Here is a 72089-nt window from a genome sequence, read left to right on the forward strand (position 1 = left end):
ATTTAAATTTGAGGCCTAGTATTTAGGCGCTGGGTGACAGGTATGGGTTTAGTGACAGAATTAGACTTGGAAATACACAGTAGCGGGTGTGTGTGAAGTTATTCTGAATGACCCTATGTGCACCTTCAATATTATATACCCTTTTAGGGATAGATTTCAAATAGCTCTGATATAGCAGAAACCACTAAATTATGAAATTGCTAAATTGGGAATTGTACTTCAACCCAGAACAAAAAATGTGCTTTGACGGACACTAAATATCTTGCCCAGCTAACAACAGGACAGCGGTGGTAACGAGAGATTTAGAGGGATTTAAATTTGAGGCCTAGTATTTAGGCGCTGGGTCACCGGTATGGATTTAGTGACAGAATTAGACTTGGAAATACACAGTAGCGGGTGTGTGTGAAGTTATTCTGAATGACCCTATGTGCACCTTCAATATTATATACCCTTTTAGGGATAGATTTCAAATAGCTCTGATATAGCAGAAACCACTAAATTAGGAAATTGCTAAATTGGGAATTGTACTTCAACCCAGAACAAAAAATGTGCTTTGACGGGCACTAAATAACTTTCCCAGCTACAACAGGACAACGGTAACGAGAGATTTAGAGGGATTTAAATTTGAGGCCTAGTATTTAGGCGCTGGGTGACAGGTATGGGTTTAGTGACAGAATTAGACTTGGAAATACACAGTAGCGGGTGTGTGTGAAGTTATTCTGAATGACCCTATGTGCACCTTCAATATTATATACCCTTTTAGGGATAGATTTCAAATAGCTCTGATATAGCAGAAACCACTAAATTATGAAATTGCTAAATTGGGAATTGTACTTCAACCCAGAACAAAAAATGTGCTTTGACGGACACTAAATATCTTGCCCAGCAACAACAGTACAGCGGTGGGTAACGAGAGATTTAGAGGGAATTAAATTTGAGGCCTAGTATTTAGGCGCTGGGTCACCGGTATGGATTTAGTGACAGAATTAGACTTGGAAATACACAGTAGCGGGTGTGTGTGAAGTTATTCTGAATGACCCTATGTGCACCTTCAATATTATATACCCTTTTGGGATAGATTTCAAATAGCTCTGATATAGCAGGAACCACTAAATTATGAAATTGCTAAATTGGGAATTGTACTTCAACCCAGAACAAAAAATGTGCTTTGACGGGCACTAAATAACTTTCCCAGCTACAACAGGACAACGGTAACGAGAGATTTAGAGGGATTTAAATTTGAGGCCTAGTATTTAGGCGCTGGGTGACAGGTATGGGTTTAGTGACAGAATTAGACTTGGAAATACACAGTAGCGGGTGTGTGTGAAGTTATTCTGAATGACCCTATGTGCACCTTCAATATTATATACCCTTTTGGGATAGATTTCAAATAGCTCTGATATAGCAGGAACCACTAAATTATGAAATTGCTAAATTGGGAATTGTACTTCAACCCAGAACAAAAAATGTGCTTTGACGGGCACTAAATAACTTTCCCAGCTACAACAGGACAACGGTAACGAGAGATTTAGAGGGATTTAAATTTGAGGCCTAGTATTTAGGCGCTGGGTGACAGGTATGGGTTTAGTGACAGAATTAGACTTGGAAATACACAGTAGCGGGTGTGTGTGAAGTTATTCTGAATGACCCTATGTGCACCTTCAATATTATATACCCTTTTTGGGATAGATTTCAAATAGCTCTGATATAGCAGGAACCACTAAATTATGAAATTGCTAAATTGGGAATTGTATTTCAACCCAGAACAAGAAATGTGCTTGAACGGACACTAAATAACTCGCCCAGCTACAGCACTAGGGACAGATTTAGCTGGATATAAATTTGAGGCCTAGTATTTAGGCGCTGGGTGACCGGTATGGATTTAGTGACAGAATTAGACTGGGATATGGCCAAAAAATGAACAGACTATTGCTGGTTAAATGCACTTGGTGTGACAGCTTCACCCTGATGTAGGCTTTAGCCAAAAAACAACCACACCATTGAGGGTTAAATGCACTTGGTGACAGGCGCAGCTTGCCCCTGATTTTGTATATGGCCAAAAAATGAACAGACTATTGCTGGTTAAATGCACTTGGTGTGACAGCTTCACCCTGATGTAGGCTTTAGCCAAAAAACAACCACACCATTGAGGGTTAAATGCACTTGGTGACAGGCGCAGCTTGCCCCTGATTTTGTATATGGCCAAAAAATGAACAGACTATTGCTGGTTAAATGCACTTGGTGTGACAGCTTCACCCTGATGTAGGCTTTAGCCAAAAAACAACCACACCATTGAGGGTTAAATGCACTTGGTGACAGGCGCAGCTTGCCCCTGATTTTGTATATGGCCAAAAAATGAACAGACTATTGCTGGTTAAATGCACTTGGTGTGACAGCTTCACCCTGATGTAGGCTTTAGCCAAAAAACAACCACACCATTGAGGGTTAAATGCACTTGGTCGCAGCTTGTGCTGGCGCACCACAAGACACAAAATGGCCGCCGATCACCCCAGAAAAATGAGACTGACAAACGGTCTGTGCAGCCTAAAAACAGTGAGCAATTGAGGATCAGCAGCTCAATGGTCCACAGCTGCAGATCGATCAGTTAATCAAGTCCTTTGGAGGAGTTAATCTGCCTAATCTCGCCCTACTGTCGCAGCCGCAACCTCTCCCTACGCTAATCAGAGCAGAGTGACGGGCGGCGCTATGTGACTCCAGCTTAAATAGAGGCTGGGTCACATGGTGCTCTGGCCAATCACAGCCATGCCAATAGTAGGCATGGCTGTGATGGCCTCTTGGGGCAAGTAGTATGACGCTTGTTGATTGGCTGCTTTGCAGCCTTTCAAAAAGCGCCAAGAAAGCGTCACAAAAGCGCGAAGAAAGCGACGAACACCGAACCCGAACCCGGACTTTTACGAAAATGTCCGGGTTCGGGTCCGTGTCACGGACACCCCAAAATTCGGTACGAACCCGAACTATACAGTTCGAGTTCGCTCATCCCTAGTCATAGGTATTAAAATCTCAGAAAACCCCTTTAAGTTCTTTGCTGGATTTGTATAGAATTTAGTACAAATACGGCTGTACCCTTAAAGAAGTATTCCGGTTTTATTGATTACATTTATTTGTTAAGAGAATAGGTAGTTATAGAAATTTATAACATACTTGCATTTAAAATTTTGCTTACAGACCTTTATTATATCTGCGCAAGAGCCTCTCTCTCTAAAAACAATTGTAAGGCCCATTTCAGTCCTTTAAAGGGGATTCATACGATCAGAATCAGACTAAAGTTGGCATCAGTCATGTGACCCCCAAGCCTGTCATGTGACCTCTGGCATTCAGTTAACTGTTCAGATATCTAAAATGTGAATAGTAGTTTAAGATGAAGAACATATGTATACAGTATATATAGCATTACTGCCTGCAGCAGTACTTCTTCATCATGCCAGTGTCTATGTAGCACATCTAACATTGTTCTCCTGTCTTCCCTGTATGTGTTGTGTTTGTGATTCTTTTACAGTTAACTTTATTAACAACATCACCTAGAGACGGGCAGCCATTTTGCATATCACCTGGGAACAGGCAGTCATGTAAAAACACATACAGTGTAGTAGTTGCAATAGCCACAATGGTTTCCACCATTAGTCCTATGTAGTTGTCCCATGGAAGTGTTCTGTGTGTTGACCCAGCACATACATGTCATGTGACACTGCTGCTTACTGAATGTCTGTGGGGTGTCACATGACTCATGCCATGTTTCAGTATGGCAATTTGTTACACAGGCTAAACCATCCCACTGTGCAGATAGGGGTCAACAACCAGATCTAAGAAAGATAAGTAAACAAAATTTTAAATAAATGTATATTTGAAAATGGTATAATTTCCTATTATGTAAACAAATAAATTTAACAAAATAAGAACTGGAATACCCCTTTAACTTTGCATTTTGCATAGATTTTTTCAAATGGGTTCTCTACCTTTTTTTATTTATTTATTTATTTATTTATTTTTTTACTGATGATCTATCCTTTGGATAGGTCATTTGCATCTGATCAGCAGGGGTCCGACACCCAGGACCCCGGCCGATCAGCTGTTTGAGAAGTCAGTAGCCGAGGCCTTCTCACTGCTGCCTGCAGTCGATTGACGTCACAACTAAATCACCTGAACTGAGCGCAGTGAATGGGGCTGAGCTTTGCTCAGGCCACATGACATAGTCGTGACCTCACTGGCCAGCGGGAAGCAGCGAGAAGACCGTGGCGCTACTGTGAGCACCGCTGTCTTCTCAAACTGTCGATCGGCGGGGGTCCCAGGTGTCAGATTCCTAATTGATTTGCTTGTTATTTTGTTGCATCCTGGCTCTACAGTCTATTGTGTGATATCTTATTCCTGCATATTGATCCTCCTGGTGAATCGACTATTTGTGTCTGGATTATCACTGTGTCTGCTGTTCCTGCTTATATGGATTCTCCTTGTAAACTGCCCTTTGCTTGTCTCCAGATTAACCACTTGTTTACTACATGGACTACGACTGTGTCTGTCTTTCTTGATTTTGACCATGCTTACCAACTCCTCTTTGTACCTCCGTGTTTGTTCTGGAAGGTCTGTCACTAGTGTGACTGCACCAGTTGTATGCTACCAACTCCACAGACATAACCTGGGTCCCTGGCTGCAACGTCTATTCAGCTTTAGGTGGTCCAAGCTTAGAACTCCTTAAAGATGTTTTCTGGGATTTTAATATTGATGACCTATCCTCAGGACAGGTCATCAATATCAGATCGGCGGGGGTCTGACACCAGCTCATTGAAGGGAAGGCCGCGCTCTGTGTACAGAAAAGAGCTGTCGGTAAACAATGAAGGGAAGGCCGCGCGCTCGATGAGAGTGGCCTTCTCTACAACCAGCTGATCAGCAGAGGTGTCGAATATCAGACTTCTAGCCGATCTGATATTAAAATCCTGGAAAACCCCTTTAACATTTGCATTTTGCTAGAAGACACAAAACAGAACAAGTTTCAATCTGAACTCCTTTGTTTAGATATTGCTGTTACATATTGTACTAGTTATGGTGCCCCCATAATGTGTCCAGTGCTGGGGGTCACATATGTCCAGTAGCTCAGTCCCACCTCTCCTGCGTCCTCACCAAAGTGGGTCATAGGTTCGACACTATTAGAAGGAATCAAAGGAGCAGCATGAAGCGCCATAAGAAGTGCAGATCCAACTGAGCTAAACTTCATGGTTTACGCGTTAAGTAAAGAATGGCAAGAAAACGTTAACTAACTTTTCAATGGATTTCAATGGCTTTTGTCACGAGATAACCAATATACCACTGTGACATGTGTTATCAGAGTCAATTTTAGCTCGGCTCCATCTGTATGTATCAGCAGTATTGAAAACAATTGTTATGCTTTGCAAGATCTAAGAAAGAAGTATAATATTTAACTATGAGGAAGGCAATTCCTTCAAAAACTATTGATTAAAACAAAAGTCTTTACTCAACTAAACATGCTGAAATGATGTGATATTATTCAAAACTATCATTCTTTAGTGAATAGGAGTGGAACAGGTGCAAACAAATAGCAGCAGTATTTTGTAGAACAATTAAGGGAAATGTCAATGGATTTTGGACTTTTTTTTCATACGTTAGTAGTAACAGCATGTGGCACTTTCATCTTCTTAAAAATAAATGTGATGAAACAGGTGCAAACGGCTAATAAAATGAGCACTTTGTCTTTATCAAGCAATTAATCTGACAGATGATTGGATTTGTTTTTTAGATTTTTTGCCCACTTTTTAATACAATTACATTTTTTACGTAAAAAAAAATCTGTTGTAATACTGTAATGTCTTTGTAGCTGTCGAACGTTCACGCACCAATGCATGGTGCCAATACAAAAGTGGCTACCGTCCTCATTGTATGGGACTTTGCCCAAGTAGGAATCCCAACCATTGCACGCCTCTTACAGTTTATTCAGAAGGCCATAGTGTTTTGCGGATCCGCAAATTGTGGATCTGCAAAACACGGATACCGCAACTATAATAGAAAATGCCTATTCTTGTCCGCGATTGCGGAACAGAACCACGGATGCGGACAGCACACGGTATGCTGTCTGTGTCTTTTGCAGCCCCATTGAAATTAATTGGTCCGCATCCATTACGCAAAATTGCGGAATGGATGTGGACTCCTTCATAAGGTCGAGTGAATGAGCCCTTACTGTCATCATAAAAATTTCACCATTCTGCCTTTGCTATAACGAAATGAGTCCTGTTACTAACCCTAAAGTGCCGATGTGTCCTTCCTTATCTTTCATCTTGGCTCGATACTATATCCCGAGTGATGTTAGATGATAAGCCTTGAAAAATTAAACATGAATTTGTGATACTTTGTCAAGAGGTATCTATGCTATAAGTGCACTATGTGGCCACGCTGTGAGTGTGGTGCAAGTTGTGTACGAAGTGCAGTGGGGGGCACACTACAATAGCACAGGAGTGCAATGGCGGTTTAAAGGGACTCTGTCACCACTTTCTAACCCCCACTTTTTTAACTATCGTTTTATTCATGGTGCCCTTCTGATTACAGTTGTCATCTTATATGTTAGATCTGCGGTGCCGTTTAGGTAAAAAATCGATTTATATCACCTGTCAATCAGCTAGATAAGGTGCCCAGGGCGTTCCTCTCCTCTTGAATCTGCCGCCTGCCGCCGCCGCCGCCGTTGGTGCCCAGCTCCTCCCCCGGTCTCGTCAGCGCTGCCTCAAACAACACAGATCCGCCTCCGGCTCTCCCTCAATGCCCCCTCCTTTTTTTCGGAAATCTCGCGTGTGCGCACAGGCCTGCGCCCGTGCGTACGCATCCTTTTCTCGCGCATGCGCATAACGCGAACTTAGAGCGATGATGCCGAAAGGATGCGTACGCACGGGCGAGATTTCCGAAAAAAAGGAGGGGGCATTGAGGGAGAGCCGGAGGCGGATCTGTGTTGTTTGAGGCAGCGCTGACGAGACCGGGGGAGGAGCTGGGCACCAACGGCGGCGGCGGCAGGCGGCAGATTCAAGAGGAGAGGAACGCCCTGGGCACCTTATCTAGCTGATTGACAGGTGATATAAATCGATTTTTTACCTAAACGGCACCGCAGATCTAACATATAAGATGACAACTGTAATCAGAAGGGCACCATGAATAAAACGATAGTTAAAAAAGTGGGGGTTAGAAAGTGGTGACAGAGTCCCTTTAAAACAGCTATATAAACAAATACTGGCCGCATGGCCCAAAGAACCTCCCAAAAGAATGAACACCCACTAAGTGTAAAAGCAATACAAGAATTTTATTAGGCTACAAAAGACACACAAACATGATTAAAAATGTATACAATAGTACAAGTGCTGGTACGCAATAAGACCAAACACCAAGCCAGCTCCCACCGCAAACCACAAATATGGGTAGAATGTAAGTAGTCCCAAATAGCAGCCTCAAATGACATGCAACAATCATCTACTAACAATTCCACAAAGGATGCAAAATACACAATAATATGGCATCAAAGATTTGCGCTGTGCTTCTAGCGTTATGAAACAGAGAGCGCGCATGCGCCCATAGTGAGTTAAAGAAAAGTAGAAGGTGATCATGTGATAAGGGATCACGTGTAGTGGGTGCCCCCACAAGCAAGGAGGTAGGCACGCATGTTCGCGGCAAGGGATCCCGCGATATTTGTAAAATAAGGCCAGCTGTTTCGCGATTTCGAAGAGCGCATTGCGCTCTACTCCGCAGGCAATGGTGATGTTTAAAAACATCAACATAGGCATACATTGAACAATAATGAGAACAAATAACATGATTACACATAGAAAAGTAACATATTAATTTATGAAGGGGATTAAAAGACACTAGTGATGAGAGGCAGGGTCAATATTCGAATTTGCGATATTTCGTGAATATTTGGGCGAATATTCGTCATAAATTCTCAAATTCGAGAATTTGCGATTATTTTCATGACTGCGAAATGCGTGCGCAATACAGGCGTGTGTCACTTTTGCTACATTTTTCAAGCTGCTAGAAGTTTCCTGAGACTGGAGAAAATGGTTGGCACGGTAGAACATTACAAAAGCTTTATATGCAGTTAGAGCGCTCCAATATATTTGCAATTGCGCAAATTGGCAATTAATGATGCGCATATATTTGCGCAATACGTGCAACTTTCACATTTTAGCAGGTCTGACTACATATTACTGATTGGTGCACTATGTATTGTTGTGACATCACAGCGCTATGTCTGTAGCATATATGTATGTATGGTCAGCTACACTATATCACAATATAACCTACACTGACTATCTCCCACTATCTGTATTATATACACTCACCTAAAGAATTATTAGGAACACCATACTAATACGGTGTTGGACCCCCTTTTGCCTTCAGAACTGCCTTAATTCTACGTGGCATTGATTCAACAAGGTGCTGACCATTCTTTAGAAATGTTGGCCCATATTGATAGGATAGCATCTTGCAGTTGATGGAGATTTGAGGGATGCACATCCAGGGCACGAAGCTCCCGTTCCACCACATCCCAAAGATGCTCTATTGGGTTGAGATCTGGTGACTGTGGGGGCCATTTTAGTACAGTGAACTCATTGTCATGTTCAAGAAACCAATTTGAAATGATTCGAGCTTTGTGACATGGTGCATTATCCTGCTGGAAGTAGCCATCAGAGGATGGGTACATGGTGGTCATGAAGTGATGGACAAGGTCAGAAACAATGCTCAGGTAGCCCGTGACATTTAAATGATGGCCAATTGGCACTAAGGGGCCTAAAGTGTGCCCAGAAAACATCCCCCACACCATTATACCACCACCACCACCACCACCAGCCTGCACAGTGGTAACAAGGCACGATGGATACATGTTCTCATTCTGTTTACGCCAAATTCGGACTCTACCGTTTGAATGTCTCAACAGAAATCGAGACTCATCAGACCAGGCAACATTTTTCCAGTCTTTTTTTTTTTTTTTTTTTTTCAAAGCTTTATTGAAGTCTTAATACAGCAGTACAAGTATTTCCACTACGGTGGATAGAAGTATATAATATAAGCCGTTTATACAACCATTGTACTACTTAGTTTTCAACAAACTAAAACAAATACAACATAGTAGATACCATTTCCAGATATAATGTATAGGTTTCGTATGATCAATATAGGCTGCAGGTGAGAGGTGATGTAACTTAAAACCGTCAACGTACCTCGTTAAAGTGTCTAAAAGTAGGGATGAGCGAACTCGAACTGTATAGTTCGGGTTCGTACCGAATTTTGGGGTGTCCGTGACACGGACCCGAACCCGGACATTTTCGTAAAAGTCCGGGTTCGGGTTCGGTGTTCGTCGCTTTCTTCGCGCTTTTGTGACGCTTTCTTGGCGCTTTTTGAAAGGCTGCAAAGCAGCCAATCAACAAGCGTCATACTACTTGCCCCAAGAGGCCATCACAGCCATGCCTACTATTGGCATGGCTGTGATTGGCCAGAGCACCATGTGACCCAGCCTCTATTTAAGCTGGAGTCACATAGCGCCGCCCGTCACTCTGCTCTGATTAGCGTAGGGAGAGGTTGCGGCTGCGACAGTAGGGCGAGATTAGGCAGATTAACTCCTCCAAAGGACTTGATTAACTGATCGATCTGCAGCTGTGGACCATTGAGCTGCTGATCCTCAATTGCTCACTGTTTTTAGGCTGCACAGACCGTTTGTCAGTCTCATTTTTCTGGGGTGATCGGCGGCCATTTTGTGTCTTGTGGTGCGCCAGCACAAGCTGCGACCAAGTGCATTTAACCCTCAATGGTGTGGTTGTTTTTTGGCTAAAGCCTACATCAGGGTGAAGCTGTCACACCAAGTGCATTTAACCAGCAATAGTCTGTTCATTTTTTGGCCATATACAAAATCAGGGGCAAGCTGCGCCTGTCACCAAGTGCATTTAACCCTCAATGGTGTGGTTGTTTTTTGGCTAAAGCCTACATCAGGGTGAAGCTGTCACACCAAGTGCATTTAACCAGCAATAGTCTGTTCATTTTTTGGCCATATACAAAATCAGGGGCAAGCTGCGCCTGTCACCAAGTGCATTTAACCCTCAATGGTGTGGTTGTTTTTGGCTAAAGCCTACATCAGGGTGAAGCTGTCACACCAAGTGCATTTAACCAGCAATAGTCTGTTCATTTTTTGGCCATATACAAAATCAGGGGCAAGCTGCGCCTGTCACCAAGTGCATTTAACCCTCAATGGTGTGGTTGTTTTTTGGCTAAAGCCTACATCAGGGTGAAGCTGTCACACCAAGTGCATTTAACCAGCAATAGTCTGTTCATTTTTTGGCCATATCCCAGTCTAATTCTGTCACTAAATCCATACCGGTCACCCAGCGCCTAAATACTAGGCCTCAAATTTATATCCAGCTAAATCTGTCCCTAGTGCTGTAGCTGGGCGAGTTATTTAGTGTCCGTTCAAGCACATTTCTTGTTCTGGGTTGAAATACAATTCCCAATTTAGCAATTTCATAATTTAGTGGTTCCTGCTATATCAGAGCTATTTGAAATCTATCCCAAAAAGGGTATATAATATTGAAGGTGCACATAGGGTCATTCAGAATAACTTCACACACACCCGCTACTGTGTATTTCCAAGTCTAATTCTGTCACTAAACCCATACCTGTCACCCAGCGCCTAAATACTAGGCCTCAAATTTAAATCCCTCTAAATCTCTCGTTACCGTTGTCCTGTTGTAGCTGGGAAAGTTATTTAGTGCCCGTCAAAGCACATTTTTTGTTCTGGGTTGAAGTACAATTCCCAATTTAGCAATTTCATAATTTAGTGGTTTCTGCTATATCAGAGCTATTTGAAATCTATCCATAAAAGGGTATATAATATTGAAGGTGCACATAGGGTCATTCAGAATAACTTCACACACACCCGCTACTGTGTATTTCCAAGTCTAATTCTGTCACTAAACCCATACCTGTCACCCAGCGCCTAAATACTAGGCCTCAAATTTAAATCCCTCTAAATCTCTCGTTACCGTTGTCCTGTTGTAGCTGGGAAAGTTATTTAGTGCCCGTCAAAGCACATTTTTTGTTCTGGGTTGAAGTACAATTCCCAATTTAGCAATTTCATAATTTAGTGGTTTCTGCTATATCAGAGCTATTTGAAATCTATCCCTAAAAGGGTATATAATATTGAAGGTGCACATAGGGTCATTCAGAATAACTTCACACACACCCGCTACTGTGTATTTCCAAGTCTAATTCTGTCACTAAACCCATACCTGTCACCCAGCGCCTAAATACTAGGCCTCAAATTTAAATCCCTCTAAATCTCTCGTTACCGTTGTCCTGTTGTAGCTGGGAAAGTTATTTAGTGCCCGTCAAAGCACATTTTTGTTCTGGGTTGAAGTACAATTCCCAATTTAGCAATTTCATAATTTAGTGGTTTCTGCTATATCAGAGCTATTTGAAATCTATCCCTAAAAGGGTATATAATATTGAAGGTGCACATAGGGTCATTCAGAATAACTTCACACACACCCGCTACTGTGTATTTCCAAGTCTAATTCTGTCACTAAACCCATACCTGTCACCCAGCGCCTAAATACTAGGCCTCAAATTTAAATCCCTCTAAATCTCTCGTTACCGTTGTCCTGTTGTAGCTGGGAAAGTTATTTAGTGCCCGTCAAAGCACATTTTTTGTTCTGGGTTGAAGTACAATTCCCAATTTAGCAATTTCATAATTTAGTGGTTTCTGCTATATCAGAGCTATTTGAAATCTATCCCTAAAAGGGTATATAATATTGAAGGTGCACATAGGGTCATTCAGAATAACTTCACACACACCCGCTACTGTGTATTTCCAAGTCTAATTCTGTCACTAAACCCATACCTGTCACCCAGCGCCTAAATACTAGGCCTCAAATTTAAATCCCTCTAAATCTCTCGTTACCGTTGTCCTGTTGTAGCTGGGAAAGTTATTTAGTGCCCGTCAAAGCACATTTTTTGTTCTGGGTTGAAGTACAATTCCCAATTTAGCAATTTCATAATTTAGTGTTTTCTGCTATATCAGAGCTATTTGAAATCTATCCCTAAAAGGGTATATAATATTGAAGGTGCACATAGGGTCATTCAGAATAACTTCACACACACCCGCTACTGTGTATTTCCAAGTCTAATTCTGTCACTAAACCCATACCTGTCACCCAGCGCCTAAATACTAGGCCTCAAATTTAAATCCCTCTAAATCTCTCGTTACCGTTGTCCTGTTGTAGCTGGGAAAGTTATTTAGTGCCCGTCAAAGCACATTTTTTGTTCTGGGTTGAAGTACAATTCCCAATTTAGCAATTTCATAATTTAGTGGTTTCTGCTATATCAGAGCTATTTGAAATCTATCCCTAAAAGGGTATATAATATTGAAGGTGCACATAGGGTCATTCAGAATAACTTCACACACACCCGCTACTGTGTATTTCCAAGTCTAATTCTGTCACTAAACCCATACCTGTCACCCAGCGCCTAAATACTAGGCCTCAAATTTAAATCCCTCTAAATCTCTCGTTACCGTTGTCCTGTTGTAGCTGGGAAAGTTATTTAGTGCCCGTCAAAGCACATTTTTTGTTCTGGGTTGAAGTACAATTCCCAATTTAGCAATTTCATAATTTAGTGGTTTCTGCTATATCAGAGCTATTTGAAATCTATCCATAAAAGGGTATATAATATTGAAGGTGCACATAGGGTCATTCAGAATAACTTCACACACACCCGCTACTGTGTATTTCCAAGTCTAATTCTGTCACTAAACCCATACCTGTCACCCAGCGCCTAAATACTAGGCCTCAAATTTAAATCCCTCTAAATCTCTCGTTACCGTTGTCCTGTTGTAGCTGGGAAAGTTATTTAGTGCCCGTCAAAGCACATTTTTTGTTCTGGGTTGAAGTACAATTCCCAATTTAGCAATTTCATAATTTAGTGGTTTCTGCTATATCAGAGCTATTTGAAATCTATCCCTAAAAGGGTATATAATATTGAAGGTGCACATAGGGTCATTCAGAATAACTTCACACACACCCGCTACTGTGTATTTCCAAGTCTAATTCTGTCACTAAACCCATACCTGTCACCCAGCGCCTAAATACTAGGCCTCAAATTTAAATCCCTCTAAATCTCTCGTTACCGTTGTCCTGTTGTAGCTGGGAAAGTTATTTAGTGCCCGTCAAAGCACATTTTTTGTTCTGGGTTGAAGTACAATTCCCAATTTAGCAATTTCATAATTTAGTGGTTTCTGCTATATCAGAGCTATTTGAAATCTATCCATAAAAGGGTATATAATATTGAAGGTGCACATAGGGTCATTCAGAATAACTTCACACACACCCGCTACTGTGTATTTCCAAGTCTAATTCTGTCACTAAACCCATACCTGTCACCCAGCGCCTAAATACTAGGCCTCAAATTTAAATCCCTCTAAATCTCTCGTTACCGTTGTCCTGTTGTAGCTGGGAAAGTTATTTAGTGCCCGTCAAAGCACATTTTTTGTTCTGGGTTGAAGTACAATTCCCAATTTAGCAATTTCATAATTTAGTGGTTTCTGCTATATCAGAGCTATTTGAAATCTATCCCTAAAAGGGTATATAATATTGAAGGTGCACATAGGGTCATTCAGAATAACTTCACACACACCCGCTACTGTGTATTTCCAAGTCTAATTCTGTCACTAAACCCATACCTGTCACCCAGCGCCTAAATACTAGGCCTCAAATTTAAATCCCTCTAAATCTCTCGTTACCGTTGTCCTGTTGTAGCTGGGAAAGTTATTTAGTGCCCGTCAAAGCACATTTTTTGTTCTGGGTTGAAGTACAATTCCCAATTTAGCAATTTCATAATTTAGTGGTTTCTGCTATATCAGAGCTATTTGAAATCTATCCCTAAAAGGGTATATAATATTGAAGGTGCACATAGGGTCATTCAGAATAACTTCACACACACCCGCTACTGTGTATTTCCAAGTCTAATTCTGTCACTAAACCCATACCTGTCACCCAGCGCCTAAATACTAGGCCTCAAATTTAAATCCCTCTAAATCTCTCGTTACCGTTGTCCTGTTGTAGCTGGGAAAGTTATTTAGTGCCCGTCAAAGCACATTTTTTGTTCTGGGTTGAAGTACAATTCCCAATTTAGCAATTTCATAATTTAGTGGTTTCTGCTATATCAGAGCTATTTGAAATCTATCCCTAAAAGGGTATATAATATTGAAGGTGCACATAGGGTCATTCAGAATAACTTCACACACACCCGCTACTGTGTATTTCCAAGTCTAATTCTGTCACTAAACCCATACCTGTCACCCAGCGCCTAAATACTAGGCCTCAAATTTAAATCCCTCTAAATCTCTCGTTACCGTTGTCCTGTTGTAGCTGGGAAAGTTATTTAGTGCCCGTCAAAGCACATTTTTTGTTCTGGGTTGAAGTACAATTCCCAATTTAGCAATTTCATAATTTAGTGGTTTCTGCTATATCAGAGCTATTTGAAATCTATCCATAAAAGGGTATATAATATTGAAGGTGCACATAGGGTCATTCAGAATAACTTCACACACACCCGCTACTGTGTATTTCCAAGTCTAATTCTGTCACTAAACCCATACCTGTCACCCAGCGCCTAAATACTAGGCCTCAAATTTAAATCCCTCTAAATCTCTCGTTACCGTTGTCCTGTTGTAGCTGGGAAAGTTATTTAGTGCCCGTCAAAGCACATTTTTTGTTCTGGGTTGAAGTACAATTCCCAATTTAGCAATTTCATAATTTAGTGGTTTCTGCTATATCAGAGCTATTTGAAATCTATCCCTAAAAGGGTATATAATATTGAAGGTGCACATAGGGTCATTCAGAATAACTTCACACACACCCGCTACTGTGTATTTCCAAGTCTAATTCTGTCACTAAACCCATACCTGTCACCCAGCGCCTAAATACTAGGCCTCAAATTTAAATCCCTCTAAATCTCTCGTTACCGTTGTCCTGTTGTAGCTGGGAAAGTTATTTAGTGCCCGTCAAAGCACATTTTTTGTTCTGGGTTGAAGTACAATTCCCAATTTAGCAATTTCATAATTTAGTGGTTTCTGCTATATCAGAGCTATTTGAAATCTATCCATAAAAGGGTATATAATATTGAAGGTGCACATAGGGTCATTCAGAATAACTTCACACACACCCGCTACTGTGTATTTCCAAGTCTAATTCTGTCACTAAACCCATACCTGTCACCCAGCGCCTAAATACTAGGCCTCAAATTTAAATCCCTCTAAATCTCTCGTTACCGTTGTCCTGTTGTAGCTGGGAAAGTTATTTAGTGCCCGTCAAAGCAAATTTTTTGTTCTGGGTTGAAGTACAATTCCCAATTTAGCAATTTCATAATTTAGTGGTTTCTGCTATATCAGAGCTATTTGAAATCTATCCCTAAAAGGGTATATAATATTGAAGGTGCACATAGGGTCATTCAGAATAACTTCACACACACCCGCTACTGTGTATTTCCAAGTCTAATTCTGTCACTAAACCCATACCTGTCACCCAGCGCCTAAATACTAGGCCTCAAATTTAAATCCCTCTAAATCTCTCGTTACCGTTGTCCTGTTGTAGCTGGGAAAGTTATTTAGTGCCCGTCAAAGCACATTTTTGTTCTGGGTTGAAGTACAATTCCCAATTTAGCAATTTCATAATTTAGTGGTTTCTGCTATATCAGAGCTATTTGAAATCTATCCATAAAAGGGTATATAATATTGAAGGTGCACATAGGGTCATTCAGAATAACTTCACACACACCCGCTACTGTGTATTTCCAAGTCTAATTCTGTCACTAAACCCATACCTGTCACCCAGCGCCTAAATACTAGGCCTCAAATTTAAATCCCTCTAAATCTCTCGTTACCGTTGTCCTGTTGTAGCTGGGAAAGTTATTTAGTGCCCGTCAAAGCACATTTTTTGTTCTGGGTTGAAGTACAATTCCCAATTTAGCAATTTCATAATTTAGTGGTTTCTGCTATATCAGAGCTATTTGAAATCTATCCCTAAAAGGGTATATAATATTGAAGGTGCACATAGGGTCATTCAGAATAACTTCACACACACCCGCTACTGTGTATTTCCAAGTCTAATTCTGTCACTAAACCCATACCTGTCACCCAGCGCCTAAATACTAGGCCTCAAATTTAAATCCCTCTAAATCTCTCGTTACCGTTGTCCTGTTGTAGCTGGGAAAGTTATTTAGTGCCCGTCAAAGCACATTTTTTGTTCTGGGTTGAAGTACAATTCCCAATTTAGCAATTTCATAATTTAGTGGTTTCTGCTATATCAGAGCTATTTGAAATCTATCCATAAAAGGGTATATAATATTGAAGGTGCACATAGGGTCATTCAGAATAACTTCACACACACCCGCTACTGTGTATTTCCAAGTCTAATTCTGTCACTAAACCCATACCTGTCACCCAGCGCCTAAATACTAGGCCTCAAATTTAAATCCCTCTAAATCTCTCGTTACCGTTGTCCTGTTGTAGCTGGGAAAGTTATTTAGTGCCCGTCAAGCACATTTTTTGTTCTGGGTTGAAGTACAATTCCCAATTTAGCAATTTCATAATTTAGTGGTTTCTGCTATATCAGAGCTATTTGAAATCTATCCATAAAAGGGTATATAATATTGAAGGTGCACATAGGGTCATTCAGAATAACTTCACACACACCCGCTACTGTGTATTTCCAAGTCTAATTCTGTCACTAAACCCATACCTGTCACCCAGCGCCTAAATACTAGGCCTCAAATTTAAATCCCTCTAAATCTCTCGTTACCGTTGTCCTGTTGTAGCTGGGAAAGTTATTTAGTGCCCGTCAAAGCACATTTTTTGTTCTGGGTTGAAGTACAATTCCCAATTTAGCAATTTCATAATTTAGTGGTTTCTGCTATATCAGAGCTATTTGAAATCTATCCCTAAAAGGGTATATAATATTGAAGGTGCACATAGGGTCATTCAGAATAACTTCACACACACCCGCTACTGTGTATTTCCAAGTCTAATTCTGTCACTAAACCCATACCTGTCACCCAGCGCCTAAATACTAGGCCTCAAATTTAAATCCCTCTAAATCTCTCGTTACCGTTGTCCTGTTGTAGCTGGGAAAGTTATTTAGTGCCCGTCAAAGCACATTTTTTGTTCTGGGTTGAAGTACAATTCCCAATTTAGCAATTTCATAATTTAGTGGTTTCTGCTATATCAGAGCTATTTGAAATCTATCCCTAAAAGGGTATATAATATTGAAGGTGCACATAGGGTCATTCAGAATAACTTCACACACACGCTTCTGTGCATTTCCAAGTCTAATTCTGTCACTAAATCCATACCGGTCACCCAGCGCCTAAATACTAGGCCTCAAATTTATATCCCGCTGAATTTGAATACAATACATTGGGCCAAATAATATATTTGTTGTTGTGGTGAACCATAACAATGAGAAAAACATCTAGTAAGGGACGCGGACGTGGACATGGTCGTGGTGGTGTTAGTGGACCCTCTGGTGCTGGGAGAGGACGTGGCCGTTCTGCCACATCCACACGTCCTAGTGTACCAACTACCTCAGGTCCCAGTAGCCGCCAGAATTTACAGCGATATATGGTGGGGCCCAATGCCGTTCTAAGGATGGTAAGGCCTGAGCAGGTACAGGCATTAGTCAATTGGGTGGCCGACAGTGGATCCAGCACGTTCACATTATCTCCCACCCAGTCTTCTGCAGAAAGCGCACAGATGGCGCCTGAAAACCAACCCCATCAGTCTCTCACATCACCCCCATGCATACCAGGGAAACTGTCTCAGCCTCAAGTTATGCAGCAGTCTCTTATGCTGTTTGAAGACTCCGCTGGCAGGGTTTCCCAAGGGCATCCACCTAGCCCTTCCCCAGCGGTGAAAGACATAGAATGCACTGACGCACAACCACTTATGTTTCCTGATGATGAGGACATGGGAATACCACCTCAGCATGTCTCTGATGATGACGAAACACAGGTGCCAACTGCTGCGTCTTTCTGCAGTGTGCAGACTGAACAGGAGGTCAGGGATCAAGACTGGGTGGAAGACGATGCAGGGGACGATGAGGTCCTAGACCCCACATGGAATGAAGGTCGTGCCACTGACTTTCACAGTTCGGAGGAAGAGGCAGTGGTGAGACCGAGCCAACAGCGTAGCAAAAGAGGGAGCAGTGGGCAAAAGCAGAACACCCGCCGCCAAGAGACTCCGCCTGCTACTGACCGCCGCCATCTGGGACCGAGCACCCCAAAGGCAGCTTCAAGGAGTTCCCTGGCATGGCACTTCTTCAAACAATGTGCTGACGACAAGACCCGAGTGGTTTGCACGCTGTGCCATCAGAGCCTGAAGCGAGGCATTAACGTTCTGAACCTGAGCACAACCTGCATGACCAGGCACCTGCATGCAAAGCATGAACTGCAGTGGAGTAAACACCTTAAAACCAAGGAAGTCACTCAGGCTCCCCCTGCTACCTCTTCTGCTGCTGCCGCCTCGGCCTATTCTGCTGCTGCCGCCTCGGCCTCTTCCTCCGCCTCTGGAGGAACGTTGGCACCTGCCGCCCAGCAAACAGGGGATGTACCACCAACACCACCACCACCACCTCCGTCACCAAGCGTCTCAACCATGTCACACGCCAGCGTTCAGCTCTCCATCTCACAAACATTTGATAGAAAGCGTAAATTCCCACCTAGCCACCCTCGATCCCTGGCCCTGAATGCCAGCATTTCTAAACTACTGGCCTATGAAATGCTGTCATTTAGGCTGGTGGACACAGACAGCTTCAAACAGCTCATGTCGCTTGCTGTCCCACAGTATGTTGTTCCCAGCCGCCACTACTTCTCCAAGAGAGCCGTGCCTTCCCTGCACAACCAAGTATCCGATAAAATCAAGTGTGCACTGCGCAACGCCATCTGTGGCAAGGTCCACCTAACCACAGATACGTGGACCAGTAAGCACGGCCAGGGACGCTATATCTCCCTAACTGCACACTGGGTAAATGTAGTGGCAGCTGGGCCCCAGGCGGAGAGCTGTTTGGCGCACGTCCTTCCGCCGCCAAGGATCGCAGGGCAACATTCTTTGCCTCCTGTTGCCACCTCCTCCTTCTCGGCTTCCTCCTCCTCTTCTTCCACCTGCTCATCCAGTCAGCCACACACCTTCACCACCAACTTCAGCACAGCCCGGGGTAAACGTCAGCAGGCCATTCTGAAACTCATATGTTTGGGGGACAGGCCCCACACCGCACAGGAGTTGTGGCGGGGTATTGAACAACAGACCGACGAGTGGTTGCTGCCGGTGAGCCTCAAGCCCGGCCTGGTGGTGTGTGATAATGGGCGAAATCTCGTTGCAGCTCTGGGACTAGCCAATTTGACGCACATCCCTTGCTTGGCGCATGTGCTGAATTTGGTGGTGCAGAAGTTCATTCACAACTACCCCGACATGTCAGAGCTGCTGCATAAAGTGCGGGCCGTCTGTTCGCGCTTCCGGCGTTCACATCCTGCTGCTGCTCGCCTGTCTGCGCTACAGCGTAACTTCGGCCTTCCCGCTCACCGCCTCATATGCGACGTGCCCACCAGGTGGAACTCCACCTTGCACATGCTGGACAGACTGTGCGAGCAGCAGCAGGCCATAGTGGAGTTTCAGCTGCAGCACGCACGGGTCAGTCGCACTACAGAACAGCACCACTTCACCACCAATGACTGGGCCTCCATGCGAGACCTGTGTGCCCTGTTGCGCTGTTTCGAGTACTCCACCAACATGGCCAGTGGCGATGACACCGTTATCAGCGTTACAATACCACTTCTATGTCTCCTTGAGAAAACACTTAGGGCGATGATGGAAGAGGAGGTGGCCCAGGAGGAGGAGGAGGAGGAGGAGGAAGAGGGGTCATTTTTAGCACTTTCTGGCCAGTCTCTTCGAAGTGACTCAGAGGGAGGTTTTTGGCAACAGCAGAGGCCAGGTACAAATGTGGCCAGCCAGGGCCCACTACTGGAGGACGAGGAGGACGAGGATGAGGAGGAGGTGGAGGAGGATGAGGATGAAGCATGGTCACAGCGGGGTGGCACCCAACGCAGCTCGGGTCCATCACTGGTGCGTGGCTGGGGGGAAAGGCAGGACGATGACGATACGCCTCCCACAGAGGACAGCTTGTCCTTATCCCTGGGCAGCCTGGCACACATGAGCGACTACATGCTGCAGTGCCTGCGCAACGACAGCAGAGTTGCCCACATTTTAACCTGTGCGGACTACTGGGTTGCCACCCTGCTGGATCCACGCTACAAAGACAATGTGCCCACCTTACTTCCTGCACTGGAGCGTGATAGGAAGATGCGCGAGTACAAGCGCACGTTGGTAGACGCGCTACTGAGAGCATTCCCAAATGTCACAGGGGAACAAGTGGAAGCCCAAGGCCAAGGCAGAGGAGGAGCAAGAGGTCGCCAAGGCAGCTGTGTCACGGCCAGCTCCTCTGAGGGCAGGGTTAGCATGGCAGAGATGTGGAAAACTTTTGTCAACACGCCACAGCTAACTGCACCACCACCTGATACGCAACGTGTTAGCAGGAGGCAACATTTCACTAACATGGTGGAACAGTACGTGTGCACACCCCTCCACGTACTGACTGATGGTTCGGCCCCATTCAACTTCTGGGTCTCTAAATTGTCCACGTGGCCAGAGCTAGCCTTTTATGCCTTGGAGGTGCTGGCCTGCCCGGCAGCCAGCGTTTTGTCTGAACGTGTATTCAGCACGGCAGGGGGCGTCATTACAGACAAACGCAGCCGCCTGTCTACAGCCAATGTGGACAAGCTGACGTTCATAAAAATGAACCAGGCATGGATCCCACAGGACCTGTCCATCCCTTGTGCAGATTAGACATTAACTACCTCCCCATAACCATATATTATTGGACTCCAGGGCACTTCCTCATTCAATCCTATTTTTATTTTCATTTTACCATTATATTGCGATGCTACCCAAAGTTGAATGAACCTCTCCTCTGCCTGTGTGCTAGGCCTAAATATATGCCAATGGACTGTTGCAGTGGTGGGTGACGTGAAGCCTGATTCTCTGCTATGATATGAAGACTGATTCTCTGCTGACATGAAGCCAGATTGTCTGTTACGGGACCTTTCTCCTCTGCCTGGGTTCTGGGCCTAAATTTATGAAAATTGACTCTTACAGTGGTGGGTGACGTGAAGCCTGATTCTCTGCTATGATATGAAGACTGATTCTCTGCTGACATGAAGCCAGATTGTCTGTTACGGGACCTTTCTCCTCTGCCTGGGTTCTGGGCCTAAATTTATGAAAATTGACTCTTACAGTGGTGGGTGACGTGAAGCCTGATTCTCTGCTATGATATGAAGACTGATTCTCTGCTGACATGAAGCCAGATTGTCTGTTACGGGACCTTTCTCCTCTGCCTGGGTTCTGGGCCTAAATTTATGAAAATTGACTCTTACAGTGGTGGGTGACGTGAAGCCTGATTCTCTGCTATGATATGAAGACTGATTCTCTGCTGACATGAAGCCAGATTCTCTGTTACGGGACCTCTCTCCTCTGCCTGGGTGCTGGGCCTAAATTTATGACAATGGACTGTTGCAGTGGTGGCTGACGTGAAGCCTGATTCTCTGCTATGACATGCAGACTGATTCTCTGCTGACATGAAGCCAGATCCTCTGTTACGGGACCTCTCTCCTCTGCCTGTGTGTGTGCTGGGCCTAAATATATGCCAATGGACTGTTGCAGTGGTGGCTGACGTGAAGCCTCATTCTCTGCTATGACATGCAGACTGATTCTCTGCTGACATGAAGCCAGATTGTCTGTTACGGGACCTCTCTGCTCTGCCTGTGTGCTAGGCCTAAATATATGCCAATGGACTGTTGCAGTGGTGGGTGACGTGAAGCCTGATTCTCTGCTATGATATGAAGACTGATTCTCTGCTGACATGAAGCCAGATTGTCTGTTACGGGACCTTTCTCCTCTGCCTGGGTTCTGGGCCTAAATTTATGAAAATTGACTCTTACAGTGGTGGGTGACGTGAAGCCTGATTCTCTGCTATGATATGAAGACTGATTCTCTGCTGACATGAAGCCAGATCCTCTGTTACGGGACCTCTCTCCTCTGCCTGTGTGTGTGCTGGGCCTAAATATATGCCAATGGACTGTTGCAGTGGTGGCTGACGTGAAGCCTCATTCTCTGCTATGACATGCAGACTGATTCTCTGCTGACATGAAGCCAGATCCTCTGTTACGGGACCTCTCTCCTCTGCCTGTGTGTGTGCTGGGCCTAAATATATGCCAATGGACTGTTGCAGTGGTGGCTGACGTGAAGCCTCATTCTCTGCTATGACATGCAGACTAATTCTCTGCTGACATGAAGACAGATTCTCTGTTACGGGACCTCCCTCCTCTGCCTGGGTGCTGGGCCTAAATATATGCCAATGGACTGTTGCAGTGGTGGCTGACGTGAAGCCTCATTCTCTGCTATGACATGCAGACTAATTCTCTGCTGACATGAAGACAGATTCTCTGTTACGGGACCTCCCTCCTCTGCCTGGGTGCTGGGCCTAAATATATGCCAATGGACTGTTGCAGTTGTGGCTGACGTGAAGCCTCATTCTCTGCTATGACATGCAGACTGATTCTCTGCTGACATGAAGCCAGATTCTCTGTTACGGGACCTCTCTCCTCGGCCTGTGTGTGTGCTGGGCCTAAATATATGCCAATGGACTGTTGCAGTGGTGGCTGACGTGAAGCCTCATTCTCTGCTATGACATGCAGACTAATTCTCTGCTGACATGAAGCCAGATTCTCTGTTACGGGACCTCTCTCCTCTGCCTGTGTGTGTGCTGGGCCTAAATATATGCCAATGGACTGTTGCAGTGGTGGCTGACGTGAAGCCTCATTCTCTGCTATGACATGCAGACTAATTCTCTGCTGACATGAAGACAGATTCTCTGTTACGGGACCTCCCTCCTCTGCCTGGGTGCTGGGCCTAAATATATGCCAATGGACTGTTGCAGTGGTGGCTGACGTGAAGCCTCATTCTCTGCTATGACATGCAGACTGATTCTCTGCTGACATGAAGCCAGATTGTCTGTTACGGGACCTCTCTCCTCTGCCTGGGTGCTGGGTAGTGTTGAGCGCGAATATTCGAAAAGCAAATTTTTTTCGCGAATATCGCAACTTCGCGATTTCGCGAATATTTCGAATATAGTGCTATATATTCGTAAAAACGAATATTCGTTTTTTGTTTTTTTCCCCCCCCCCCACAAAATTACAGTACACATATAATTGATTGTTTCCCAAAGGTCCAACAGCTCAGATCTTACTCACATTGCCTAGAAAGTGATTGAGGCGCGAATCTTCGTAAGGCGATTTTATTAGCGCACATGCGAATATCGGCACGTCCCAGAACAGAGGCAAAGGGCTTTGCATTCATACATTAGTGAATTGAGTTGCGAATCTTCGTAAGGCGATTTTATTAGCGCACATGCGAATATCTACACTTGTCCCAGAACAGAGGCAAAGGGCTTTGCATTCATACATTAGTGATTGAATTGAGCTGCGAATCTTCGTAAGGCGATTTTATTAACGCAAATGCAAATATCTACACTTGTCCCCAGAACAGAGAGGCAAAGGCCTGTGCATTCATATAGTATAGCACCATATTCGCGAATACGTAGAACTTCGTAAAATTCGATTTACGAATATTCGTATTTTTTATTTTACTTTCCACCTTACAGATTACATTGATCTGTACTCTGTCAACTATTGTCATCACCCCCCACTGTATCTCGATTGATTCCCAAAAGTCTCACATTCCCTAGAAAGTGATTGAGGTGCGAATCTTCGTAAGGCGATTTTATTAGCGCACATGCGAATATCTACACTTGTCCCAGAACAGAGGCAAAGGGCATTGCATTCATACATTAGTGATTGAATTGAGTTGCGAATCTTCGTAAGGCGATTTCATTAGCGCACATGTGAATTTTGCATAGCATATGTATTATGCGATGCGAAAATTCGAATTATCGCATATGCGAAATAATAACGAATTTGAATAATCGCAAATATTTTACGAATATTCTTTCGAATATTCACAAAATTTTGCGAATTCGAATATGGGACATGCCGCTCAACACTAGTGCTGGGCCTAAATTTATGACAATGGACTGTTGCAGTGGTGGGTGACGTGAAGCCTGATTCTCTGCTATGACATGCAGACTGATTCTCTGCTGACATGAAGCCAGATTGTCTGTTACGGGACCTCTCTCCTCTGCCTGGGTGCTGGGCCTAAATATATGCCAATGGACTGTTGCAGTGGTGGCTGACGTGAAGCCTGATTCTCTGCTATGACATGCAGACTAATTCTCTGCTGACATGAAGACAGATTCTCTGTTACGGGACCTCTCTCCTCTGCCTGGGTGCCGGGGCCTAAATATCTGAGAATGGACTGTTCCAGTGGTGGGTGACGGGAAGCCAGATTCTCTGCTATGGAACCTCTCTCCAATTGATTTTGGTTAATTTTTATTTATTTAATTTTTATTTTAATTCATTTCCCTATCCACATTTGTTTGCAGGGGATTTACCTACATGTTGCTGCCTTTTGCAGCCCTCTAGCTCTTTCCTGGGCTGTTTTACAGCCTTTTTAGTGCCGAAAAGTTCGGGTCCCCATTGACTTCAATGGGGTTCGGGTTCGGGACGAAGTTCGGATCGGGTTCGGATCCCGAACCCGAACATTTCCGGGATGTTCGGCCGAACTTCTCGAACCCGAACATCCAGGTGTTCGCTCAACTCTATCTAAAAGCAATCCAGGGTTTCCATAGAGTGGAGAACTTGTCATGAGAACGATTTTCCCAGGCGGATATCTCTTCAAATCTATATATGGAATCCACCTTATTTACCCAGTATTCAAGAGGTGGGAGGTCTGATGAGAGCCAGAATCTGGGGACTAAGAGACGTGCTGCTGATAGCAATTTCTTAAAAAGTGGAGTGACTCCGGTGGATGTGTGGGAAGAGGGGAGGCCTAAAAGAGCGAGTTGAGGAGATGGTGTAATCTTGGATTTGCAGATTATGTTACATTGTTTAAAGATCTCGGACCACCAATTACTCAAAGGTGAGCAAGACCACCATATGTGGAGGAACCTGCCACCCTCCTCACCACACCTCCAGCATGCGTCAGAACCAGTGCTATTATATCTACATGTGATATCAGGTGTTTTGTACCACCTGGTTAGAACTTTGTAGCCATTTTCTTGTATCCGAACACATCTAGAGGAGCTATGAGGCTCTCTAAATAGTCTCAGCTGATCCTCATTAGAAAATAGGGTGTTCAGATCCTTTTCCCATGCACCAATGAATGCCAATTTAGGGGGGCATATAGGAAGGCTCAGTTTTCTATATAGTTGAGAAATTAGTTTCTTAGGGGGATCCCTAGAGTTAATGAGGCTTTCAAACCAGGTGATTGGTCTTAAAAGTGCTTGGTAGGGGACAAACTTTGTTAAGCTGGTCTGCAGAAAGGAAAAGAGAGAAGGGAATATCAAAGTTTTGGGGAAGAGGGAGGCAAATTGATCCCTATGGATCATGCTACCATCCTCCTTATAAAGAGAGAGAGCCGGAATTTCTGAATTACGGATATATGAGGGGATACTTTGTTTCAGCTCTAACGGTGCCATGTCTATTAAGTCTTTAATTTGAATAAGGGGGGAGGGAAGTGGGATTCCATTATCAGATTTTTGGAATTTATCCCATGCCTCCAGGGTGGCAGATACAATTGGGCCAGCATTCCTAAGTTTAGCCCGGTTATGCTGAGGGTGGATCAGTAGAGTTCTGAGTGAGACGTTAGCTAGGGCAGCTTCCATGCTAGGCCAGGACTTGTATGTAGGATTCCTGAACCAGTCAACAACCCTGGTTAATAAGGTAGCTAAGTTATATATGGAGGGATTCGGGAGATTGATGCCACCCAAGGTTTTGGGGTTCTGCAGTACAGAAAAGCGTATACGGGCTTTCTTACGACTCCATATAAAAGAGCGAATTTCCTTATCAAGGAATTGGAAGAAGGATCTGGGAACAGGAAGGGGGAGGACTTGTTGTAAGTAATTAAGTTTAGGGAGGACTAAAGAGGTAAATATATTTTTACGGCCAAACCAGGATAATGTATGCAGGTGAAGGTTGTTTAATTGGTCTTGCATAGTTTGTAGAAGTGGGGCATAATTTAGTTGGAATAATTTGGAAGCATCAGTACTAATTTTAACTCCTAAATATGTTATGAAAGGGGTATCCCAGTTAAATGGGGATTGGGCTGCTAAGTTTATTTTAGTACGAGGGTTTAGGCCTATACACAGGATATGGGACTTTTTCATGTTAATTTTGAGGTTAGATAGGGGACTAATTTTTTCAAAAGTATCGTAAATTAATGGGAGGGATGTTTTCGGGTTTGAGGTAATGAGAAGGAGGTCGTCCGCAAAAGCTGCGACTTTATGTTCGTGGTTTCCCAGTTTAATACCTTTGATTTCGTCGTTTTGGCGAAAGGATTGTAAGAGTGGTTCCATAGATAGTACAAAAACCAGGGGGGAAAGTGGACAGCCCTGACGCGTCCCATTTCTGATGGGGAAGGAAGGGGAGGTAGTTTCATTCACCAGCACCGTCGCCGAGGCATTGGAATACATGGAGAAGACTGCGTCAATAAAAGACGTGGGTATTCCAAACCTAAGCAAGGTAAGACGCAAAAAATTCCAACTGATCCTATCAAAAGCCTTTTCGGCGTCGGTGCTGAGGAGAACTAGTGGATGAGAGAACTTGGTGGCGTGATGGATGGCATTAATAATTCTAACCGAGTTGTCCTTACCCTCCCTACCTACCACAAAGCCCGTCTGGTTACCATGAATCAAGGATGGAAGAATGGGGGAGAGACGGTTTGCTAACATCTTAGCTAGGAGCTTTAGGTCAAGGTTTAATAGAGAAATGGGCCGATAGTTTGCGCAGTGTGCTGGATCTTTGCCTTCCTTAGGAATAATGGTTATCAAAGCTCTCGTCATGTCTGTAGTTAGAGGAATGCCTTTGAGTGATTGATTACAAATATTAAGAAGGAAAGGGGAGAGAGAGTCTGTGAATGTGCTATAATAAAGGGCTGAAAGACCATCGGGGCCTGGGGCTTTATTTTTTGGGAGCTGTTTAATAGCATTTTTCAATTCATCTATGGAGAAAGGGGATTCTAATATCTTAGTGTTAGAAATATTGAGTTTAGGGAGGGAGACAGTATCAAGGAAGCTGTTGATGGCACCTATAGTGGAAGGGGCATTGTCTGAGGAAGTGGGTTGGGGTAAATTATAGAGAGCTTGGTAGAAGGCCTGAAATTGGGAGGCTATTTCTTTAGACGTAGAGACTGAACCACCTTCATTATTATGGATCTTACAGATATAGTTGTGATTCCTCCTTTTTTTTATCCTATTCATGATAAACTTGGACGCTTTGTCTCTATGGGCAAAATATTTGAATTGGGAGTTAAGAAAGTATTTAGCTGATATGGAGTTTAGGACATTTTTAAGTTCAGAGCGAAGTGAGTTGAGTTTAGGGAGGTGTTGGTCAGAGAGGGAGTTCTTGTGGATTGCTTCTGTTTTGCTAATTTCTGATAGAAGGTGATCGATTCGTGCTGTCCTCAGCTTTTTAAGATGGGCACCTAGGCTGATAAATTGGCCCCTTATATATGCCTTGTGGGTATCCCAAAGGACGTGATGTGAGGTTTCCGGGAGGGCATTCAGGGAAAAAAAGTCATCGAGGGATTTTTGTATTCTATCTCTATTCTCTTTAGAGGAGATCAATTGCTCATTAAGTCTCCAGTTAGTTGTTCTAGGAGCTAGTTGGGGGGTGGAGATGGTGATAAAGATTGGAGAGTGGTCGGATAAGTGGATGGAGTCTATATGGGTTTTAGAGCAAAACTGAAGATGCGATTTAGAAATAAATAAGTAATCCAATCTTTGGTATGAGCCATGAACATTCGAAAAAAAGGTAAAGTCCCTTTCCATGGGATTAAATGTTCTCCAGGCATCGACCAGGTTTAAATCATGCAGTTTTTTACAGAGGGAGTTAAGTTTTTTCCGTGAGAGGACGGATTTTTTGGTTGAGGAGTCTAAAACAGGATTTAGGGCAACGTTAAAGTCTCCTCCCATGATAACCGTGCCTTCTTGGAAAGGCTCTATAATCGGGTAGATAGTTCCAAACCAAGAAGTCTGGTTGACATTAGGGGCGTATATGTTAATCAAGGTATAGACATGGTTAGCTATAGTACCTTTAAGCATTATATACCTTCCTTCTGTGTCCTGAATATGCGAAATATATTGGAAATAAGTGTTTTTGTTGAATCCGATGCTAACTCCCCTGGAAGCGGAGGAGCCCGAGCCGCAGTGGAACCATGTCGGAAAGCTAGAATGAGAAAGGTTAGGGTAGTGGTTAAATTTAAAGTGGGTTTCTTGTAAAAATAAAATGGAGGTGTTTTTCTTTTTTAAGAGCAAAAAGATTTGGCATCTCTTAGAAGGTGCATTGAAGCCTTTAACATTGTATGAAGCTATTGTGAGATCCGCCATAATAATCTAGTCATTTGGGTGGAACACTGCGACTCGGGCTTCCCCGTGCAAAAAGAGCTATTAAGATATAAGGCAATCATTGGTTCGTACCATGGTATTAGGAACAAGGATGAACAATGTCTTGACTGATGTAAGGCTACATCACACTGTGAAAGGTATCCACTAAACAAGAACAGGTGATACAACCAAAAACACAGAAAAAGAAATAAACTTAAGAAAGAAAATATTTGCGCAGTTGCGTATAAAACTCGTTGGTGGATTAAAGGGGGAATTTCCAAAATGTGAAGGACATCACCCTTTTTAGAAGCTTAGATCCAAAACATTGCAAAACAGATATATATGTTGGAGTGGAGGAGGAAATAGAGGGGTAAGGTGTTAGGTACAGGTACCAGAATGGGAGGTTGAGGAAAGTGGAAGTGGTGAAAGGGTTAAAGCTTAAAGAGGGGGAGCAAAATGGAAGAGAATAATAAGACAGTCCCGCTCACTCTCCTAGTGGAAGTCTTCTTGGCGTGGATTGTGAGACATCCCTTCTGGACTTAGTAGATCTTGGGGTGCGTTGCTTCTCCCACGGAGCCGGGATAGGTAAGTCCGGCAAAGAGGATAAGTTCTGAATTGGGTCCCAGTTCTGAATATTCAAAGGTCCAATGTTGAGGTGGTCATACACTTGGTTGAGATCCGTAAATGTAGATACATTCATCCTGCGACCTTCATGAAAAAAAGACAGGCCAAAAGGAAATGTCCATCTATATGGGATATTATGTGATCTGAGCCAGTCTGTCAGTGGCTTCAAAGATCTCCGTTTCTTTAGTGTGGATTGGGAGAGGTCCTGGTAAACGGATATGTTGCATCCTTCCCAGGTGATTTCTCCTGCAGAGCGAGCTTTGATCATAATGGCTTCCTTAACTTGGAAGCTTAGGAACCTACAAATGATGTCCCTTGGTGGATCAGATGTGGCTGGCTTGGGTCTTAGAGCTCTGTGTGCTCTTTCTATTAACACCTCATGGGCTGAGTCAGGGCCCAGGATGGAGAGGCAAATTTGAGTGATGACGTAGGGAATCTCGCTTGCGACAGTTGATTCTGGCACCCCTCAAAAGCGCAAATTATTGCGCCTGCCGCGATTTTCTTGGTCTTCCAGAGCACAGTATATGGCATTCAGATTGCTTTGCATGAAGACCATGTTATTAGCTACTTCTTTTTGGTGACTCACCATGACCGCTTGAGATTCCTCTAGTGTCTCTACTCTCCTGCCGATTTGCCTAACGTCTTGTTTAATCGCGGAAAGGTCTGTGCTTAGAGGTTCCAGCGCTGCCGTTAGAGAGGAGGTGAGGATTTCCTTGAGATACGATCTAGAGATAGGTAGATTGTCTACCTCCGCCTCCGCTTCTTGGGACGCATCAGATGATTCTTTCTGTGGGCGGCCTGCAGTGCGAGGTGAGGCCGGCGCCATCTTGCTTTCCCGCGCCACATAAGCAGAGGCCGCTTTTTTGATAAATTTGTCCATATCTCCTTTGCAGGCAGGGGTTTTATGCTGGTCAGCGGTGTCACTGGGCTTGGGTCCTCCGATTTTGACCATGATTGGATCTCCAGGCTTTATATCCAGGCTAATTAGGGCAATTTGTATACGGAGCTATTCACTCATGCAGCCATCTCCTGCCGGCGCTAGCTCCGCCCTATACATTTTTCCAGTCTTCAACAGTCCAATTTTGGTGAGCTCGTGCAAATTGTAGCCTCTTTCTCCTATTTGTAGTGGAGATGATTGGTACCCGGTGGGGTCTTCTGCTGTTGTAGCCCACCTTTCTTTCCCATTCTGACATTCAGTTTGGAGTTCAGGAGATTGTCTTGACCAGGACCACAACCCTACATGCATTGAAGCAACTGCCATGTGATTGGTTGACTAGATAATCGCTTTAATGAGAAATAGAACAGGTGTTCCTAATAATTCTTTAGGTAAGTGTATATATGTGCTAACTAACTATCTAATGTAATGACACAGGAAAGGACAGAGCACAGCAATGATACTGCTCTCTCTCTCTCAGAACTTTAAAAAACTATAGAAAATGGCTGCAGCAGAGTTTCTTATATAGTAAGGGGTAGGCAGCTTTCCTATTGGTTGCTAGGGATGTTGCTAAGCTCAGACAAAGACATTGCAGCCTTCTCATTGGCCCACAAGCAGGAAGCAGGGAAGTTACTGATGAAAAAAAAATCTAGAATTTTTGAGATTACGAATATATAGCACCATATTCTACATCTTAGCGAATTCTCGAAGTGCCGATATTCGCGATTAAAATTCTCAATTTGAATATTTGCGATCAACACTAATAGACACATGATTAATTTACCATGATACTAAAATGAAAATCAATGACATGATCAAAAACTATATATGTAACCACCATTAATTAAATAATATGAATGCAAAGTACATAATAACATGATTGATATGTGGCGACCCTAAACAAATAAAAATTAAATAAGTGAACCCATAATCACAGAATCAATAATATACATAATTAAGTGCACATAATACATATACAGTATACCAAGTGATTTATTGGCCAATAAATACTGTCAAAAATAAGATCAAAATTCATAAAAATCAATAGAATTAATGTTAAAGTGTCTGTCACAAAAGAACCAAGAAATCCCAATTTAAACAAATGAATAATGAGTGCCAACAAACGCATATAAAACATGACATTTCATGACGCCAGAAGCACAGAAAAAAAATAATATAAAAGATCCCAAATCCCCCCCCACCCCATTTTTTTTAAATTTATTTTTGTTGACAAATGATGTATTGTATATTGGTGTATAGAGTATAAGAATGAACCAGGAAATTCTCGAGTAGTGATGGACGAACATCTTCCGGGACGGTTAGCGAACGCGATCGAATGTTTGCGAACGGCAAGTTCGCGGCGGGTCCCAGTCATTTTAATGGCTGGCGAACCTGAAAACCTTCAGCTCATATTTGCAGCCAAGAAATAATTACTAGAAGTGCACAAATAGTTCCACAACATGGACAGTGACATACCAGATGTATTATTCGTATTTGCGATCTCCATTCATTATTTTTTTCAATGTGAAATATCGGCAATATAATTTTCGCGTACGAGCATGCGCACACCAGTTATAATTATTTTTTCCAATACCGTTTGTCACTGTGTGTAGCAGAGGGAACGCAGCAAAACAGCAAAAAAAATCTGCAGTACCTAAATACACTATATAGAAAGTATATTATTGGTATATAACACCCCGCTTCTATCAGTTTTTTGGGGGGTATATCACACCAGTTATAATTATTTTTTCTAATTGCGTTTGTCCCTCTGTGTAGCTGCGGTATCGCTGCAGAACCGCTCACCACTGCTGCACAATACAAATCCACTATAATATACTTTCTATGTTAGAAAGTATATTATAAGTATATCGCACCCCTCTGTGTATCACACCTATCGATAGCACATCTATACTAGTGCTTAAAAGGACTTTTGTGTCCCTATTAGCTAGCGTTTGGTGTCCCTAACAGTCTGTCCCTGCTCCACACAGCAACCTCTCCCTACACTGGCAAAACACTGAATGTAAAATGGCGGCCAGATCAGGTTTATTTATAGGGTAGGGGGTATGTCCATGTGCTGAAACGTCTCAATTGGCTGTCCTGTACCACTTGATGGATGTGTCATGGGTCAAAGAATATGGCGGGCGCAAATATCGCCATATGTTCGCATGTTCGGCGAATCGCGAACAAGCGAAGTTCGCCGCGAACTGACCGCCGGGCGAACCGCAAGACCATCACTATTCTCAAGCAACCTAAAAAAAAACATTGTGACAAGAAAATCATCCATATGTGTTGATAAGGTGTAAGTCCAGTTGATGCAGATGAAGAAATCCTATGAAGAAATTCCTTTGCGTAAATAATATGGGTCATTTACGCAAAGGAATACCAAAGGGACAATTTTTTGAGACTCCCAAGAAGCTTCCAGAGATTTGACCTGACGCTTCCACTCTAGGGGATACCCTAAGAAGGTGGTGTCTGAGGCATATGAAACTGCCTATAGAGCTAATCGCTCGGAACTTTTCAAACCTAGACACAGAACAGTGAATAATAAGGTGCAACTGGTTACTCGGCTTAACAACCAATGGAGTGATTTGTACAAATTATTGAAGACACATTGGTACCTTCTAATCTCTGATGATAAACTCCGGAACCACATTGAGGCACAACCAAAGATCATTGCACACAGAGGCCCTAATCTACGTGATAAATTGATGCGCAGTCATTTTTAGAGGCCCACTCAGCATCTCCCCACTGGCACTAAACTGCAGGATACCTATCCTTGCGGCACCTGTAATGTTTGCCAGTTTATGATTGCTTCTAACAGTTTTGTAAATCCTAGGGATTCCAGAAAGATCTATCTTAGACACTCGCAATGTCGTCTTTGCTCTTATCTGCAAATGTGGAAAAATTTATGTCGGCCAAACTGGCCAAGAATTACGCAAACGTATTCAGCAACATTTATCGAATATTTATTTGGCACGCCGTGACAGGAACAAGGGAGAGAAACCTGAGGAGGGGGTGATGGTGAGTACAATAAAGGAAATCAAGAGGGGCCTGGGTGTATTTCTGGAGTGTAATAATATTACAGGCTATAGCTTCTAGAGAGGGGTCGTTGATCCAGGGAGTTATTCTGATTACCTGATTGGAGTCGGGAAGGAATTTTTTATTCCCCTAAAGTGAGAAAAATTGGCTTCTACCTCACAGTTTTTTTTTTTTTTTGCCTTTCTCTGGATCAACTTGCAGGATGACAGGCCGAACTGGATGGACAAATGTCTTTTTTCGGCCTTATGTACTATGTTACTATGTAAACGCATTTCTTGGATGACCACCAAAGCAGTACCATAGGCCTAAGAGTCGCTGGACTAGGCCGGGTATGCTATAATCCTGGAGGAAGCCTGATTACCCCACAACTCCTCCGTCTTGAATCTAGATGGATCTTTGACCTTGATTCTTTGACACCCAATGGAATGAACAAGGAACTTACATTCATGGGTTTTTATTAGGGATGAGCGAACTCGAACTGTATAGTTCGGGTTCGTACCGAATTTTGGGGTGTCCGTGACACGGACCCGAACCCGGACATTTTCGTAAAAGTCCGGGTTCGGGTTCGGTGTTCGTCGCTTTCTTCGCGCTTTTGTGACGCTTTCTTGGCGCTTTTTGAAAGGCTGCAAAGCAGCCAATCAACAAGCGTCATACTACTTGCCCCAAGAGGCCATCACAGCCATGCCTACTATTGGCATGGCTGTGATTGGCCAGAGCACCATGTGACCCAGCCTCTATTTAAGCTGGAGTCACATAGCGCCGCCCGTCACTCTGCTCTGATTAGCGTAGGGAGAGGTTGCGGCTGCGACAGTAGGGCGAGATTAGGCAGATTAACTCCTCCAAAGGACTTGATTAACTGATCGATCTGCAGCTGTGGACCATTGAGCTGCTGATCCTCAATTGCTCACTGTTTTTAGGCTGCACAGACCGTTTGTCAGTCTCATTTTTCTGGGGTGATCGGCGGCCATTTTGTGTCTTGTGGTGCGCCAGCACAAGCTGCGACCAAGTGCATTTAACCCTCAATGGTGTGGTTGTTTTTTGGCTAAAGCCTACATCAGGGTGAAGCTGTCACACCAAGTGCATTTAACCAGCAATAGTCTGTTCATTTTTTGGCCATATACAAAATCAGGGGCAAGCTGCGCCTGTCACCAAGTGCATTTAACCCTCAATGGTGTGGTTGTTTTTTGGCTAAAGCCTACATCAGGGTGAAGCTGTCACACCAAGTGCATTTAACCAGCAATAGTCTGTTCATTTTTTGGCCATATACAAAATCAGGGGCAAGCTGCGCCTGTCACCAAGTGCATTTAACCCTCAATGGTGTGGTTGTTTTTTGGCTAAAGCCTACATCAGGGTGAAGCTGTCACACCAAGTGCATTTAACCAGCAATAGTCTGTTCATTTTTTGGCCATATACAAAATCAGGGGCAAGCTGCGCCTGTCACCAAGTGCATTTAACCCTCAATGGTGTGGTTGTTTTTTGGCTAAAGCCTACATCAGGGTGAAGCTGTCACACCAAGTGCATTTAACCAGCAATAGTCTGTTCATTTTTTGGCCATATCCCAGTCTAATTCTGTCACTAAATCCATACCGGTCACCCAGCGCCTAAATACTAGGCCTCAAATTTATATCCAGCTAAATCTGTCCCTAGTGCTGTAGCTGGGCGAGTTATTTAGTGTCCGTTCAAGCACATTTCTTGTTCTGGGTTGAAATACAATTCCCAATTTAGCAATTTCATAATTTAGTGGTTCCTGCTATATCAGAGCTATTTGAAATCTATCCCAAAAAGGGTATATAATATTGAAGGTGCACATAGGGTCATTCAGAATAACTTCACACACACCCGCTACTGTGTATTTCCAAGTCTAATTCTGTCACTAAACCCATACCTGTCACCCAGCGCCTAAATACTAGGCCTCAAATTTAAATCCCTCTAAATCTCTCGTTACCGTTGTCCTGTTGTAGCTGGGAAAGTTATTTAGTGCCCGTCAAAGCACATTTTTTGTTCTGGGTTGAAGTACAATTCCCAATTTAGCAATTTCATAATTTAGTGGTTCCTGCTATATCAGAGCTATTTGAAATCTATCCCAAAAAGGGTATATAATATTGAAGGTGCACATAGGGTCATTCAGAATAACTTCACACACACCCGCTACTGTGTATTTCCAAGTCTAATTCTGTCACTAAACCCATACCTGTCACCCAGCGCCTAAATACTAGGCCTCAAATTTAAATCCCTCTAAATCTCTCGTTACCGTTGTCCTGTTGTAGCTGGGAAAGTTATTTAGTGCCCGTCAAAGCACATTTTTTGTTCTGGGTTGAAGTACAATTCCCAATTTAGCAATTTCATAATTTAGTGGTTCCTGCTATATCAGAGCTATTTGAAATCTATCCCTAAAAGGGTATATAATATTGAAGGTGCACATAGGGTCATTCAGAATAACTTCACACACACCCGCTACTGTGTATTTCCAAGTCTAATTCTGTCACTAAACCCATACCTGTCACCCAGCGCCTAAATACTAGGCCTCAAATTTAAATCCCTCTAAATCTCTCGTTACCGTTGTCCTGTTGTAGCTGGGAAAGTTATTTAGTGCCCGTCAAAGCACATTTTTTGTTCTGGGTTGAAGTACAATTCCCAATTTAGCAATTTCATAATTTAGTGGTTCCTGCTATATCAGAGCTATTTGAAATCTATCCCAAAAAGGGTATATAATATTGAAGGTGCACATAGGGTCATTCAGAATAACTTCACACACACCCGCTACTGTGTATTTCCAAGTCTAATTCTGTCACTAAACCCATACCTGTCACCCAGCGCCTAAATACTAGGCCTCAAATTTAAATCCCTCTAAATCTCTCGTTACCGTTGTCCTGTTGTAGCTGGGAAAGTTATTTAGTGCCCGTCAAAGCACATTTTTTGTTCTGGGTTGAAGTACAATTCCCAATTTAGCAATTTCATAATTTAGTGGTTCCTGCTATATCAGAGCTATTTGAAATCTATCCCAAAAAGGGTATATAATATTGAAGGTGCACATAGGGTCATTCAGAATAACTTCACACACACCCGCTACTGTGTATTTCCAAGTCTAATTCTGTCACTAAATCCATACCGGTGACCCAGCGCCTAAATACTAGGCCTCAAATTTAATTCCCTCTAAATCTCTCGTTACCCACCGCTGTACTGTTGTTGCTGGGCAAGATATTTAGTGTCCGTCAAAGCACATTTTTTGTTCTGGGTTGAAGTACAATTCCCAATTTAGCAATTTCATAATTTAGTGGTTTCTGCTATATCAGAGCTATTTGAAATCTATCCCTAAAAGGGTATATAATATTGAAGGTGCACATAGGGTCATTCAGAATAACTTCACACACACCCGCTACTGTGTATTTCCAAGTCTAATTCTGTCACTAAACCCATACCTGTCACCCAGCGCCTAAATACTAGGCCTCAAATTTAAATCCCTCTAAATCTCTCGTTACCGTTGTCCTGTTGTAGCTGGGAAAGTTATTTAGTGCCCGTCAAAGCACATTTTTTGTTCTGGGTTGAAGTACAATTCCCAATTTAGCAATTTCATAATTTAGTGGTTCCTGCTATATCAGAGCTATTTGAAATCTATCCCAAAAAGGGTATATAATATTGAAGGTGCACATAGGGTCATTCAGAATAACTTCACACACACCCGCTACTGTGTATTTCCAAGTCTAATTCTGTCACTAAATCCATACCGGTGACCCAGCGCCTAAATACTAGGCCTCAAATTTAATTCCCTCTAAATCTCTCGTTACCCACCGCTGTACTGTTGTTGCTGGGCAAGATATTTAGTGTCCGTCAAAGCACATTTTTTGTTCTGGGTTGAAGTACAATTCCCAATTTAGCAATTTCATAATTTAGTGGTTTCTGCTATATCAGAGCTATTTGAAATCTATCCCTAAAAGGGTATATAATATTGAAGGTGCACATAGGGTCATTCAGAATAACTTCACACACACCCGCTACTGTGTATTTCCAAGTCTAATTCTGTCACTAAACCCATACCTGTCACCCAGCGCCTAAATACTAGGCCTCAAATTTAAATCCCTCTAAATCTCTCGTTACCGTTGTCCTGTTGTAGCTGGGAAAGTTATTTAGTGCCCGTCAAAGCACATTTTTTGTTCTGGGTTGAAGTACAATTCCCAATTTAGCAATTTCATAATTTAGTGGTTCCTGCTATATCAGAGCTATTTGAAATCTATCCCAAAAAGGGTATATAATATTGAAGGTGCACATAGGGTCATTCAGAATAACTTCACACACACCCGCTACTGTGTATTTCCAAGTCTAATTCTGTCACTAAACCCATACCTGTCACCCAGCGCCTAAATACTAGGCCTCAAATTTAAATCCCTCTAAATCTCTCGTTACCGTTGTCCTGTTGTAGCTGGGAAAGTTATTTAGTGCCCGTCAAAGCACATTTTTTGTTCTGGGTTGAAGTACAATTCCCAATTTAGCAATTTCATAATTTAGTGGTTCCTGCTATATCAGAGCTATTTGAAATCTATCCCTAAAAGGGTATATAATATTGAAGGTGCACATAGGGTCATTCAGAATAACTTCACACACACCCGCTACTGTGTATTTCCAAGTCTAATTCTGTCACTAAACCCATACCTGTCACCCAGCGCCTAAATACTAGGCCTCAAATTTAAATCCCTCTAAATCTCTCGTTACCGTTGTCCTGTTGTAGCTGGGAAAGTTATTTAGTGCCCGTCAAAGCACATTTTTTGTTCTGGGTTGAAGTACAATTCCCAATTTAGCAATTTCATAATTTAGTGGTTCCTGCTATATCAGAGCTATTTGAAATCTATCCCTAAAAGGGTATATAATATTGAAGGTGCACATAGGGTCATTCAGAATAACTTCACACACACCCGCTACTGTGTATTTCCAAGTCTAATTCTGTCACTAAACCCATACCTGTCACCCAGCGCCTAAATACTAGGCCTCAAATTTAAATCCCTCTAAATCTCTCGTTACCGTTGTCCTGTTGTAGCTGGGAAAGTTATTTAGTGCCCGTCAAAGCACATTTTTTGTTCTGGGTTGAAGTACAATTCCCAATTTAGCAATTTCATAATTTAGTGTTTCCTGCTATATCAGAGCTATTTGAAATCTATCCCAAAAAGGGTATATAATATTGAAGGTGCACATAGGGTCATTCAGAATAACTTCACACACACCCGCTACTGTGTATTTCCAAGTCTAATTCTGTCACTAAATCCATACCGGTGACCCAGCGCCTAAATACTAGGCCTCAAATTTAATTCCCTCTAAATCTCTCGTTACCCACCGCTGTACTGTTGTTGCTGGGCAAGATATTTAGTGTCCGTCAAAGCACATTTTTTGTTCTGGGTTGAAGTACAATTCCCAATTTAGCAATTTCATAATTTAGTGGTTTCTGCTATATCAGAGCTATTTGAAATCTATCCCTAAAAGGGTATATAATATTGAAGGTGCACATAGGGTCATTCAGAATAACTTCACACACACCCGCTACTGTGTATTTCCAAGTCTAATTCTGTCACTAAACCCATACCTGTCACCCAGCGCCTAAATACTAGGCCTCAAATTTAAATCCCTCTAAATCTCTCGTTACCGTTGTCCTGTTGTAGCTGGGAAAGTTATTTAGTGCCCGTCAAAGCACATTTTTTGTTCTGGGTTGAAGTACAATTCCCAATTTAGCAATTTCATAATTTAGTGGTTCCTGCTATATCAGAGCTATTTGAAATCTATCCCAAAAAGGGTATATAATATTGAAGGTGCACATAGGGTCATTCAGAATAACTTCACACACACCCGCTACTGTGTATTTCCAAGTCTAATTCTGTCACTAAATCCATACCGGTGACCCAGCGCCTAAATACTAGGCCTCAAATTTAATTCCCTCTAAATCTCTCGTTACCCACCGCTGTACTGTTGTTGCTGGGCAAGATATTTAGTGTCCGTCAAAGCACATTTTTTGTTCTGGGTTGAAGTACAATTCCCAATTTAGCAATTTCATAATTTAGTGGTTTCTGCTATATCAGAGCTATTTGAAATCTATCCCTAAAAGGGTATATAATATTGAAGGTGCACATAGGGTCATTCAGAATAACTTCACACACACCCGCTACTGTGTATTTCCAAGTCTAATTCTGTCACTAAACCCATACCTGTCACCCAGCGCCTAAATACTAGGCCTCAAATTTAAATCCCTCTAAATCTCTCGTTACCGTTGTCCTGTTGTAGCTGGGAAAGTTATTTAGTGCCCGTCAAAGCACATTTTTTGTTCTGGGTTGAAGTACAATTCCCAATTTAGCAATTTCATAATTTAGTGGTTTCCTGCTATATCAGAGCTATTTGAAATCTATCCCTAAAAGGGTATATAATATTGAAGGTGCACATAGGGTCATTCAGAATAACTTCACACACACCCGCTACTGTGTATTTCCAAGTCTAATTCTGTCACTAAACCCATACCTGTCACCCAGCGCCTAAATACTAGGCCTCAAATTTAAATCCCTCTAAATCTCTCGTTACCGTTGTCCTGTTGTAGCTGGGAAAGTTATTTAGTGCCCGTCAAAGCACATTTTTTGTTCTGGGTTGAAGTACAATTCCCAATTTAGCAATTTCATAATTTAGTGGTTCCTGCTATATCAGAGCTATTTGAAATCTATCCCTAAAAGGGTATATAATATTGAAGGTGCACATAGGGTCATTCAGAATAACTTCACACACACCCGCTACTGTGTATTTCCAAGTCTAATTCTGTCACTAAACCCATACCTGTCACCCAGCGCCTAAATACTAGGCCTCAAATTTAAATCCCTCTAAATCTCTCGTTACCGTTGTCCTGTTGTAGCTGGGAAAGTTATTTAGTGCCCGTCAAAGCACATTTTTTGTTCTGGGTTGAAGTACAATTCCCAATTTAGCAATTTCATAATTTAGTGGTTTCTGCTATATCAGAGCTATTTGAAATCTATCCCTAAAAGGGTATATAATATTGAAGGTGCACATAGGGTCATTCAGAATAACTTCACACACACCCGCTACTGTGTATTTCCAAGTCTAATTCTGTCACTAAACCCATACCTGTCACCCAGCGCCTAAATACTAGGCCTCAAATTTAAATCCCTCTAAATCTCTCGTTACCGTTGTCCTGTTGTAGCTGGGAAAGTTATTTAGTGTCCCGTCAAAGCACATTTTTTGTTCTGGGTTGAAGTACAATTCCCAATTTAGCAATTTCATAATTTAGTGGTTCCTGCTATATCAGAGCTATTTGAAATCTATCCCTAAAAGGGTATATAATATTGAAGGTGCACATAGGGTCATTCAGAATAACTTCACACACACCCGCTACTGTGTATTTCCAAGTCTAATTCTGTCACTAAATCCATACCGGTGACCCAGCGCCTAAATACTAGGCCTCAAATTTAATTCCCTCTAAATCTCTCGTTACCCACCGCTGTACTGTTGTTGCTGGGCAAGATATTTAGTGTCCGTCAAAGCACATTTTTTGTTCTGGGTTGAAGTACAATTCCCAATTTAGCAATTTCATAATTTAGTGGTTTCTGCTATATCAGAGCTATTTGAAATCTATCCCTAAAAGGGTATATAATATTGAAGGTGCACATAGGGTCATTCAGAATAACTTCACACACACCCGCTACTGTGTATTTCCAAGTCTAATTCTGTCACTAAACCCATACCTGTCACCCAGCGCCTAAATACTAGGCCTCAAATTTAAATCCCTCTAAATCTCTCGTTACCGTTGTCCTGTTGTAGCTGGGAAAGTTATTTAGTGCCCGTCAAAGCACATTTTTTGTTCTGGGTTGAAGTACAATTCCCAATTTAGCAATTTCATAATTTAGTGGTTCCTGCTATATCAGAGCTATTTGAAATCTATCCCTAAAAGGGTATATAATATTGAAGGTGCACATAGGGTCATTCAGAATAACTTCACACACACCCGCTACTGTGTATTTCCAAGTCTAATTCTGTCACTAAATCCATACCGGTGACCCAGCGCCTAAATACTAGGCCTCAAATTTAATTCCCTCTAAATCTCTCGTTACCCACCGCTGTACTGTTGTTGCTGGGCAAGATATTTAGTGTCCGTCAAAGCACATTTTTTGTTCTGGGTTGAAGTACAATTCCCAATTTAGCAATTTCATAATTTAGTGGTTTCTGCTATATCAGAGCTATTTGAAATCTATCCCTAAAAGGGTATATAATATTGAAGGTGCACATAGGGTCATTCAGAATAACTTCACACACACCCGCTACTGTGTATTTCCAAGTCTAATTCTGTCACTAAACCCATACCTGTCACCCAGCGCCTAAATACTAGGCCTCAAATTTAAATCCCTCTAAATCTCTCGTTACCGTTGTCCTGTTGTAGCTGGGAAAGTTATTTAGTGCCCGTCAAAGCACATTTTTTGTTCTGGGTTGAAGTACAATTCCCAATTTAGCAATTTCATAATTTAGTGGTTCCTGCTATATCAGAGCTATTTGAAATCTATCCCTAAAAGGGTATATAATATTGAAGGTGCACATAGGGTCATTCAGAATAACTTCACACACACCCGCTACTGTGTATTTCCAAGTCTAATTCTGTCACTAAATCCCATACCTGTCACCCAGCGCCTAAATACTAGGCCTCAAATTTAAATCCCTCTAAATCTCTCGTTACCCCGCTGTACTGTTGTAGCTGGGCAAGATATTTAGTGTCCGTCAAAGCACATTTTTTGTTCTGGGTTGAAGTACAATTCCCAATTTAGCAATTTCATAATTTAGTGGTTTCTGCTATATCAGAGCTATTTGAAATCTATCCCTAAAAGGGTATATAATATTGAAGGTGCACATAGGGTCATTCAGAATAACTTCACACACACCCGCTACTGTGTATTTCCAAGTCTAATTCTGTCACTAAACCCATACCTGTCACCCAGCGCCTAAATACTAGGCCTCAAATTTAAATCCCTCTAAATCTCTCGTTACCGCTGTCCTGTTGTAGCTGGGAAAGTTATTTAGTGCCCGTCAAAGCACATTTTTTGTTCTGGGTTGAAGTACAATTCCCAATTTAGCAATTTCATAATTTAGTGGTTCCTGCTATATCAGAGCTATTTGAAATCTATCCCAAAAGGGTATATAATATTCAAGGTGCACATTGGGTCATTCAGAATAACTTCACACACACGCTTCTGTGCATTTCCAAGTCTAATTCTGTCACTAAATCCATACCGGTCACCCAGCGCCTAAATACTAGGCCTCAAATTTATATCCCGCTGAATTTGAATACAATACATTGGGCCAAATAATATATTTGTTGTTGTGGTGAACCATAACAATGAGAAAAACATCTAGTAAGGGACGCGGACGTGGACATGGTCGTGGTGGTGTTAGTGGACCCTCTGGTGCTGGGAGAGGACGTGGCCGTTCTGCCACATCCACACGTCCTAGTGTACCAACTACCTCAGGTCCCAGTAGCCGCCAGAATTTACAGCGATATATGGTGGGGCCCAATGCCGTTCTAAGGATGGTAAGGCCTGAGCAGGTACAGGCATTAGTCAATTGGGTGGCCGACAGTGGATCCAGCACGTTCACATTATCTCCCACCCAGTCTTCTGCAGAAAGCGCACAGATGGCGCCTGAAAACCAACCCCATCAGTCTGTCACATCACCCCCATGCATACCAGGGAAACTGTCTCAGCCTCAAGTTATGCAGCAGTCTCTTATGCTGTTTGAAGACTCCGCTGGCAGGGTTTCCCAAGGGCATCCACCTAGCCCTTCCCCAGCGGTGAAAGACATAGAATGCACTGACGCACAACCACTTATGTTTCCTGATGATGAGGACATGGGAATACCACCTCAGCATGTCTCTGATGATGACGAAACACAGGTGCCAACTGCTGCGTCTTTCTGCAGTGTGCAGACTGAACAGGAGGTCAGGGATCAAGACTGGGTGGAAGACGATGCAGGGGACGATGAGGTCCTAGACCCCACATGGAATGAAGGTCGTGCCACTGACTTTCACAGTTCGGAGGAAGAGGCAGTGGTGAGACCGAGCCAACAGCGTAGCAAAAGAGGGAGCAGTGGGCAAAAGCAGAACACCCGCCGCCAAGAGACTCCGCCTGCTACTGACCGCCGCCATCTGGGACCGAGCACCCCAAAGGCAGCTTCAAGGAGTTCCCTGGCATGGCACTTCTTCAAACAATGTGCTGACGACAAGACCCGAGTGGTTTGCACGCTGTGCCATCAGAGCCTGAAGCGAGGCATTAACGTTCTGAACCTGAGCACAACCTGCATGACCAGGCACCTGCATGCAAAGCATGAACTGCAGTGGAGTAAACACCTTAAAACCAAGGAAGTCACTCAGGCTCCCCCTGCTACCTCTTCTGCTGCTGCCGCCTCGGCCTATTCTGCTGCTGCCGCCTCGGCCTCTTCCTCCGCCTCTGGAGGAACGTTGGCACCTGCCGCCCAGCAAACAGGGGATGTACCACCAACACCACCACCACCACCTCCGTCACCAAGCGTCTCAACCATGTCACACGCCAGCGTTCAGCTCTCCATCTCACAAACATTTGATAGAAAGCGTAAATTCCCACCTAGCCACCCTCGATCCCTGGCCCTGAATGCCAGCATTTCTAAACTACTGGCCTATGAAATGCTGTCATTTAGGCTGGTGGACACAGACAGCTTCAAACAGCTCATGTCGCTTGCTGTCCCACAGTATGTTGTTCCCAGCCGGCCACTACTTCTCCAAGAGAGCCGTGCCTTCCCTGCACAACCAAGTATCCGATAAAATCAAGTGTGCACTGCGCAACGCCATCTGTAGCAAGGTCCACCTAACCACAGATACGTGGACCAGTAAGCACGGCCAGGGACGCTATATCTCCCTAACTGCACACTGGGTAAATGTAGTGGCAGCTGGGCCCCAGGCGGAGAGCTGTTTGGCGCACGTCCTGCCGCCGCCAAGGATCGCAGGGCAACATTCTTTGCCTCCTGTTGCCACCTCCTCCTTCTCGGCTTCCTCCTCCTCTTCTTCCACCTGCTCATCCAGTCAGCCACACACCTTCACCACCAACTTCAGCACAGCCCGGGGTAAACGTCAGCAGGCCATTCTGAAACTCATATGTTTGGGGGACAGGCCCCACACCGCACAGGAGTTGTGGCGGGGTATTGAACAACAGACCGACGAGTGGTTGCTGCCGGTGAGCCTCAAGCCCGGCCTGGTGGTGTGTGATAATGGGCGAAATCTCGTTGCAGCTCTGGGACTAGCCAATTTGACGCACATCCCTTGCTTGGCGCATGTGCTGAATTTGGTGGTGCAGAAGTTCATTCACAACTACCCCGACATGTCAGAGCTGCTGCATAAAGTGCGGGCCGTCTGTTCGCGCTTCCGGCGTTCACATCCTGCCGCTGCTCGCCTGTCTGCGCTACAGCGTAACTTCGGCCTTCCCGCTCACCGCCTCATATGCGACGTGCCCACCAGGTGGAACTCCACCTTGCACATGCTGGACAGACTGTGCGAGCAGCAGCAGGCCATAGTGGAGTTTCAGCTGCAGCACGCACGGGTCAGTCGCACTACAGAACAGCACCACTTCACCACCAATGACTGGGCCTCCATGCGAGACCTGTGTGCCCTGTTGCGCTGTTTCGAGTACTCCACCAACATGGCCAGTGGCGATGACACCGTTATCAGCGTTACAATACCACTTCTATGTCTCCTTGAGAAAACACTTAGGGCGATGATGGAACAGGAGGTGGCCCAGGAGGAGGAGGAGGAGGATGAGGAAGAGGGGTCATTTTTAGCACTTTCAGGCCAGTCTCTTCGAAGTGACTCAGAGGGAGGTTTTTTGCAACAGCAGAGGCCAGGTACAAATGTGGCCAGCCAGGGCCCACTACTGGAGGACGAGGAGGACGAGGATGAGGAGGAGGTGGAGGAGGATGAGGATGAAGCATGGTCACAGCGGGGTGGCACCCAACGCAGCTCGGGTCCATCACTGGTGCGTGGCTGGGGGGAAAGGCAGGACGATGACGATACGCCTCCCACAGAGGACAGCTTGTCCTTATCCCTGGGCAGCCTGGCACACATGAGCGACTACATGCTGCAGTGCCTGCGCAACGACAGCAGAGTTGCCCACATTTTAACCTGTGCGGACTACTGGGTTGCCACCCTGCTGGATCCACGCTACAAAGACAATGTGCCCACCTTACTTCCTGCACTGGAGCGTGATAGGAAGATGCGCGAGTACAAGCGCACGTTGGTAGACGCGCTACTGAGAGCATTCCCAAATGTCACAGGGGAACAAGTGGAAGCCCAAGGCCAAGGCAGAGGAGGAGCAAGAGGTCGCCAAGGCAGCTGTGTCACGGCCAGCTCCTCTGAGGGCAGGGTTAGCATGGCAGAGATGTGGAAAACTTTTGTCAACACGCCACAGCTAACTGCACCACCACCTGATACGCAACGTGTTAGCAGGAGGCAACATTTCACTAACATGGTGGAACAGTACGTGTGCACACCCCTCCACGTACTGACTGATGGTTCGGCCCCATTCAACTTCTGGGTCTCTAAATTGTCCACGTGGCCAGAGCTAGCCTTTTATGCCTTGGAGGTGCTGGCCTGCCCGGCAGCCAGCGTTTTGTCTGAACGTGTATTCAGCACGGCAGGGGGCGTCATTACAGACAAACGCAGCCGCCTGTCTACAGCCAATGTGGACAAGCTGACGTTCATAAAAATGAACCAGGCATGGATCCCACAGGACCTGTCCGTCCCTTGTCCAGATTAGACATTAACTACCTCCCCATAACCATATATTATTGGACTCCAGGGCACTTCCTCATTCAATCCTATTTTTATTTTCATTTTACCATTATATTGCGATGCTACCCAAAGTTGAATGAACCTCTCCTCTGCCTGTGTGCTAGGCCTAAATATATGCCAATGGACTGTTGCAGTGGTGGCTGACATGAAGCCTGATTCTCTGCTATGACATGCAGACTAATTCTCTGCTGACATGAAGCCAGATTGTCTGTTACGGGACCTTTCTCCTCTGCCTGGGTTCTGGGCCTAAATTTATGAAAATTGACTCTTACAGTGGTGGGTGACGTGAAGCCTGATTCTCTGCTATGATATGAAGACTGATTCTCTGCTGTCATGAAGCCAGATTGTCTGTTACGGGACCTCTCTGCTCTGCCTGTGTGCTAGGCCTAAATATATGCCAATGGACTGTTGCAGTGGTGGGTGACGTGAAGCCTGATTCTCTGCTATGATATGAAGACTGATTCTCTGCTGACATGAAGCCAGATTGTCTGTTACGGGACCTCCCTCCTCTGCCTGGGTGCTGGGCCTAAATATATGCCAATGGACTGTTGCAGTGGTGGCTGACGTGAAGCCTCATTCTCTGCTATGACATGCAGACTAATTCTCTGCTGACATGAAGACAGATTCTCTGTTACGGGACCTCCCTCCTCTGCCTGGGTGCTGGGCCTAAATATATGCCAATGGACTGTTGCAGTGGTGGCTGACGTGAAGCCTCATTCTCTGCTATGATATGAAGACTGATTCTCTGCTGACATGAAGCCAGATTGTCTGTTACGGGACCTTTCTCCTCTGCCTGGGTTCTGGGCCTAAATTTATGAAAATTGACTCTTACAGTGGTGGGTGACGTGAAGCCTGATTCTCTGCTATGATATGAAGACTGATTCTCTGCTGACATGAAGCCAGATTGTCTGTTACGGGACCTTTCTCCTCTGCCTGGGTTCTGGGCCTAAATTTTTGAAAATTGACTCTTACAGTGGTGGGTGACGTGAAGCCTGATTCTCTGCTATGATATGAAGACTGATTCTCTGCTGACATGAAGCCAGATTGTCTGTTACGGGACCTTTCTCCTCTGCCTGGGTTCTGGGCCTAAATTTATGAAAATTGACTCTTACAGTGGTGGGTGACGTGAAGCCTGATTCTCTGCTATGATATGAAGACTGATTCTCTGCTGACATGAAGCCAGATTGTCTGTTACGGGACCTTTCTCCTCTGCCTGGGTTCTGGGCCTAAATTTATGAAAATTGACTCTTACAGTGGTGGGTGACGTGAAGCCTGATTCTCTGCTATGATATGAAGACTGATTCTCTGCTGACATGAAGCCAGATTCTCTGTTACGGGACCTCCCTCCTCTGCCTGGGTGCTGGGCCTAAATATATGCCAATGGACTGTTGCAGTGGTGGCTGACGTGAAGCCTCATTCTCTGCTATGACATGCAGACTAATTCTCTGCTGACATGAAGACAGATTCTCTGTTACGGGACCTCCCTCCTCTGCCTGGGTGCTGGGCCTAAATATATGCCAATGGACTGTTGCAGTGGTGGCTGACGTGAAGCCTCATTCTCTGCTATGACATGCAGACTAATTCTCTGCTGACATGAAGACAGATTCTCTGTTACGGGACCTCTCTCCTCTGCCTGTGTGTGCTGGGCCTAAATATATGCCAATGGACTGTTGCAGTGGTGGCTGACGTGAAGCCTCATTCTCTGCTATGACATGCAGACTGATTCTCTGCTGACATGAAGCCAGATTCTCTGTTACGGGACCTCTCTCCTCTGCCTGTGTGTGTGCTGGGCCTAAATATATGCCAATGGACTGTTGCAGTGGTGGCTGACGTGAAGCCTCATTCTCTGCTATGACATGCAGACTAATTCTCTGCTGACATGAAGACAGATTCTCTGTTACGGGACCTCCCTCCTCTGCCTGGGTGCTGGGCCTAAATATATGCCAATGGACTGTTGCAGTGGTGGCTGACGTGAAGCCTCATTCTCTGCTATGACATGCAGACTAATTCTCTGCTGACATGAAGACAGATTGTCTGTTACGGGACCTCTCTCCTCTGCCTGGGTGCCGGGGCCTAAATATCTGAGAATGGACTGTTCCAGTGGTGGGTGACGGGAAGCCAGATTCTCTGCTATGGAACCTCTCTCCAATTGATTTTGGTTAATTTTTATTTATTTAATTTTTATTTTAATTCATTTCCCTATCCACATTTGTTTGCAGGGGATTTACCTACATGTTGCTGCCTTTTGCAGCCCTCTAGCTCTTTCCTGGGCTGTTTTACAGCCTTTTTAGTGCCGAAAAGTTCGGGTCCCCATTGACTTCAATGGGGTTCGGGTTCGGGACGAAGTTCGGATCGGGTTCGGATCCCGAACCCGAACATTTCCGGGATGTTCGGCCGAACTTCTCGAACCCGAACATCCAGGTGTTCGCTCAACTCTAGTTTTTATGAGTAACTTCATTAACTTTTTCTTTTTTTCTTTTTCTCTTTTCTTTCTTTTAATTTCCTATTTTTGCACTTATTTTTGCACAAATTTTTCACTCACAATTGTTATTTTTGTCAGCAGGTTCACCATCAGTCACTTTGGATTTTTTCTTTTCTTATTTTTTTTTCCTTTTTCTGATTACACCTCTTCACTATTTACCCTTATTTTATTTTTATTTTTCATAAATATTTCTCTTTTTTTAGTTTAAACAGGATCACATTACTTGTTTTTACCGTGTTCACATCCTCCAACATACACGGATGGATTTTTCTTCACAACGTTTTGGATTTTTGAGTTTCATTCCCTCACATAGGATTTCTTTATCTACATCAACTGGACTTACACCTTATCAACACATATGGATGATTTCCTTGTCATGATGTTTTGGATTGTTCACCTTCATTGGATTGTATTTTTTAGGTTGCTCGTGAATTTCATGCATTCCTATACTCTATACACCAATGTACAATAAATAATTTTCTGTGCTTCTGGTGTCATGAAATGTCATGTTTTATATGCGTTTGTTGGCACTCATTATTTATTTGTTTAAATTGGGATTTCTTGGTTCTTTTGTGACAGACACTTTAACATGAATTCAATTGATTTTTAAGAATTTTGATCAGATTTTTTCATGGTATTATGTGCATCAAATTATGTATTTTATTGATTCTGTTATTTAATTTATTTGTTTAGGGTCGCCACATATCAATCATGTTATTATTATGTAATTTACATTCATATGATTTAATTAATGGTGGTTACATATATAGTTTTCGATCATGTAATTGATATTCATTTTAGTATCATAGTAAATTATTCATGTGTCTATTAATCCGCTTCATAAATTAATGTTACTTTTCTATGTGTAATCGTGTTATTTGTTCTCTTATTGTTCAATGTATGCCTATGTTGATGTTTTTAAACATCACCATTGCCTGTGGAGTAGAGCGCAATGCGCTCTTTGAGATCGCAAAATGGCTGGCCTTATTTTGCAAATATCGTGGGATCTCTTTCCGCGAATATGCGCGCCTACCTCCTTGCTTGTGGAATGCATTTGCGTTCCACTGCCGGAGGGGGCACACACTACACGTGATCCCTTATCAAACGATCACCTCTCTGTGCGTGCTCTCTGTTTCTGTCACAACCAGACAGCTGAGAAGCTCTGACAGAGGCCTTTCAGAACCTCCTCCTTGAGTTCTCTTTGTTGTGCTGTTCAGTTCCTCATCTTGTTAGCCTCTCTCAGCTGTCATGGAGTTGGACTGATTGCTTCCCTTTAAATCCCTCCCCATGGTGCATTGCTGGGCGGCTTATACTTCCTCTTGGAGTGTGTGTGCATGCTGATCTCGTTTTCCTGTCTGCTACAAAGTTAAGTGCTGAACACTTATCTGTTATTTTCTGTTTGCTGGATCCCAGGTGACCCTGACTCCCTCCGTGTCTGGAGTAGGGAGCCGGTGGTCGTGTCCCCTCACTATTGTAGGGTGTTCAGGGGTTATATAGTCGAGGTACGTGGATATGCAAACCTCCACCTTTCGGATCTTTGCATAGGCTGAGCAGCCAGGGATAGTCTCAGGTCTTGTGCAGAGGTCTCCCTTTTGGTTCCTTAGCTTTGGATCCACTCAGTCATATATGCATGTTGCTTTGTCTTGTTTCCTGTACACCGTCCGTGACATTATAAGCCGCCAAAACCGTCTCAAGCATGGATCCGGTTTCACTTTTGGCTGAACGCTTCCAGGGTCTTTCATTGGAGGTAGCTGATCTCCGTAAGACTTTTTCTCAGCTTCAAGTGACCGGTTCAGCTTGCGTTCATGGAGTTTGTTCTGAGCCTAAGATCTCGCTCCCGGATACGTTCTCCGGGGGTAGTGAGAATTTTGTGCGTTTTAGAGAGGCTTGCAAACTCCATTTTCGCCTTCTTCCCCATTCCTCTGATGATGAGGAACGGAGGGTGGGGATCATTATATCGCTGCTCAGAGGTAACGCTCAGTCCTGGGCCTTTTCGCTGCCGGAGGGGGCACGGCCTCTCCGTTCAGTGGATGAATTCTTTTTAGCCCTGGGTCAGATATATGATGATCCGGATCGTGTTGCTTTGGCTGAGTCTAGACTACGTCTATTATGCCAGGGTAAACAATCCACAGAAATATACTGCTCAGAATTTCGGAGATGGGCAGTTGATACTGGTTGGAATGATGCTGCACTCCGAAGTCAATTTTGCCATGGTCTTTCAGAGGGATTGAAAGATGCATTTGCCTTTCATGAGAGGCCTATTTCTTTGGACTCTGCTATGTCTCAGGCCGTTCGTATTGACAGGCATCTTAGAGAGAGAGGAGAGATGTCCCCTTCCTGTCATACTCAGTCCCAGGACAGTGCAGCAGTCCCATTCTGTGTGCAGGGGTCTCAGTCGCTGTCAGCCCCTTCTGAGCAGGAGCCCATGCAGCTGGGGTTGATTGCTTCTGACAATAGAAGATTCAGCTCGCATGGGAGGGTTTGTTTTTGTTGTGGAGGTATAAATCATTTGGCAAATATTTGTCCCTCTAGGAGATTCAGGCAGTTTTCTGGGAGTAATAAAGAAACAAACAGGAAAAAATCTTTTAAAAATGTTCCGTCTGTTACTATTGGCAGGGTTGAGGCGGAAATGGAAGGTTTTCCGTTTAATTGTAGTTCCCGTTTTGTCCTGCCGTTTTTGTGAGATTTTTGTGGATAGTGAAGCAGCGGTCAATCTCATTGATAATCAATTTGCGATAACTCATGGTTTCCAGGTGCGCACTTTGGGAAAGGATATTCCTGTTTTTGCTATTGATTCGGCTCCACTTTCTCAGAAATCATTAAAGGGCATAGTTCACAATATCCGTTTAATTGTGAGTGATGCTCATGTTGAGGATGTGTCATGTTTCGTCCTTAGCGGTTTGCCTACTCCTCTAGTGTTGGGGCTACCCTGGCTCACTAAACATAACCCCACCATTGATTGGCAAGCGAGGCAAATAAATGGTTGGAGTGACTTTTGCAGAGAGAATTGCCTCACGACATCTGTTTCTGAGGTTGCTACTAAGACTGTACCATCTTTTCTCTCTGAATTTTCGGATGTCTTCTCTGAGAGTGGAGTTCAGGATTTGCCCCCGCACAGGGAGTACGATTGCCCTATTAATCTCATCCCAGGCGCCAAACTGCCTAAATCTCGTTTATACAATCTTTCCCAACCTGAGAGGATCGCTATGCGTGCTTATATCTCTGAGAGTCTGAGAAAAGGACACATACGACCCTCGAAGTCACCTGTTGCCACTGGTTTTTTCTTTGTTAAGAAAAAAGATGGTTCTTTAAGACCTTGTCTGGATTTCAGGGAGCTGAACAGTATCACTATTCGTGACCCTTATCCGCTTCCTCTGATCCCGGACCTGTTTAACCAGGTTGTTGGGGCTAAAGTCTTTTCCAAATTAGATCTAAGAGGGGCATACAACCTGGTCAGGGTCAGAGAAGGAGACGAATGTAAGACGGCCTTCAATACTCCTGAGGGCCATTTTGAGAATTTGGTTATGCCTTTTGGTTTGATGAATGCCCCAGCCGTTTTTTCAGCATTTCGTGAACAGCATTTTTTATCATTTGATGGGAAAATTTGTATTAGTGTATTTGGATGACATTTAGATTTTTTCTCCTGATTTAAAAACTCATAAGGAACATTTACGTCAGGTCTTCCTCATCCTGCGGGAGAATAAATTATATGCGAAACTGGAAAAATGTGTGTTTGCGGTTCCAGAAATTCAATTTCTGGGGTTTCTTCTCTCCGCTTCTGGTTTTCGCATGGACCCCGAGAAGGTCCGGGCTGTGCTTGAGTGGGAGCTTCCTGAGAATCAGAAGGCGCTGATGCGTTTTTTGGGCTTTGCCAATTATTACAGGAAGTTTATTTTGAATTATTCCTCTATTGTTAAACCACTCACTGATATGACCAGAAAGGGGGTAGATTTTTCTTCTTGGTCAGTAGAGGCGCGTAAGGCTTTTTCTAATATCAAGGAGAGTTTTGCTTCCGCTCCCATCTTGGTGCAACCTGATATTTCTTTACCCTTCATAGTTAAGGTTGATGCTTCTGAGGTGGGTGTGGGGGCGGTCTTGTCTCAGGGTTCCTCTCCTGCCAAATGGCGACCGTGTGCCTTTTTCTCGAAAAAACTCTCCTCCGCAGAGAGAAATTACGATGTGGGAGATAGGGAATTGTTGGCCATCAAGTTGGCTTTTGAGGAATGGCGCCATTGGCTTGAGGGAGCCAGACACCCTATTACCGTATTTACTGACCATAAAAATCTGGCCTACTTGGAGTCAGCCAAGCGTCTGAACCCGAGACAGGCCAGATGGTCTTTGTTCTTTTCTAGGTTTAATTTTGTGGTCACGTTCCGCCCTGGAGTTAAGAATGTGAAGGCAGATGCCCTGTCACGTTGTTTTCCGGGAGGTGGGAATTTTGAAGACCCGAGTCCCATTTTGGCTGAAGGTGTGGTGGTCTCTGCTCTTTTTCCTGAATTGGAGGCAGAGGTGCAGGCAGCCCAGTCAGAGGCTCCTGATCTTTGTCCTCCTGGGAGGTTGTTTGTGCCTCTCGCTTTAAGACACAAGATTTTTAAGGAACACCACGATACAGTCCTTGCTGGGCACCCGGGGGCAAGAGCCACACTGGATCTCATCACTCGGAGATTCTGGTGGCCTGCGCTTCGTAAGTCGGTTGAGGGTTTTGTGGTAGCCTGCGAGACTTGCGCTCGTGCTAAAGTCCCTCATTCACGGCCATCAGGTCCTCTCCTTCCCTTACCCATTCCTTCCCGTCCTTGGACACATCTGTCCATGGACTTTATCACGGACCTGCCTCGTTCCTCGGGGAAGACTGTGATTCTGGTGGTGGTGGACCGTTTTAGCAAAATAGTGCATTTCATCCCTTTTCCTGGTTTGCCCAATGCTAAGACGCTGGCGCAGGCATATATTGATCACATTGTCAAATTGCACGGTATTCCTTCAGACATAGTCTCTGATAGGGGCACGCAGTTTGTTTCCAGATTCTGGAAGGCTTTCTGTTCTCGCTTGGGGGTTCGGTTGTCATTCTCTTCTGCTTTCCACCCGCAGTCGAATGGCCAGACAGAGCGCGTCAATCAGAATCTGGAGACATATCTGCGCTGTTTTGTGACGGAGAACCAAGAGGATTGGTGTTCTTTTTTATCCCTTGCTGAGTTTGCTTTAAATAACCGTCGTCAGGAGTCCTCTGATAAGTCACCATTTTTTGGTGCATATGGGTTTCATCCCCAGTTTGGGACTTTCTCGGGAGAGGGGTCTTCTGGTTTACCTGATGAGGACAGATTCTCCTCGTCTTTGTCATCTATTTGGCAAAAGATTCAGGATAATCTAAAGAGCATGAGTGAGAGATATAAGCGTGTGACAGATAAGAGACGTGTGTTTGGTCCGGACCTGAATGTTGGTGATCTGGTGTGGTTGTCTACCAAGAATATCAAATTGAAGGTTCCCTCTTGGAAGTTGGGTCCTAGGTTTATTGGGCCTTACAAAATCCTGTCTGTCATCAATCCTGTTGCCTACCGTCTTGATCTTCCTCAGACTTGGAAGATCCATAATGTTTTTCATAAGTCCTTATTGAAACCTTATGTTCAACCCATTGTACCCTCGCCTTTGCCTCCTCCTCCGATTATGGTTGATGGGAATCTTGAATTTCAGGTCTCTAGGATTGTGGATTCTCGTCTTGTTCGCGGTTCTCTTCAGTACCTTGTTCATTGGGAGGGTTATGGTCCTGAGGAGAGGATGTGGGTCCCAGTGACGGACATTAAGGCCTCTCGTCTCATCAGGGCTTTCCATAGGTCCCATCCTGAGAAGGTGGGCTCTGAGTGTCCGGAGTCCACTCGTAGAGGGAGGGGTACTGTCACAACCAGACAGCTGAGAAGCTCTGACAGAGTCCTTTCAGAACCTCCTCCTTGAGTTCTCTTTGTTGTGCTGTTCAGTTCCTCATCTCGTTAGCCTCTCTCAGCTGTCATGGAGTTGGACTGATTGCTTCCCTTTAAATCCCTCCCCATGGTGAATTGCTGGGCGGCTTATACTTCCTCTTGGAGTGTGTGTGCATGCTGATCTCGTTTTCCTGTCTGCTACAAAGTTAAGTGCTGAACATTTATCTGTTATTTTCTGTTTGCTGGATCCCAGGTGACCCTGACTCCCTCCGTGTCTGGAGTAGGGAGCCGGTGGTCGTGTCCCCTCACTATTGTAGGGTGTTCAGGGGTTATATAGTCGAGGTACGTGGATATGCAAACCTCCACCTTTCGGATCTTTGCATAGGCTGAGCAGCCAGGGATAGTCTCAGGTCTTGTGCAGTGGTATCCCTTTTGGTTCCTTAGCTTTGGATCCACTCAGTCATATATGCATGTTGCTTTGTCTTGTTTCCTGTACACCGTCCGTGACAGTTTCATGACGCTAGAAGCACAGCCGATTTTTTTATTTGATACAGGGGACTCTGGTTTACTACTAATTAATAATAATCAACACAGTATATACAGTCGTGGCCAAAAGTTTTGAGAATGACACAAATATTAGTTTTCACAAAGTTTGCTGCTAAACTGCTTTTAGATCTTTGTTTCAGTTGTTTCTGTGATGTAGTGAAATATAATTACACGCACTTCATACGTTTCAAAGGATTTTATCGACAATTACATGACATTTATGCAAAGAGTCCGTTTTTGCAGTATTGGCCCTTCTTTTTCAGGACCTCTACAATTCGACTGGGCATGCTCTCAATCAACTTCTGGGCTAATTCCTGACTGATAGCAACCCATTCTTTCATAATCACTTCTTGGAGTTTGTCAGAATTAGTGGGTTTTTGTTTGTCCACCCGCCTCTTGAGGATTGACCACAAGTTCTCAATGGGATTAAGATCTGGGGAGTTTCCAGGCCATGAACCCAAAATGTCAACGTTTTGGTCCCCGAGCCACTTAGTTATCACTTTTGCCTTATGGCACGGTGCTCCATCGTGCTGGAAAATGCATTGTTCTTCACCAAACTGTTGTTGGATTGTTGGAAGAAGTTGCTGTTGGAGGGTGTTTTTGTACCATTCTTTATTCATGGCTGTGTTTTTGGGCAAAATTGTGAGTGAGCCCGCTCCCTTGGATGAGAAGCAACCCCACACATGAATGGGTTCAGGATGCTTTACTGTTGGCATGACACAGGATTGATGGTAGCACTCACCTTTTCTTCTCCGGACAAGCCTTTTTCCTGATGCCCCAAACAATCAGAAAGAGGCTTCATCGGAGAATATGACTTTGCCCCAGTCCTCAGCAGTCCATTCACCATATTTTCTGCAGAAGATCAATCTGTCCCTGATGTTTTTTGGAGAGAAGTGGCTTTTTTGCTGCACTTATTGACACCAGGCCATCTTCCAAAAGTCTTCGCCTCACTGTGCGTGCAGATGCACTCACACCTGCCTGCTGCCATTCCTGAGCAAGGTCTGCACTGGTGGCACTCCGATCCCGCAGCTGAATCCTCTTTAGGAGACTATCCTGGCGCTTGCTGGACTTTCTTGGACGCCCTGAAGTCTTCTTAACAAGAATTGAACCTCTTTCCTTGAAGTTCTTGATGATCCTATAAATTGTTGATTGAAGTGCAATCTTAGTAGCCACAATATCCTTGCCTGTGAAGCCATTTTTATGCAATGATGGCTGTATGCGTTTCTTTGCAGGTCACCATGGTTAACAATGGAAGAACAATGATTTCAAGCATCACCCTCCTTTTAACAGGTCAAGTCTGCCATTTTACCCAATCAGCCTGACATAATGAGCTCCAGCCTTGTGCTCGTCAACATTCTCACCTGAGTTAACAAGACGATTACTGAAATGATCTCAGCAGGTCCTTTAATGACAGCAATGAAATGCAGTGGAAAGTTTTTTTGGGGATTAAGTTAATTTTCATGGCAAAGAAGGACTATGCAATTCATCTGATCACTCTTCATAACATTCTGGAGTATATGCAAATTGCTATTATAAAAACTTAAGCAGCAACTTTTCCAATTTCCAATATTTATGTAATTCTCAAAACTTTGTATATAGCATATTGGGGCATATCGGACACTCACCCCTGAGGAAGCCAGACTTTGCTGGCGATACGCGTGGGGCGCTATTTTTCTCACCCAGACCCACCTTGGTAGTCCCTGCATGTTTACTTGGTTCAGGTATAAGATCTTTGATGCCATATTATTGTGTATTTTGCATCCATTGTGGAATTGTTAGTATATGATTGTTGCATGTCATTTGAGGCTGTTATTTGGGGCTACGTACATTTTACCCATATTTGTGGTTTTTGGCGGGAGCTGGCTAGATGTTTGGTCTTATTGCGTACCAGCACTTGTACTATTGTATATAATTTTTAATCATGTTTGTGTGTCTTTTGTAGCCTATTCAAATTCTTGTATTGCTTTTACACTTAATGGATGTGCATTCTTTTAGGTTTTTTGGGGGCCATGTGGCCAGTATTTGTTTATGTGGTGCAAGTTGTGTCCTGTCAAGGGTTTTGCTAGGAAGTCATACTATATTATATTTGTACAGTGGGGAATTGGAGTTCTCAATGAAGTTCAGTATGCTCTAAGCTCTGCAGCTCCCTCTGGTGGGGGCAGACAGAATTTTATCATTTAAATTTATGAGGCAGATTCACTAAGAATGAAGATTCACATGCCAGTAAGACAAATCACATTTCTTAAGAGGTGCAGGTTTCTCAATAAATTTGGTCCATCTGTTACAGAAGTGGACAGAGAAATAAGGACATGAACAAACAGCAGGTGGCACTACACATAGATGTTATTGAATAACTTAGTGGCTATACTACAATTGTAAAGATATGTAGTTGCAAAGGTTTTCAGATCTACTGTATGTGCTGGTTTGAAAAATGTAGAATATTTTTTTAATAGGGCAACTGCTTTAATCACAGAATTTTGAACCCATTTAAGTGAAAGGGGCCTAGCTGCGCCCAGGCCACGTGACATAATTGTGACGTCACAGGCCTGCAGAAAGTAACGAGAAGGCCGCGGTGCTACTGCAAGCACCGTTGACTTTTCAAACAGCTGAATGGGCGGTGGTGCCGCCTGTTGGACTTCCACTGATCAGATGCTTATGACCTATCCTAAAGATAGATCATCAGTAAGAAAAAGGTAAAGAACCCCTTTAAGTAAAAACAAACACTGAATAAATCAAGCTAGTTCTCTGTTGTACCTAATCTAAATGAAAAAAAGTTACAGTTAAGTTTTTTTTTTCTTAACATGTATTTAAACTGCAGGTGCTCAAAGCAATTCCATTAATTCACATTCCAAGGCTTTGCAAATTATGTTATAAAATTCAAAAAACATTCAGAAATGATTTTATATTGAAAAATAAGGTGCAGTTTAATTTACCAAAAGAGGATTACAACATATTGGTTTAGATATGTGGGATCAAAAACAAAGTGCCCCCATAATAAGTGTAGTGCTGACACAATTTCTGTGTATCTCTATGGAACACAAGGTTGTGGACAATAGTTTTTTCATTGTAAAAAATCCAGCTGGGTAAGACTTCCTCTAATTTTGATATTAAGATGAGGTAATCCCTTGAATTTTACAGAAATTCACTTGAGATTAAATATCACCATGTACCCTCTGAATGTCTTTTCTGCCATATAAGAGAAGTTTTATAAATGCCACAAGATGATTAGAGGCCTTAATACAGGTTTTGCTTTGAAGTCCAAGAGCTTAGACTTACACCTATGGCCAACACCATGAAGGATCAAACTCCTTTAGTGAATAATGTTTTTTTTTTTTCTGATCTAAAACCACTTTGTAATCCATTTTTTCTTTTTCTTTTCTAGTCTTTATTTTCCAATTTTAGATTTTTTTTATTCTATTTTTTGTCCATGATTGTGGGCACATGTATCTTACCTGAAATGCTGTTCTTTTTTGTTAACAGCAGTTAAAAGATTTACTTTACAGCAGTCACAGGTTGGAGATGACTCATTGACTTTTATGGAAGAGTGTTGTGGGTATTCTGTGGGACCTGTTCTGTCGTCATTATGCAGGGAGGGGGAGGAGCTGAGCTGTGACCATCACCCATTTTGAATGTTGGATCCTGTGTGATCTATATACGGTAGACTACTGGAAATAGGGAAAAATAAATGTTGGAAATGTAATGTGACTGAATTTAGATTGAGAAAGTATAAACTGTTAGTGGTGTTCGGACAATAATCACACAACCGAGGTGGTGCACCCTTAATTGTGGGTTCTGACACAGGCATATGTTGAGGCAGGGTTACATTAATAATGGGTGGCATCTACCCTTGGTGTGATACAGGCTGCTACTTTGGAATGGTAATGGTCATACAGATGTTGGATATCCTTCTGTTGTATCTCCTTCCCAGCTCTTTCAACTTGGAGCTATAGTTCAGCCAAGGTGGTTGTTGTCTGTGGTCAATAGAAGACCCGTCTCCCCATCCAGTCCAAGAAATTCTTAATGGGGGAGATATCTGGTGATCGAACTGGACGATAACTGCTGGATATCCTGAAAAGTTATGCAACATAGACAGTGTGAGGGTGGTCATTATCTTGTTGCAACACATCTCCTGAGTAAGAAAACAAAAATCAGTAGGGCTGGTTCTGCAGCAACCTCTCCCACCTGAGGAGCCGGTGTAGAGGTTTGGAGTGGTAGTGGTCCTGATGAAGTGTTGAATTCTGGTGTACTACCTTATGCCATTGCTCCCTGGGCATCGGTGCAGTGGAATTAGAGTACTGAAGGAGGAGGCCAGGGGTAAAAATAACAAAGTCTTCTTTACTAAGTGTAACACAGAACTTCAAATACATACAGTAGCAGAAGGCTTTGAATTCTTCTCTGGCAACAACAAGGAATATGAAGGGAGATTGGATGGCTGAAATTCTGCACTTAGATGCTAATAACCAAGTGGTTGCTTGGTGATGGGTGGCTTGGCTGTATTCCCTCACCCTACAGCAGTGTCTGCAGATGCAGATGTAGCAGTCCATACTGCTGCCTGGAATCTCAAGCCTTTACTTGAGGATAAATGGAGAAGTTATCTCAGGAGCACTGCAGATTGTTTCCTCTCCTCTCTTTCTCTGGACAGGAACAGGACCAGCCCACTCCTACCAACATTCACCATTCTTTCCTTGCTGGTAGCTATGGCCAGAAGCAAACAATAACATACATCATACTTAACAATAAACAATTTGAAGATTTCCAGGTCTACAGTTCCAAGATGCTCTGGACATACCAAAGGCTGGTCAATGTTTCCTCCACAAATACCAGACAAGATTGGTCATGGTAGCTTATGGCACTCCACACCATGACTCCTGGTGGTGGTCCTGCGTGTCTCCACATTATGCATGATGGCAGTGGGCACTTTCCAGCCCTCCTGTGAACTCTGATGATGCCATCATTATTACCAAGGCAGAACCTGCTTTCATCATTGAGCACTATTCAGAATTGACAGGAGACCTGGAGGTCACCTACTGCCATCGTTAACAGTGCGGTGATGACTTCTGAGAAGTCATCTCCACAGAACAGGAAGCTGCAGCCTGTTGTGAGGCTCAGTGATCGGAGTGAAAACTGCATGACTTCAAGATTGTTTCTAATATATGGAGTGACATGGAAAATTAAAAATAAAACTTGGAGCATTTTTCAAAAATAAGGTTCACATCAAAACCTAGACCATTTTGTAAACAATAAATTCCCTCTTCCGAACCAGTGGAGGAAGAAGAGCCCTTTAAAGAGCCTTTAAAGGTCAAAAGCATTTTTCCTTGGACTGCCATCAAACCGGCTGTACATTTCATGGGCAATAATGCTCTCTTTACATGTGTGACTTTGTTAAATTGCATGTGGGGAAAAATAAATGATCACAGGCGCTGGGAGTGAGAACTAATTGCCTCATGTAATGTATTTGGGAGCCGTGTTCTTCTGCATTAACCTTCACTAAATGACATGCTTAGTTAGAAATGGTGTCAGTCTTTGCGGCGACATTAAACAACCATCTTTAACAGTTCAGAAAATACCTAAAATGCTACCGCTCGCAGGGTAGTGGTGACCTAAAATGCTGCCATTTGCAGCTGTGTACTGAGCCATGGCTAGCCACCTACAGGTTTGTTCGGAGCTGAATTGATCGTACCTGCAGTGCTGTAACTAAAGAGCTTTCGGCACAGTAGTGGCCTGAGTTAAGAGCCTGCAATGGCAGAAAAATATACAGTCGCATAAGCATAGCAAGAGCAAATGGCTTGAAATAGGCATTTTCAATACTTAAAATGCTAGTGGGCCGGATGTATAAAGTCTACCTCATGGCTTATAATATCATGCATATGGGTTAGAAGGGAAGAAATAGGGATGTTTCCGTTCCTGATTGCTTACTCCAGATAATGAATTGCCTACTGTAACTAACAGTCTATATTACAGCTAACACCATATATTACAAGCTTCTGTAATTAATTGGAAAGCCACAAATAAGCTCGGCGTATTATCCCGTAATGCTGTAATTTGTGTCTTCTGTCTCCGTTTCCCAGGATATTGTAACTACAGGGAGATTATTACCAAAGGTCTCCATTAGACATGATCAAAGTTTTGGAATATGCGATTCAACTACTTTGCTAAATCTTACTAAAATATTTGATTGGTAACAATTTGCTTTTGTCACGAAGCACATTTCCCTTCAATGACAGGGAGCTGCGATAGCGCCACTCCCCATCATTGTATCCCTCAGATGCCACGTCTGGGAGTAAAATTAACAGAAAAAAAAATAAAAAATCATACTTACCGCCTCCATTTGCTAGCGAGTGACTGGCCGCTGCCATCTTGCTTAAAGATGTGGCGTGAAGTCTCGCGTGGCCCAAGACAACGTCATCATTCTGGCCGGCATGGTGACATCATACTTCACCACGCAAGGGATTTCGGCCGAGATGTTCAATCAAGATGGCGGAGGCCGGCCCGTCATAAGCAAATGGAGGCGGTAAGTATGAGTTTTTATTTGTTTTGTTTTTTACACTATTTCATGTTAGCGTATGAAATTTATCCTGAAATTCGAAACAAATTCCACTTTGTTGTTTTCAGTTTGCTCATCTCTAGTCTCCATATACAACATGCTCCTCTCTGGCCTCCCTTCTAACACTGCTGCACCTCCATGCATATCTGCTCTAATCTCTCTATATCTCCTTGTACATGATCTCCGGTCCACAACCTGTCTACTCCATTGTTGTGGAAAATTATTGTTTGCCGTATGGTCGCCATCTCTCCTATGGAGATGCGCAGATTTGTTCGCATTCGCATCGCGCAGAAACTTTCGCACGATAGTCTGGTTGTCCCGACCTGTAGCTGATTTGTGCCCGGCCTGGTATTACTGCAGGATACCAGTGTCTTGGGACCGTCGGACAAAGGTTTCTTCATCCGCGAGGATAAGCGCGGCAACGAAAAAGGGGCGCGAATAAGTGTGCGAACGATCATTCACATCTTCACCAGCCAATCACTTTATACCATAACCTGTCTCCTCATTGGTCATGATTGTAAGACCGCCTTCCATCTTCTGGTATAAATAAATCTCGCCTAGCTGTTGGAAGCAGGCACATCATTGGATACTACTTGAGAACGTCTCTGTGACGTTATTTTGGAGGAATTGCGCACACATCGACGCACACTACACCAAGGATTTCCCGATTGTACTTCTGGCGGTCGTTTTCGGTTGTGAGAACGAGACAAAGGAGCAAACGGCGATATCATCCATGCTTCTCCAACCCACGTGTTCCCTTCATACATATTTGTTATAATCACCAGAACCCCCATACATCTCTGCACTAATCTTTCTGTATTTCCTCACACATAATCTTTGGTCCACAACCTGTTCCCTCCATAAATCTCTGTTGTAATCTCACAATACCTTCCAAGACAAACCTTCTGATATACAACCTGTCCCCTCCATACTGTACATCTCTGTTCAAATTGTACACTTCCTTACACATAACCTCCGATCTACATCATGCCCCTTCCATACATCTCTGCTCTAACTTCCAGATACTTTTCCAGACAGATACTTGCAAATCCTTCTTTGCTCTCTTCTCATCCAACCCGTACATCATCATGTGCAAGACTTCTCCCAGTTTCATTTTTCTTTGGCAGCACACCCAGCTTTAGGGTACTTTCACACTTGCGTTGTGAAGATCCCGCAAGCAGTTCCTTTTCCGGAACTGCCTACCGGATCCGGCAATCTGTATGCAAACGGATACCATTTGCAGACAGATGCATCTCACAAATGCATTGAAATACCGGATCCGTCTCTCCGGTTGTCATCCGGAAAAACGGATCCGGTATTTATCTTTTTCACATTTATAAAGGTCTGTGCATGCGCAGACTGCAAAACCGGATCAGTTTTTATGGAATACTTGGTGCCGGATCTGGCATTAATGCATTTGAATGGAAAATAATGTCATTCCGGTAAGTGTTCCGGAATTTTGGACAGAGAAAACCGTACAGTGATTGAACTGAAGACATCCTGATGCATACTGAACAGATTGCTCTCCATTCAGAATGCATTAGGATAAAACTGATTGTTTTTTTTCCGGTATTGAGCCCCTAGGACGGAACTCAATGCCGAAAAAGTTTAACGCAAGTGTAAAAGTACCCTTGTACTACCAACATTTGTCGGGTGAATGGCAGCACTTTTATACTGGCCAATCATTGGGAATGAATGTTGCTGTTAATTGTCCCGATCCTCAGTCTATATAAAAGAACCTTTAGGAGGTCAAATGACCTATTATGTTTTTTTCTTGCTTGGGAGAAAATTGGAGCATGTAAAGATGTGGCGGACATACAACCATTATGTAGATATTGTCCTGTTCCAACCTGAGTTAAAGTCTGCAGAAATACTAGTCAATAGTTTCTCGTTCCAACATATACATGCATCCTTGGCTTGAGGAGAATGGAAAAAGCAGCTGGGAGACAGTCTTGTCAGTAGATTACCTCTCTTGAGGAAAAAAAAGGATGAAGCATGTTAAAATCCAATAGCTCAATCTTTCTTTTTTCCCCCACTGGGGAAAAGTTGGGACAATCCTATGCACATTAGATTGTCACTCAGTACTACCACAATCTAATGTGTATGACTACTGGGCTGTAACACAGTTTAATCTATTGGCCCTCAGTTTGGAGAATCTGGCAAATCCATGTAATTTAGAGACAGTCCAAGGATGGGAAGTTAGCTATGCTTCATTTTCTCCTTGGTGGTTCCACCCACTGCCACAGATAATGCTAGTGAGTCGTGACTGTAGACTTTAAAAATGGGACAACGGGATCAAATAGAAAATACTGTAGGGATTATGATATACATGCATACTTGTCGTAAGATTAGAGTGCATGTTATTTCAATGGGGAAAGCCACTTCCAGACACCTATGACGACAGACAGATCATTCCTCTTGAGTACAGAGGGTTGATCATGTTAAAATTTAAAATGCCCAATAATTTTTCCCAAGCATTGCATACTCTATTAGATGTCAACAGGGTCGGGCTGGCCCAACCTAGTACCAGAGGATCCTCTGGTGGGTCCAAGCTTTGGCAATAATGGACCCTAATAAAATTGGGGCCTTAAAGTTCTATATACACAGTTAATTGTCCTGATCCTCAGTCTATATAAAAGAACCTTTAGGAGGTCAAATGACCTATTATTATGTTTTTTTTTTCTTGCTTGGGAGAAAATATACTATATACACAGAGTGTGGGCCCTCAGGATTATTTCCTCTGGTGGACCTACGGGACTTCAGTCTGCGGCTGGATGTCAACCAATCCAACATCAACAGGTTAAGCCAACTTCAGCCTAATGTACACAGCCACTTTAACTTATTGTAATATTAGTGTCTTTTACTAGGACTGAAGTTATCGAATATTGTGTTAATATAAATCAAATACTGTTCAGAGCTCACAATAGGAACAGCACAATGAACAATCTAACTCGGCTACCTCTGCATCGTAAAGATGCAGGAGAAGGGCAGCCACTGTATTGTAACCTTTTTGGTATACAGAGCAGATGGAAATTTGTGCTCTACATATGTAATTTCATTTCTTTGCACAGCATCCTTGGCTCCAAATCAGTAATGTTAATTACGCAACTGTTACGATTTCTAATTATAACCCAAATTCTGGAACTAGTAGGCTCTCAAACAAAGACTTGGAACAGGCTCCGCTGGATTTACCTTGTACAACTTTATTTTTTCACTGTTGAACACTTAAGTCTTACAGGATTTTTAGCGTTCCGACGAATCTGAAGAACTGTATCGGAACTCTTGATTACAGTCTATATTTAGTAGTTTCTAATGAGCTAAACGAGCTAGTTATGTAGCACTTATTGTAGCCATGTTTATTGAGAAAACATCCAAACCCTTTACATCTCCTGCCATCTCCAACTCAAAAATACCTCTCTCATCCACACATTCATCGACCAGGCATCTGCAAAAAAAATTGTACATGCCCTCATCATCTCCCGCCTGGAATACTGTAACATCCTCCTCCCTTCTAGCACTCTCACATCCAATCTATCCTCAACTCTGCTTACCGACTAACCCACCTTTCCCTTATTACTCCTCTGTCTCTTCTCTCTGTCATTCTCTTCACTGGCTGCCTATTGCCAAGATAATCCAGTACAACACACTAACTATAACACACAAGGCCATCCACAACCTGGTCTCCCGTGCATCCACCGTTGTCTGGAACTTTCTGCCCCCAACACATCAGACTATCACCTACAGTGCAAACCTTCAAAAGAAACTTGAAACCCCACCTCTTCAGACAAGGCTACAACCTACAGTAACCCTGCTGCCACTATAATGCCATATGTGCAGCTGCTACCCTCACCTACTGTATTCTTCCCCCATCCCTTGTAGATTGTAAGCCGTCATAGGCAGGGTCTTCTCTCCTTCTGTACCAGTTTGTACCTTGCCTTGTTCATGCTTATTGTACTTGTTTTAAGTATGTGCATCCCTTTTCAAATGTACAGTGCCATGGAATAAATGGCACTATAATAATAAATACTATTATACTAATAAATACTATTATAATAATAACATTAAAATACATTATAGAAATGAGCAAATTTCCTAAAATTCATTTTGGGTGCCATTTGTTTGAATCGTCCAAGAAATTCAGGAGCACATTCATTAAGACCAGAGTCTAAAATAAAGAATCATAGCTGGTGGTGGATCCACCTAAGTTATTGTAAGACTGGCGTATTTCAGATTAGTAAATGACCCCCTTAATTTGGGTACAAAACAATTCTACCCAAATCGCAAGTACTTTAAACGCCTGGAAAAGTTAATCTCTCTTTCGCTCTCTCTTTCTCTCTCTCTGTAAGAATCCTCTCAAATTTTAAGCATATTATAAGTATATTTTATTACATTTCTATCATTAATACAATTTATGTATTATATAACTTCTTCAAAATCTCCAGAATGTCTGGTAGGAGCTTGACCGGAAAAAGATAGGAAAAAAAGAACCTACTTCTTAAAGCCAATAAAGTCATCCGTACTCAACCCTTCGTACAAGTCAGAATTTTTTGAAAATATTTGGGTCAAATTGCTATTCTAATAAATCATTTAGCTAATTTCTAATAAATTCCATTATAGCCGTGATAATTATTGACTTTAAGAGCACTTCATGCCAACTCACTGACACACAAATGAGGAAGCCATTTAGATAGTACACTAAACTTTCTGTTGGCTAAAACCAGATCATCAATGACAAAAAAGACACAGGGTCATTAGCACCCAAAAATGAAGCCACTGAATAACAGTCTGTGAGTAGACAACTTGAGCCTCACATGAGAAGCTTTGAGATTTTGGAGTTCTACAGAGGCTGCTAATGGGGGACCACCTTCTATAAGCAATAAAAGTTCCTCAGTGCTATGCAGACAACTTGATCTCTTCTTGCTAACACTGAGAGGTGTGCAAGCTATACAGACAAAGTGAGGTGGGACCACCAGCTGTTCCCAAAATAAAAGGTCCCTGGTTGCTACATAGACTATTTGAACTCCGCTTGAGATACTCAGAGGTTTGGCAGCCCTACAGACGCGGCAAATGGGGACCACCAACTATTCTCAGAATGAAAAGGTTTCTATATGCTGTATGTAGACAAAGTGATCTCTGCTTAGTAACTTTTAGAGGAACAGCATGGGATCTATAGAGAAAGATTGAGGCAGGACCACCGCCTATTCCCAAAAAAAATAAATCACTCAGTGCATTGTTTAAAGTCCGTTAGAGATTCTTAGAGGTTTGGAAGCTCTACAAATGCCTTAAATAGGGATCACTACTACCTATTCTCAAGATTAAAGGGTTCTTCAATGCTACAGTATGTAAACAACTTGATCTTTGTTTGGAATCAAGAGGTTTGCAAGCTATACAGCTTCAGTTGACAAAACCACCTATTCCAAAAACAAAAGTTCCCTCAGTGCTACTTGATGTCTGCTTAAGACTTGGAATCTCTAAAGATACTTTTTTGTGGACCACCACTTATTCCAAAGACTGAAATATTCCTCAGTGCTATGCAGACAATGCTATGGAAGCTCTATAGATATTCCAAAATATTAAAAGGTTATTCGGTGTTATGTGGACCACTTGGACTCCAGGTGAGATACTCAAAAGATAGGGAGTTCTATAGATGCTATGAGTGGGAACCATCACCCTACTGTACTCCCTAAACAAAATGTTACATAGTGCTATGGAGACAACTCTTTCAGCAATGCTTATATGTTTGGAAACTCTACAGATGCCTGGTTACCAGGTTCTTCTGCATGTGGCATCTAAACTCATGGACTGAGAGCAATGGGTTTGTTTGTAGCATTTATATTTTGGGGATTTCTCCTATTACCTTGTTTGAAAACCTATTCAACCCAAACCTTCTAAAAGCTCCCAGTGACAGAGAGATGGTTGAACACCGTCTTTACATGATTCTTTCAGAATATGATTATGCCATTGAGATCTGATAAAAGATACCAATTATAAAGCCAAATCCCCAGAGAACATTTTGTTTAATAAGGCAAAAAAAACTAATGGCCGTCATTACAAGAAATCTGCATTCTAGGATCATAGTGTGTATTTGCTTTATCTCCGTTCTCAAGCAGTTGGGTCACTTTGTATAATGACCTCTTCTATTTACAGTCTTCCCATTTCCATATGTCATTGAGTTACAATTATCCTGTCATCATGTACAAGGGCAGCAAACAAACCAGGATTAAACATCAAACTTGCAAGGGTATGCAAAACACAATCAATACATCTCTTCAAAGGCCTAAATGTAGTGGAATGATGGTGATAATGTAACAAAGGCTTCAATTGTTTAACATGGTTATCATGTCTGTGCACTGAGACAAAGCCAGACGGCAGATATCGGGCAACCTTTGTCTGCTGTTCAGATGATATCTGCTTGTTGACTTTGTATAATTATTCGTTGATTTTGTACAAATAGAATTAACAGTTGCTTGTTGTGAACATAATAATGAATTCATGATCCTTAAGGGGACCAAACACATTAGAAGATAGTCAGTCTAATCCAATTTCAAAGAGAGAGGCCATAGACCTTACAGGTAAATTTCCTGGTGGGCCGCCTGGGCCCAACTCATGGCCGGCCAGTGGAATTTTTGCAGTGGGTGTTTTGTGCTGCTGGCATTATTTTGTGATAGACCTTTGGTATTGTGCTTTGTCGAGGTGGTATAATGTGCCACAAAATGGTATTGCTGACTCTGCCTTCCATCAATTTGGACCCAACTACAAAATTGGGCCACTTTTAATATTTTTTCCAGGGCCGCTTTAAGTTCCCAGCAAGAGATGTCATGTTGTCATGCCCAATTGTTGAAGATACGGTAGGACCCATTAATACAGGCCGATGCACAGGAAAACAATAAAGGAATGAACTGTTCGTTTCTTTTCATTGCCAATCGCTCAACATTTTATTTTCTTTACATGCAGCAATAATCCCCTCAGCATAGGGATGAACGATCGCTAATGTGATCATTCATTCCCATGCAGATTCAATGTTTGTCGGTAGCACAGGGTACACAGGGCAATGTGTTGCCAACAAACGACCAGGTGTTTCTTAAAATACATGATCACTCAAAGAATGACTGATCATTCGTAGGGTGATCGAAGGTACCATTAAAAGGGGCAATTATTGGGAAAAAGTATTTGTAGGAAAGTTCATCCTTGACAATTATCAAGATGTGAAAAAGCTTCCTTTTTCTTCTCTTACCACTGAGAATAAAAAGACACTTGGATGACTGAAATGTGAATGTTGATGGTGGAGTAGGGAAGTATAGCTTTCGACCAACAGCGAATGGGAACCTTAAGACAAGTCCTAGTCAACAAACTTGATTATGGGTGGAAGCCAATCACAAGCTCAGCAGAAACAAATAGGTAAAGAGAAGGTTACAAGAATGGCTAAAGTTTTTTTTTTTCTGTGAGATAAGAAATAAAGATTGCATTTTTCCAGACATACTGTAGTGCCACTCATGGGCAGTGTCTGATATTCCAGTCCTCCCAGAGCTGCAATACTAGACATAGCCTATATGTGTAGTGATAGGATGCGGTATTTCGAAAAAAGCAGGCCTTCTTCTTATCTGACTTCATAGACATTGTGGACCATTTTCTTACAGTTCCTATACAATTTGGACAGAGAACTCGTTCTCCTTAAAGAGACTAGCCCTAAGTGGAGACTTACTGGAAGCACTCCATGGTATGGAGGCCTATTGATAATGCTCGGTGGGAAAACAATATCCAAGAAAGAGAACCATCTGGCCAGTTCCACCTTTTGGAAGTGGCTTCATATAAGTCACAACCCAACTTTTTAACAAACCTTGGGACATGACAAAGAAAAATACCCAAGCCAGATATCCATCCGTAGAGCTGCATTCAAGGCTTCGCACTGAGCAAGCCAGAATCCTAATCCGTACTGATGAGGGCCAAGCAGCCCGAAAAAGATGTCTAAGAATTGAGATCTGGCCGTCCTATTTTTTCTTGTCACGTCCCAAAGCTTGTTGGAACGTCAGACTGTGACTTATGAGGAGCCACTATCTCTCAGGAGATACCCTGAATTTGGAAAACTGTCAGAGTTTGACAAAGATCTGGCCTAAGATGTTTATTCAGAACATGTGCTCCAACCTGTGACTCTACAACTGTTGGAAAACTACAGCTCCCAGCATGGACTGACAGCCTGTGGGTGTCCGAGCATGCCGGGAGTTGTAGTTTTTCAGCAACTGGAAAGGCATCAGTCAAAAACAAGTATAATAAAGCCAAAAGAATATAACATCAGGACATGTAAATATGAGAGGAATATCACGGCTTTCTGTCCAACATAAAAGATAAGCAAAAGTAGCAAAATATCTGCAACGTGAATCAGTGATGGAAACCTCCAGGATCAATGCTGGTTGCCTTCATTTTCCAGCCTGCAAGGTTGAGAGATGTTAATTACTGGGAAATCTTCTTGAGATGTAACATATAGTATATTCATCAGAAATGATGTTGACTGAAATTGGGTAGGAATATCTTATTTGCATAGGTGGAAGGTGGACGGCAACCTGCATTCTCCTCCGTCACATTAATTAATGCAATATCAGATCCCATTAGACACTGATAACATTGCACTTGTCAGAATCAATGCGCCTCCAGGTACAAGACAGGCATACAGTATTCCCGAGAAAGATTAACCCTTCCAACACTCAAGAGGCTCAAAGTAATCCAACTTAAAGGGGGGCACTAAGCCCGAAGCATTGCAGTTACAGATATTTATGACAGATAGAACAATCTTCATTACACAGAAGCCACTAATTGTAGACGTGATTCAACCAAGATGTACAGGAGATAAATACCACGTACTGCTCAGTTATAATAATCTGTAACAACGTATTCATAGCCAAACGACTCCTTGGACCTGCAGAGCCGCTATTAGAAAATCATTGACAACCACAGTATTCTCTAAATGTCCCAGAAAAAGGCAGTGCACCCAACAAGCAGCACACCGTATCTAAGCTTCTCACCGCCATGTGGGGGCGACAAGTGAAAAGTGCAACCACTACCAAGAGGTTTGAGACTGTTAATTGAATTTAAAGAAGGTTTTCTGGGACCTTAACAATGATAGTAGGGAGATAGATAGATAGATAACATATGATAGATAGATAGATAGATAGATAGATATGAGATAAATAGATATTAGATAGATAGAAGATAGGTAGATAGGCAGAGAGAGATAGATGATAGATAGGAGATAGATAGGTAAATAAATAGATAGATGATATATAGATATGTGATAGATTGATAGATAGATAGTAGATAGATAGTAGATAGTTATTAGATAGATAGATAGGAGATAGGAGATAGATATGTGATAGATTGATAGATTGATAGATTGATAGATAGATAATTACATAGATCAGGGGTCAACATCCTTTAAGCACTCCGGTTGGTGTCAAACTTCAATTCCCAGCATGCTCCATTTATTTCTATGAGAGTTCTGAGAAAAGCAAAGCAAGTATGCATGCTGGGAGTTGTAGTTTCACAACAGCTGGAGTCCTGGAGCTTGCCTACCCTTGAGATAGATATTAGATAGATAATTACATAGATATTAGATAGATGATAGACGTTAATATGTTCAAAATGTCATTTAATGAAGAAGACAATATTGTGTAGATTTATCAAAACTGGTGGAAAGCAATACTGGCTTAGGCTACTTTCACATTCGCGTTTTGGGCGGATCTGTCATGGATCTGCAAAAACGCTTCAGTTACCATAATACAACCGCATGCATCCGTCATGAACTCCATTGAAAGTCAATAGAGGACAGATCCGTTTTCTATTTTGCCAGATTGTGTCAGATAAAAAACGGATCCGTCCTGGCACACAATGTAAGTCAATGGGAACGGATCCGTTTTATCTGACACAATCTGGCAGGCAGCGTTTTGGTGTCCGCCTCCAGAGAGGAGTAGTGACTGAACGGAGGCAAACTGATGCATTCTGAGCGGATACTTTTCCATTCAGAATGCATTAGGGCAAAACTGATCCGTTTTGGACAGCGTGTGAGAGCCCTGAACGGATCTCACAAACAGAAACCAAAACACTAGAGTGAAAGTAGCCTTAGTTCCCCATAGCACCTTAGTTCCCCATAGCACCTTAGTTCCCCATAGCAACCAATCAGATTCCACCTTTCATTTTTCAGAGCTCCATTGGAAAATGAAAGGTGAAGTCTGATTGGTTGCTAGCGGCAACTAAGCCAGTACTGCTTTACACTCGTTTGATAAATCTGCCCCAATGAGAAGCAATTATCAATGTTCACTAGTTTTCCACATTCATTTAACACCAGAAATCCTCCTTAAATATCCTGCACAACATAAGTAAAGTCTTAACCTTTATTTCTCACTTTAAAACAAAGTTTACAGGCCTGTGTTTACCTGAAAGACACCCCGCAATGAGTGACAGCAGCAGATACAGTTTCCATGGCGACGCCATCCTCGGTCACTAGGGTCTGGAGTCCCTGTTTATGTGACTGTTAGC

Source organism: Bufo gargarizans, chromosome 3 (assembly GCF_014858855.1).
Source record: "Bufo gargarizans isolate SCDJY-AF-19 chromosome 3, ASM1485885v1, whole genome shotgun sequence".
In the NCBI taxonomy this organism is placed as follows: Eukaryota; Metazoa; Chordata; class Amphibia; order Anura; family Bufonidae; genus Bufo; species Bufo gargarizans.